Source organism: Thamnophis elegans, chromosome 3, assembly GCF_009769535.1.
Source record: "Thamnophis elegans isolate rThaEle1 chromosome 3, rThaEle1.pri, whole genome shotgun sequence".
Lineage (NCBI taxonomy): Eukaryota > Metazoa > Chordata > Lepidosauria > Squamata > Colubridae > Thamnophis > Thamnophis elegans.
The window spans coordinates 91,337,670-91,409,758 of NC_045543.1; the positions used below are offsets into that span (position 1 = coordinate 91,337,670).

General features: G+C 37.3%; 1 protein-coding gene across 1 annotated transcript; it reads right to left on the bottom strand.

The window, feature by feature from the left end:
- Positions 1-7,667: 7,667 nt before the first annotated feature.
- GRAMD2B (GRAM domain containing 2B) lies at positions 7,668-51,768 on the bottom strand. Its single transcript, XM_032214644.1, has 14 exons — positions 51,131-51,768; positions 29,780-29,902; positions 27,039-27,126; positions 24,142-24,208; positions 23,048-23,151; positions 20,275-20,370; positions 19,690-19,761; positions 19,232-19,312; positions 17,089-17,200; positions 16,638-16,748; positions 15,511-15,598; positions 13,784-13,888; positions 10,790-10,883; positions 7,668-9,522 (listed from the first exon to the last, which is right to left on the bottom strand). Exons 1-14 carry the CDS (start codon positions 51,217-51,219, stop codon positions 9,481-9,483), a joined length of 1,272 nt encoding a protein of 423 aa, XP_032070535.1. The 5' UTR covers positions 51,220-51,768; the 3' UTR covers positions 7,668-9,480.
- Positions 51,769-72,089: the final 20,321 nt, after the last annotated feature.

Sequence of the window (72,089 nt, forward strand, 5' to 3'; positions counted from 1 at the left end):
GCTTCTTTTAAAAAAAAAAAAAAAAACTTCTTTGGGATGTTACTTTTCATTTCTTTTGCCTGAACAAAAGAATGATAATACAAAAAAACAGTACGTGAAATAATTTATGTTAAATGTGGTTAACGGTAAAGATAAAGGTTTCTGATTCAGTATCTTGATTTAAAGTCACAATAATGTTTAACACCCTTTTACAATCTTTTCATTTCTGTAAAAATTGCTTTCTATATGAGACTTGCCCAACTAAAGTTTGCTTTATTTGTTCTTTGGCAGCAGCTGTTCAAAAATTATTGCCTTCCCGTTTCCTGCGATGCCTTGGCAAAATGCCTTCTTGATAGAAAGTTACCCTATTACATTTTATTGTTTAAGAGAATGAAAACTGGTAGTTGTCTTCATATTTTGATCTTGACCTCTGTTTGAGCTACCTGGGTAGTCAGAGTTTAAGAGACCTGCTATGGAGAGCCGATTCAGCATTCAGTGCTGAAACAAATATTTTGAAAGAGTGCTTTGTTTTTGTTTTTGTTTTTTAGTTTCCTGTGTTATTTTAAAAAGATACTGTAAATAAAGAGAGCCCTTCAGCAAGCCAAGTAAACAACAGCAATACATGTTTTTAAAGGATTGTTCAAAATTTTAAAAGAGGAACAGTCTTTTAATACAATTTTAAAAATGCCTATAGATAAAAAAAGATCAGGGCAATACTTTTGGGGAAGTGTAACTCAGTGGCTAAGACACTGAGCTTGTTGATCAGAAAGGTTGGCAGTTCGGTGGTTCGAATCCCTAGTGTTGCATAACAGAGTGAGCTCCTGTTACTTGTATGAACTTCTGCCAACCTAGCAGTTTGAAAGCATCTAAAAATGCAAGTAGAAAAATAGGAACCACCTTTGGTGGTCAGGTAACAGGGTTCTGTGCGTTTTCGGTGTATAGTCGTATTGGCCACATGACCACAGAGATGTCTTCAGACAGTGCTGGCTTTTCAGCTTTTAAATGGAGAGAAGCATTGCCCCCTAGAGTAGGGAATGACTAGCACATATGTGCGGGGGGAACCTTTATCTTTAACTAGAACTTATGTAATGTGAAACAATATAAGCCGATGGAGAGTGCAACTAACTAGTAATAAAATGTATTGTAATATATTAAATGACAAATCACACCATGAGATTTTTTTTTAAAAAAATCTAGTTTATTGGAATTTTTACAGAAATAAAAGATAAACATGAAAAAATATAGAAAGAGTAAGAAGAAAGATAAAAAAATTCAGAAAAAAATACAGATAGAAAAAGAAAAAATTAAGACTTCTGACCTTTTTTTATGACAGTTAAAAATAAACTACAATAACTGCTCTCTTCCTTTAATATTTCCTATATAATTCCCTTCTTTCTATATTCAACCTTTTTTATTCAGCAAATCCAGAAATCACTGAATCATTTTTATCCAATTTCAACAAAATCCTATAAAAGGTTTCCAGTTTTTTTAAATCAAATCTTGTTTTCTCCCTTGTCACTCCTATAGAATGATATACTTTTCTGTTTAAATAATTTCATTAGATTTTTTAAGAGAATGTTAACAAGCATACGTATATGAGAATATTTTTATTCAGATTTACACCATATGGTGAGGGGAAGTTTAATCTAGTTATACGATCCTGATGAAAGTAACTTTCTCTCAATTGCTTTTACTTATAATGGGAAAAATCAAACATTTATGAACTGTAATTTCCTGTCTTGGCTAATAGTGGCAAATGGACGAAGGCTATTTCCAACAAGATTATAGCAGGGAAAGAAATTGCTACATTTTATCCCTTGGAAAATGGGAATACCTATAATTCAAAGAAAATTATCTGTTTGGTACTAGCTACAGTATGTAGATTTAATACAAAAATAGGATATCTATAAGCCAAACTACCTTTTCCAGCAAAGGGATGCTGGAAATTTTATTTCAATAACAGTGGGAGAGCCACAGGTTCCCCAACCCTTGCTTTATATATTTCTATAAAGAGTAAAGTATGCATGACACCACCTTGTGTACATTCAAGTAGGTAGGTTATAGGCTATGCTGTATTGACATTTGTGGTAGTCTTTAGGTTAGAGCAGGTCTCTCCAAACTTGGCAACTTTAAGACTCATGGACTTCAACTCCCACAATTCCCCAGCCGGCATAAAATGAAATTGCCTATTTTCAAGTTGCTGCATGGAGGTATGAATAAAGTTGCTGGTCTTCTCTCTGGAACATAGGTGTCAAACTCACATCATCACATTGCCATCATATAAGGTTTTGTTATTTTTTCCCTTCGCGGAGCTGGGGTGCTCGTGGCCTGCATGTGATGCATCCGGCCCAGGGGCCACTAGTTTGACACCCCTGCTCTAGAACTAATGTTAACTGTCATGCATGAGGATAAAACACCTATAATTAGCATTATATGAACTAAAGAACAAAATACAATATGTTAAGCACTATAGGGATGCAATAGAGATGTTTTGCAGAGACATAAAATTATGGAAAGATAAAGCAACTGGTGCTGATGTAAATGAGATATAGATATGCTTTCTTTTACACCTCAGGCTAATACATTTTGTTATGCACATTTTACCCAATGTTGCTAGTCCCAAAAGAGATGTTTGCTTTAAGTAGTGAAGAATTGCTCCCTGGCTACCCTGCTCCATTATCAAAACTTTCTATAAAGTTGTGGCTGTGAAGCTGTGAAAAGATTAGAGTGGGTTGCCTTCCTGAAAGTTACACTGAGCCTTCGTTATTTAGTTACAATCTTCTGGGTGAACTCATTGTACAACAATTTGGGGGACTGAATATTGCAAAATGTAGTGTTGTGGGCTAGGACTCAATAGAGACAGTTCTTTGAGTGACAGTTCAAAGTTACAACAGAACTGAAAAAAGTGACTTATGAGTGTTTTTCACACTTATGACCGCTGCAGTATTCCCACGTTCACGTGATTTACATTTGGATGATTGGCAACTGGTTCATATTTATGACGGTTGCAGTGTTCCTGGGGTCATGTGATCCCCTTTTGTGACCTTCTGACAAGCAAAGTCAATGGGGTAGCTAGATTAACACTTAACCATATTACTAACTTAACGACTGCAGTGATTCATTTAACAGATGTGGCAAAAAAAAAGTCATAAAATGGGGCAAAACTCACTTAACAAATTTCTCACTTAGCAACATAAATTTTGGGCTCAGTTGTGGTTGTAGGTTGGGGATTACCTATACTTGAAATCCATAAAAAGTTAGTGGCATTTTTCTTTCTCTGGAGTTCAAGGAAGTTCATGTATAATAATCCTGATCAATCCTCATATTGGCTACTGTTAATGCTTCTATAGTTATTTAAAAAAATAGTCACAAGTACTTTGGTCCTCAGTAATCCTGAAAATCTTTGCTATCACAAACTAACAAGGCTGTTTGGAGGCTGTTTTATATTTCTTGTCTCGGGCAAAAGTCAAAGTAAACATATCTATATTAAATTTTCCTGATAAGACTCTGAAATAGCAAAGAGATAACAATTTGCCATGCAGAGGGTGAGGATGTCCAGATCCATAAAGTAACCAAAGGATCAGTATTCCTTTGATGCTTTGACTGATGCTTTGATCTTTGCAGTGAATTTGAATACTGCAATGAAATACTCATTTGAATACTGCATCTTTGCAACATTCTTCCATATTTGCATTTATATGAATTCCACATAAACGCTCTATAGAACAATTTCATTTTATGAGGTATTATGATTATTATATTTTTGCATTAACAACCTGCTACTTGCATTTGGATTCAGAATGTTGTAACCCAAAACGTTGTTTGTAACCAATAATACCCAGTCAATTTGGCTGCTTCCTTGAATGTACAATAGATAGAAAATAGGTTATAATTTAATAAATGTCAAAATAAAACTGAGCAACTCTAAGTGCTTGAACTAAAAATATACTTGAGGTTAAATATTGATATAGTTTGCATGGCTGTAACAAAAATTCTGGTGTATTAACCTCAGCAGACAAACATAATATTGGAATCTGGGTTTCAGAATCATATGAAATTATGATAATTAAGCTGGATCTAACAGGTCGTGAACAGTGAGAACTCTGAATAGGAGATGAGGCAATGGTTGGTAGGTAATAAAGAAGCAATATTGCGGTGATAAGCAAGGGTGGTAAAATGGTATTTTCACCAAAGAAAATTTCAAGAAGAATAATCAATAGCTAATGTTGGCTGGGAACCTCAAGACTTATTATAGAATAAATCATCTGGTAAATCTAAGGAGAGAGAAGGCTTATAGGAGGGTGTGTCTGCTTCGGCTAAAGCTCTGAAATTCTTTTAATATGTAACACCTGTATGTTAAGTGTATAAGAATAGTGACAGTGTACACATTTTGCAAATACAGTCTTACCTAATTTGTTTGCTTCCATTTCAGTTTTGCTTTATTGGAATCCTGCCATGTAGGACAAAGGACATGATTAATCTCAGAGCCTTGACTTCCTAATGAATATGTAATAGGCACACTGGAAATCTACAAGAATTCAAGGGCTGGTTGGTCAACTTTTTCAGCTTAATAAAGCCTGATCAAGTGAAAGGCATACTGTATTGCTAAGATGAGAAAAGCTGTTCATCAGTCTTTACTCTACTTATACTATGTTTCTATGATTCAACTTGTTTTTAAAAATCTTAATATGCAAGCAAAGTTGCATTCTGATACAAGTACTCAAATTAAGTACTCAAATCAGCTCTGTTCTGTCCAGCTTAATTCTGCTTTGGCTAGTAACAGGGAACAAAATGAACAACTTCTCAAGCTACTCGAAAACGTTTAGCAGTCATGTTTCAAGCTTCTACGATTTTACCAAGCATAACAAGGTAAAATCTGACAGTTAGGCATTTTTCTAAGTAATGCAAGAATCTTAATGCTCTAACATATTTTTTACAGTGATAATGATACCCCTGGCAATTGTCCATGGTTCCTCCCATGAAAAAGTCCGTATTCAAAATTTGCTGTATTTTATATTGCTATTAACTGGAGTGATATTTTTCACTCTAGGTGGTGCATAGGTGGCTAGCCACTGGGCCATTGACTTTGAAGATGATGACCTGGACATATAGGTTGGAGTGCAGAGAAATAAAAGTAGTCCTTGTTTAGGGATCTCACTTGGTTTTGGTTGCTCAAAAAGTCACTGGTTGCTGCTGCCTCATTCAGATAACATTTTCTCATACAGTGTCCTTTCCCTCCTTGTTATTCCCTTGCAGGGCACAGAGATTGCTGAAAGAAGCTGCATCTTTCCCAGCTATTTTCTCAGAGTGGGCAAAGCTGTCTAGCCCCATTATACATTTTTTTTCTTTTCTCTCCTTATTTTTCTATTAACAAAACTTTATTTAATAATGAAGTTGTGAATAAAGATATACAAATATAGATAGATGAAGACCTATATTTCCCTCCTCTAAAAAGTATATCAACAGTAACTTCTATTATTATTATTTAGTCTTGTTACAATTCTCTTATTTAAAACAAAGATATAATTTCAAAATGATATCTATTAATAAACATAATTATTCAAGTTGTGCAAATATTAGCAACATGATATTAATAAGGGTTCCAAGCAGGGTATATTTTATTTTTATAATATCAAAAAGTATGCATTTTTGAGTTTAGTGTCAAAAGTTCCACTATATTATTATTTATAAATGTTTAAACTAATAAAAACACTCCTAAAAATAATAAAGATGTTTAATTTCTCACTTCCCCCTTCCTGGTGAAAAGTTAACCTGCACAATCACAAACAAATATCTTAATAAATTATGGTATGCCTTTTTCATTGGTTCTGGAATTATACCTACCTAATACCTAATGACACAATTAACATCTCTGCTATATAAACAGAATGCTTGTTATTTACAGATATATCTATGAGACCGTCTTCTACCACATACCTCCCAGCGTCCAATAAGATCTCACAGGATGGGCCTCCTCCGGGTGCCGTCGACTAGACAATGTCGTCTGGCGGCTCCTCGGGGGAGGGCCTTCTCTGTAGCTGCCCCACCCCTATGGAACGATCTACCCCCAGAGATCCAGACCCTCCCCACTCTCTCGGCCTTCCGAAAGTCTACTAAGACCTGGCTGTTCCGGCAGGCCTGAGGCTGTTGACCTCATGAACGAGGTCCAGCCCCACTAAGATTGAGTGCATGATGTGTCTTTTTAATTTGTTCTTTTTGAATTTTAAATTTTTTAATATTCTTTTAGAATTGTTTTATGTAAGCTGCCCGGAGTCCTTCGGGATTGGGTGGCATATAAATTTATTAAATCTTGAATCTTGAAATACCTAATAAAAAAATAGTGGTTCCACTTTAAATTTCTTCCCCAAAATCTCTCTGTGTAACTATGTATATTTTTCCGGTACTTTTTTTTTTTTGGCATGTCCACAGATATGTTTCCTCTTGTGCCATTTCCCACATTACTTTATGATTTATGTACTTTTGCAATGATTGATGGAGTTGTATACTATCTGTAAAATATTTTACAGCAATTGTCTTTCAAATCAAAGTTTGGTATGCATTTCATAAGCTTGTTTCATAGTTTTCCCCACTGCTGTATTGGAACTGTCCTTTTGAATCCCACTATAAAAAATTGTCCTCTGATTGAGGTGCATTTAAACATAAATGAATTCATTGTACATTCAGAAATAGTTTATTTTAAATATATAAATTACATTTCATAGAAATGACACAATTAACATCTCTGCTATATGAACAGAATGCTTGTTATTTACAGATATAGAATATTTTAAATAGCATTAATATGATCTAACTCATTTGAGAATTGAAGAATCAGGTACGTCTCTTATACAAATACCATATTTTTTCAGACTATAAGACGCACCGGAGTGTAAGACGCACCATGATTTCGAAGAGGTAAATAAAAAATGGTTTTGTGCTCTGCAGGCCTCCCAAACCCTCTGCACACGTTTTTTCAAAACAAACAAACAAACAAACAAACAAACAAACAAACAAACAAACAAACACACCCTGCTTGCAAAGTGCTCCTGAGGGCCAGGTAGGGCAAAAATGAGTAAAAACCAGCTGATTTTCGCAAAAACGGTGCTGTTTTTTGAAAAAAAGGCATGCAGAGGCTTTGGGAGGCTTGCAGAGTGCTCCTGGGGGTTGGGGGTGTGTGAAATGGCCCAATTTTTGCTCTTTTTTGCCCTACCTGGCCCTCAGGAGCACTTTGCAAGCATCCCAAACCCTCTGCTGATCCAGTTTTGCAAAGGGGACGGGGTTTTAGTAAACCAAAAATGCGGTATTCAGTGTATAAGACACACCCAGATTTTCACCTTCTTTTTTTGAGGGAAAAAGGTACATCTTATACTCCGAAAAATACAGTAGTTGTCAACTTGCAACAATTTGTTTAATAGCCATTCAAAGTTACAACGGTACTGAAAAAAGTGACGTATGACTGTTTTTCACACAACTGTTGCAAGATCCCCATGGTTACATAATCAAAATTTGAATGCTTGGCAACTGATTCATATTTATGATGGCTGTAATGTTGTAGGGATGTGTAATCACTTTTTGTGACCTTCTGATAAGTACAGTTAATGGGGAAGCCAGATTCACTTAATGACAGTGTTACTAACTTAACAGCTGCAATGGTTCACTTAACTGACAAGAAAGGTCATTAAATGTAGCCAAACACACTTAACAAATGTCTTGCTTAGCAACATAAATCTTGGGCTCAATTGTGGTCATAAATCGAGGACTATGTATATAGCAGAAGTTAAGGATTTTCTAATGGAAAAATTATGGCTTTAAATTAAAATGCTACGGACTAATATTGCACATTATTTCATCACTTGTTTTGAGATGCTGAACTCATGGATTAGCCATCTTTCCATAAGAATGAATGAAATGAAAATTCTAATACAAATAAGATCGATTGCAATACCCCAATACAGTAAGATATACAGTATATAAAAAATAAAAGGAAAAATAAAGTAAAAAGCCACAAAACCTTGGCTTATAACTAATTTAAAGTATGTCAAATGTACAAGTTTATCAATTGGTTTGGTTGGAATAATATAGACTCCTATAATGATGTCTATATTAGTATCTGAACTTCACTTTAGTTTTATAGATGACTATGCTGTTTTATCTAAAAGGTTTAGGTTTATTGGACTTATTGGACATATCAATTGCGTAATTGGATACGAATGCACAGATTTCAGGCCACCTAAATTGACCCATTTATTGGGCTTAATATTGTCGACATATTTAAACTCAAGTAGAAATTAGGGCTATCACTTATACAAATGACTGTATTAGTGACTCACTAAGACCAATGTAATTCTAAAATAATGTCAAATTAAGGTCTAAAGATAGGCAGCTCGGTATAGTTGTTAAGGCACTGGGCTAGAAGCCAGGAGACTATGAGTTCTAGTCCCACCTTAGGCACAAAGCCAGCTGGAAGATGGGAGACCATGAAACGATCTCTCCTAGGAAGGCGGTAAACCAAACCACTTCAGAATCTTTGCCAACAAAACTGCAGGGACACACCAGGCTGTTGACAGGAGTCAACAATCACTGAAACACACACACACATATAGACACAAATTTCAACTAACCCAACGTGTTACTAACTTGGTCTGAGCCAACTCTATGGAATTAGGATTGTTAAACTTTGATTGTAAAAGTCCTCTGATGTGCTTTACTTGTACCTGGGCATGATAGAAAACTTTACCAATGAAGGCTTTAGTGGATATAGGTATACAGCATGTGTGCATTCATGATCCTGTGTAAAACAGGAACATATATTTAATTGCAGCTGAGCAAACAGCACAGATTCTATTTGGCAACTCTGTAGGAAGGTGCCAGAAAGAACTTGATCAAATCAGAAGGCTAACGTATTCACAAAATTAAATTTATAGAGTCCAGCTAATGCCATTCTGGATATGTTCAGACTTTCCTTCTTAGGTAGGGGAAAAAAAGGAGGAAACTAGAATGTTCAAGATATAAGCATATACAAGCTATAAACTTTTCCAGACTTAGTTGCACAGCAAATTGTATATGCTCATATTGGTTGCTTAAAATACAGTACAACAGAATGGATTTATGGTAAGTTTAAGTAATATAACAGCAATAGCACTTAGACATATATACCTCTTCACAGTGCTTTACTGTTCTCTCTAAGCGCTTTACACATTCAGCATATTGGCCGCAACAATCTGGGTCTGCATTTTACTAGGCTCAGAAGGAGGCTGAGTCAAACCTGAGCCAGTCAGGATCATAATAATAAGGCCTGAGATGGATCCTCTCAGTTATTCATCCTATACAGTGTAGACAAAGAAATGGATTGTCCTCTGAGAAAATAAGTTGCCCAAGAGTTGTGAATTTGAACTGAGCTCAAGTACACATAACTTGATTGGCTAAGCCTGATATTATCTTCAGAGTTGCTTATCTGGAGAAAAAATGTGCGAATGAAGTAATCAAAAGGCAATCGGCAGTTCACTTATTGTCTTCAAGTAGCTTCTGTAAATTGCTTTGTATCTTGGAGAAAAAAAAATACAGAACACATTATATATGTCGATAAAACTAGCTGCTACATAGACAAGAGATGAATTGTTCAATAGGCATCATACCTAAAGTGGAATACTTTCTTTCATTGTGACTCAGTCCAGGTAAATCATAACATTGAAGATTACATTTTTAAAACTATTATGTTTAACCCTTACTCCTCCCAATATTGTCTTAGTACAATGTGTGTCTAGAGGAGGGGCCCCAACCTCCGGTCTGTGGCATGCCAGAACCTGGGCTGTGAAAACAAGTGAGACTCCATCCACGGGATGCAGGCGGCACACGAAACCATGTCCCCTCTGGTCCGCAGAAAAACCTCTCTCCGTGGAACCAGTCCCTGGTGCCCAAAAGGTTGGGGGCCGCTGGTCTAGAGAACAAGGTGACTTATTGTAGCATTTGGAGAAAAGTGACTTTATCATTACAAAATATGCTAAGGATTGAATGATTGGCTCCTCAGATTGCCCAGTAGATGTTCATATAAGTCTATAGCATAGGAAGGGGTATTATAGTATAAGACTACATATGAGCTGACCTGAAAAGTAGATTAACTGAAGAGGCCTAAAATGTTTTAACTGGATATTATCAAGTCTGTAAAGAATTACTGTTTCCAGGATCAGAATTTTATTAGTATTCAGCAGTGATGGCACAACCTTTGGGGTTGGCAAGTCAAAAATTCAGAAAATATCTAATTTGACTCTGTTGTAATGTCACCCTCCACCCGCACAAAACAAAAGAGAAAATCAAGGAGGGCATATTCCATTCTTCTATTCCTCCATAGCTGCCAAAAATGGAATGAGAACAGGACTGCTTTCAAGAGTGTTGGGGAATGCTGGAATGGTGTGTCATCTTGGACACACATGACATTAGCTCACTATCACTGGTATACAGTATGGGGACATACAACATTTCAAAGAATTATATTTTTGTGGGTAGATTTTTGCCTAATGGAGAAAATGGGGGGGGGGGGGAGGAGAATGTTCTAGAAAATTTTCTTAAATGTTAATAGAATTTATCTTAGAAAGTTTTATTAGCATTCTTCATTATGTGGCTTTTTAGGCAAGCTATACCAATCAAAATATCTTCTACACAGCTATGAAAGATTTCAACCCTCTTTCGTTCCTATCCAGTTAAGAGGCATTTAACCATCTTTTCACCCCACTAAATCTCAATTTCATCTTTATGTTCATGAAATCTCCCCACGATTTTTGCTTTCTGTAGTTTAGCAATTCTTTCCAGTTACCTTTTCCAGTTTAATAAGATTAGCTGTTAGCTCGGCATATAGACCGTCAACATTAAATTTTTGGTGATATCCCAAGCCACCTTGTAATGGAAATCTGAAATAGAGAACATGGGTTGAGAAAGTGAGACAGCGTATAAGTACAGATGGAATAAATTAAAAATCTAACTAAACAACATAACCGGAACACAGCAGAAAAGACAAGTTTATTCCTTTACGCTGATATACACTGAATAAAGCAACTTCATGATACAAGACTCATATCAGCAATGTACGTTCAGATCATTTGGTAAAACAAAGATTTTGATTTTCTCTAAAAAAATATATATATATATATATATAGCTCATGTGGCCCAGTTAATAGACAGTATTTGTAGAACAAGAGCTTTAAACAACTGGGTATGATTTTTCATTCAACAAATTAGGTAAGCATATTGCTTATGCTATTCTAAATGGCCAAAAGTGCATTGCAACTATCAAAGCCAAAAGGGTCAGTTACATCCTTATTGAATTCATATGTTTATTGTTAAACCTATAACTCAGGTGTTATGTGATGCAGGTGTAATTGACTACTTATGGGACTATCTGGTCCAAATCTTCAACTGTATCTTTGGTGTGGTCTTTCATACAAAAGTTGCTTTACTGAAGCTGATATAGGCCATAGATTAATGCCTTAGTTTTATATCTGAAGTTGACTTTTTTTTTCACAGGATCTCACTGCCTTAATACTCACTGACACTTTTATATCACCTTGAAATGTGAAGATGTTCAAAAAACTGGCTATAAGTAAGCAAAGATTGTACCATCAAAGAACAGTAGATGTTAAAAATTGGACATAGTTTGATATCAGCCTTACAAAATTGTGGACAGCAATCTTGACTCTAGTTCTAAGCCAACAAAATACTTTGAGCAGCAAACTCTTTCTAAATATCACAGAATGTTTACATTCACCAACTTAATACTCTTAATACTCTTTCTTTACAAGCAGCAGAAGGCAGACTCACAAACATCTATGACAACAGAACCTACTGGCTGAGATGCTGCTGAAATTCTAGCATATGCCCTATTTTATTGTAACTTTAAAAATTTAATTGTAAGAAAATGGAAATTTAACATACATTTACTTTGGTTATTATGAGTTGTGAGTCCTTTTCTTTTTGCACAGGGTTTATTAGCATTACACTAAAGCACTAAAACACTGTGTAAAGCACCACACATTATAAGGGTTTGTACAACTGGGCTACAATTAGATTCTCTGCACATACAAAATGTAATTCTGGTCCTATAACTTCGATAGCAGATATTTTTGCAGAAATTCACTGAAAATTGTCTGTCTTCATTCTAGAAAAGTATTCACCTGCTATTTTTTTTACAATACAGTAATCCAATCGCAACGTGGTCAGGCATGAGTGACTGTCTGAAGGGCCTCCCAATTTAGAAAAGGGAACAACTGACACATTAGATGTGCATGTCTACATGCCTTATGGCCCTCAGCTGTGACCGGCTGTTTGCACAAGAGGACACCGGGACTCCTCAGTCTTGAATGTGGAAGCGCGACCCCATTGAGGCTCAATAATGGCAAGACTATTAAAACCACTAATGGATAAGGTGAAATAATTAATGTAAAGGCAAAAAAAAGGCATCCACAGTGCTGTGCTGTAGTAGTGTGATATAATCTGCCAGGCTAGGACAATCATTTACTAAGGGTCCCCATTCTGTAAGATCTATGGGATGAGGGCTAGGGCTTTTCATTGGTGGACTCTACCCAGTGAAACACGTTACCCCAGAAATGAGGATGGTCCCATCCCTTTTTAAATTCAGAGTGCATATTTAAACTGTATTGTTTCAATTGGCATGAAGCCTCTAGTTAGTCCTGGTGTCTCTTTTGCATTTAATTTTGATTATGGTTCTAACGGTTGTCTACTGATTGTGAAGTGAACATGACGATCATTAAGAGAACACCAGAAAGTGAACCCATGGTTTGTAATGGATGGTTTTTTCCCCCAGAAATTGGAAGTAAACACTGGTTTCTGGCAAAAAAATGTCATAAATTGTGACCACGGGATGTTACAAGTGGGCATAAATGTAGGCTGATTGCAAGGCCTCCAAATGTGATTGTGTGATCATGGATTGTTGGAACTTCAAATCTGGGTACCTTTTTTGGAGGGGGGAATCTTATAACTTGGAAAGGTCACTAAACAACAGGTCCTAAGTCGCAAACTACTTGTATATGGAAAAATACTTATTTTAAAATATGTTGGATAAACAAAAAGTCAATTTCATATAAAAGAAATGTAAAAATATAGTGTATGGTTATAAAAAGGGAGTGGGCAGCATATTTTACTAGTTTTGCAATTAACAACAAAAACAATAAATGTGCAGAAAAAGAAAAAGCAGGAAACTAGCCAGGCCAGATATGGGTCCTATGTGATATAGCTCAAGTCTTGAATTTGTTAATAATTATGTTTTTATCCTTGGCAGTGGTGTGTTTTTATATTATATATTTTTAAAATCTATTTTAGGGTTAGGGTAATAAATATAAACAAACAACCAAATAAATGTTTAACAAGGGCAAGCCTGGTTAAAGAAGAATAAATGTAACACCAGAAAAAGTCAGAATGACAGCAACAATGTCGATATTGTTGATCAGTTAGATGTTACCTGCTTGGACTTTCAGACTTTTGATAAAGTCTCTCCCCAAAGATTTCTTGGAAAACTTATTACTCAGATGACTTATCTCTGGAATCATAAGCAGTTTATGTCTCAAGTTTTCATGTCCTGCTTGTATTTGACCATTGTAAGAAGTAGATATTGGGCTAGTCAGATTCTCACCTAGACCACTTCATCTTTCTTGTTTTTAAATTTATTTTTTAAAAAAAGCATGGGTAGAGTTTCTATAATATAATCACTAACTCCCTGCACCCGGGAAGGATGGTGAAGAATAATCAATAGAAAATAGTACAAAAGACACTGCATTACAACAAAGAGTATCCTTACTCATTCATATGTGGATTCACAGTAGAAGCCATGGATACAAGTTGCTCTTCCAAACGATGAACTTTATATCGCATATAGAATGTGGAACAAATGAGGATAAAAACACTGCAAGAGAGACGTAGAAGAAGAAAAAAGAACATAAACAGGTGACTACTCATGTAAGATAAACTCATTTGTAATATAGAAAACCTATTACAATATCAAAGCTCCTGTTACACTAAATTAGGTAACATTAACCATGCTTTGTCAAATCCTGTGCCGATGTGCTTTAATTTTAGCTTAACATCTGTGTGAACAGATATTCAGAAGGAGGTTGGAGATACTGCTCCTTAAGACAGGGGTCACCAACTGGTGGTCCATGAGAAAATTTTGGTGGTCCGCAGAAAAATTATTTGCATTTTTTATTGCACTAAATCAGGGGTCCTCAAACTACAGCCTCTGGGCCAGATCAGAGGGGGGAAGAAATTCTGACTTGGGCACTGCTTCAGCCTCTTGGTTTTGGGCGAAGGCTGGAGGGAAGTGCCACTGGGGGCAAAGAGCTGGAGGGCCTCTTTCAAGTGGGACTCCAGCATGGCCTGGAATTGGCTGACCATTTCAGCCTACTGAGCCTCCAGGTTCTGGTACCTGGCCTTGCACTCCCTCAGGTCTTCCCTCTGCTTAGAAAGCATATGTTTGTAGTCCACAGTCAGGTGCTTCTGCTGAGCCTCCTTCTTGGCCAGATCCAATTTGAACTGAGCCAGCTGTTTTGCCAACTCTTTCTCATGGTGGCTACTTAGCTCCAACAACTGCTTCCTGTTGGGCCCTAAGCAGCCCGGGCAGGCAGGCGAGGAGTGGCTGGGAGGGGAGGGGCGAGTAGAGGCTGTCAAGGTGCCTCTTGATGTGAGTGACATCAAGTTGCCCACACACTCCCAGTCACATGACCTAGCTATTTCATTTTCATTTATTGAATTTCTAGGCTGCCCAATCCCGGAGGACTCCGGGTGGCTTACAGAAATGAGAAATAATGAGAAGGGGTTAAAACAATAAGACTCAACAAGATTAAGAAGAAACACAACATGCACCCAGTCAACATGCACCCAGCCATGCCCACCCAGGTGGTCATTAGGCAAATCATATTAGTGGTCCGTGGGATTTAAAATTATGAATTTGCTGGTCACTGAGGTCCAAAAGATTGGTGACCCCTGCCTTAAGAAAGCCTGAATAGGGAATGAGAAAGGTCCTTGTGAGACCAACAAGGAAAGCAAATGTTACTGGGTTGGGCTCTTATCTGCTCCAGCAGATAACAGCCCAGCAGCTCCTTGCCCTATTCAACAGGTTTCCTCAGAAATTTGCTCTGCTTTATCAATCCTCTTATCTGCTACTTGGTTTGCAGTTTTGCTGCCTGCTCTGCTTTGCCCATAAATCCTGAAAATATCCATCAATCTTTTTTTCTGTTACCTCTAGGAGTCTAGCAAAATGCTTTTGGAAACGACATAAGCTTGTTATCCATGTAACACAACTCGGAGTAATTTAGACAGATCACATTTTTCTCCCTCCATTTTCCCCAGTGGAAATGTTTACAGTGGAACACATTCAGATCTTTATTTGCATGCAGCAAGTAAGAAAAAGAAATTCAGAAAACATTTATTTAGCTGCTGCGCATCCAACTTTCAGAATATATCCCAGGAAAGATGCTGTCAGCCTTATGCTTAACTTTGTAATTTGAGGAAATGGGTCTACATACTTACAGAATAGCATAAACAATGAGTATGTGAGTCACCGACAAAAATAATTGAAAATTCATTCTGTCGAAAGATCCGAGGATTCCTGAAGAAACTATGAGAGAAAAAGAAAAATTAACCTAGCTTTTGAAAAAGACTTCGGCTAAACACATACAATAGTGGGGGATTACAAATGCAAAATAACAAAGAGATTCCATTTGATTGTTCTTTTTTTCTCACCTATGAAATATATTAAATAAGTATGTTAATGTAAGTTGCAGTTTAATGTTGCTTAATTAAGGGGAACTAGCTTTGTCTAGTTAACATGAACATGGTAAATCACGACACTTTTTTTTAATCTCAAAAAGCCTTGATTAAAATTTACAGCTTAAATATATGATTACTCTATCAGCCAGATTAGGTTCTTTCACCATATGGGAGTTGCATTTGAAGATGTAAACTGAAATATGTTCAGAATAACAAGGCAAAGAAAGGAATTCCAAAAATACTCAAGGCTACAATCTGTGGTTAAGAAATTGATCTGCAAGCATATGCAGACTCCCTGCTATAAATTAAAGGAAATTGGGAGACTACATGGGAAGTCACAGTCCTTTTATGTTGTCACAGCTATAAATTAGGCCTCCTTCCCCGAATGTCTCTTATTCTTCCCTTTCTCCTACATTTTCCATATAAATCCACATATCTTATCATTTCATTTCAATCTAGAAAACTGTACTTCAGAACTGATTTACATAAACCCACCACTAATAATAAATAAATATTATGTTGGAAAATAAGATCTGCATGCTAAGATCAGATCCAAATAGGCTAGAACAGATGAAAAAAAAAAAGAAATGGAGAAAAGATTGTCAAAGTATACCTAATCAAGAAATGTCACCTAGAAACAAGGAAGATCAAGGAAGGACTGGAAAGCATAAAGCAGTAAATAACAGCTATTGCCAAGGTGATCAGCAGATATGAAATTTGAATTGCACCTTGTAGGCAGAATCTCCAATTTCAGTCAAATCAGAAAGGTTTCTACTTATCCATTAATGAAGAGACTGCAGTGAATCAATCAACATTTGACAAAGAAGAAACTATACAATTCTGGGCACAGTTATGGGTCACCCCAAAGAAATACAAGATTTACTTACTGTTTCTTGAAACGTTCCTAATTTGATCATCACATCTACATTTGGACTGTACATCTTTCATGTCTGTCTTGGAACTTTTGAAATGAGACTGCTTATCAGTCTCATGGTAATCTATTGGAGAAGAAGAAACATATACTAAAACAAAAGATGGGCCATTTGAATAGTTTTGAGACCAATAAATGCTAACAAAGTACTTTGATAGATCTGAACAATGTTTGCACTCCTCATTCGTTGTCGAAATCTTCCAAATGTCTAGACCACGGATGTCAAACTTGCGGCATCACGTTGCCACCACATGATGTATTGTGACACATTTTCCCTTCATAGATCTAGGGTGGGTGTGGCCTGCACGTAACACATCTGGCCCAAGGGCCGCCAGTTCGACACCCCCGGTCTAGACTAAAAAAATGTATTTTAAGATAGCCAAGAAACATTTTTTTAAAAAGCAAACCTTGAAAGTGTTCCAATTCTGGGCTTTGAGAACCAGTGCTGCTGGATTCTTCCATCTCCTGTCTACGTCTCTGTATGATGCCATCCAGTTCAGAGAAATCATGACTGAAATCCTGGAAAGGGTCAATGTATTAGAAATGCCAATTAAATATCAATTTGTTATTTTCCTTTGTACCCATAAAGTTGAAAACTATTACAATGAAATGTTCTCAGTGTAGACCGACTTCCACATCCATCCATCCATCCATCCATCCATCTATCAAAATGGCTGTGTGTGTGTGTGTGTGTGTGTGTGTGTGTGTGTGTGTGTTCCAGCATAACTCTGCAACGCCTCAAGGAATTTCAACCAAACTTAGTACACAGATGACTTACTCTCTGAAAAAAAAATGTGGGGGTAAGACACCCCTAACACGACTCGGGGTGTGTGTTCTGTGGAGCCTTAAAATGGCTTCTACTGTACTGCCATAAAATGGCTTCTACTGTACAGCGCAATGGAATTGCCATGGTAACAGCTTCACAGTACTCCACAAGAGGGCTCCCTCTGGTAAGGGGGGAAATCCAACATTAGAAATTAAGTATAATCTTTATTGTCATTGTACTTAAATACAACGAAATTATACTTAAATACAATGAAATTATGTTTGGTCTGGACATTTCCCCCCTATAAATAAATACCCAGGCAATATAGGGTTATCAACTAGTATTCCATAAAACATAGTGAGGCTTGCTAGTAGTTACATACAGTATATATAATAGAGATACAACAACTTTAGGTCTCAGGACATCAGCCATCCAAACCCTGCTAAAACTACCAACTTGTAATGTATAATGTTAAAATGGGTATTCTTTTAATTAATGCACATTAAATGTAATACATTTAATTACTTGAATTTTAATTATATTTACTTAGTTCCCCCACCCAATCCCATCTACTGTTGTGTGTCCTCCAGAATATCATTCAAAGTTGAAGGTGGTTTTCAGCCTGAAAAATATTGTGCAGCCCTGCTGTTTCTATAATTGCAGCCAAAGTGTATCTTAACCTAATGGGTAGAACAGTAAGACTGTAGACAGAAGACTTCCCGGTGCATAAACGTCAGCAATTGATTTTCATCAAGCCGTGTCATTTCAAATAATTTAGTTTGCAGATAATATCATTTCTTTTAAATCTTTGAAATTGATGGGAAGGAATGTTGGAGCTTGAAGAGTTGTGCAGATGTTACTTAATCTTATTGTTTTTGTGATGAAATGTAATAGGCTGGATTCCCAGGTGGCAGAGGGTGCATTCCAGAGGAAAAAAGAGACAACTCAGTCCAGATATTTTGTTAGAGAAAGCAGGTGAAAATAGCCTCTCTCAAATAGTTCTCTGAATGTCTGGTGGATGCTGATAATAGAGTGCTTAGACTGACAAGACTCTGTCTGTAGGTATGCAAACAATAAATAACTCAGCGTGGAAGAATCATCAGATATCAGTTTTTTCTATGGGGGTCTAACTATATATTTATATGTGTGAATGGGTGTATGCATACAGATGATAGAGGATAAATTTCATGCCTCTGGTAAAGTAGACTTTAGTTCTAGTATATGTTAGGAGGATCCTTGCAGAATTATGTCATGTACATGAGTTGTACCCTTTTCTGTATGAGGAGCTATTGTACATTATAACAGAGTCACCTTGATGAGATGGGCGGCATAGAAGTCTAAACAATATAAAATAAAAGTAATTTATGCTTTTGTCATCTCATGGCTGAATATTGTAATATGCTCTTCATGGCTCAACACTTGACTATCTTTGAAAAGACTACTTTCACAGGTTGAATGTGCCCATGCGATAATAGGTGGGAGAGAAATTTTATTAAGGGTCCCTTCAGAGGGTCTCTTGAAGATATGGATATTCAGAAAATGTTTGGGGACAATGAAAATTAACCTACTTATTCTGAATAAGACATCGTCTAGATGTCTGCTGGTGTATTTTGACAGCAATTAAATTTCTATTGCTGGTCATAAGCCACTCAGAGCCATTAGAAACTATAGAAATTCCAGTACATAAATAAAATTAATAAAATATTTTATTTTATTTTATAAAAAAGGCTATTTCTAATGTAGTTCTCCATTATAAATATTTTTCTCTTCAAAAATAAACTTACCAGAGGTAATGTTGTAGGACGATCAGCTCTGAAACTACTTTCTAGGGGAGAAGGATTAGGACTGTTGCCAACACTCGCATCCTGAAATGTGCAATTTTAAAATTTACACAATTGGAGTAGGATTAACTAAGTAATATCAGAAATAGTCACAGATATACAGGTAGAACTTGCTTAACCACTGCCCTGCTTAGCAACTGTTCAGGATTATGACATGGTGCTGAAAAAGTAACTATCTTTCCTATTACCTACTTCTATTGGTATCTTATGACTATGTAACTTTTTTACTTGCATGTATACTGAGAGTTTATCTAAATTCCTTGTATGTCCAATCACACTTGGCCAATAAAGAATATTCTATTCTATTCTATTCCATTCCATTCCATTCCCCACTTCACTCTCCACTCCACTGATTCGTCCTCACACGTATGATTTACAGATCTGAAGAAAATTTTGCTTACCTCTAGATGACTGCAAACAGATTTTAACAGTTTGTAAACAGTGTCTCTGGACAGAAAAGAGACGAACATGTACTGTAAAGAAAACCACCAACAAATATAATTTAAAACCAGGAAAAACTGGTAGAGCTTGCCTATCCTATTATTCTTACTAAAGTATATCCCATTAATTATTACTTAAGAATCTGAGGCATCTACATACCACATGCAATCCCATGTACTCAGCTGACTTTTAATCATCTGCTTTTCATAAATGAAGTTTACAAGACGCTCTCTAAACTATTACTTTGTGCCAAGGCTTTCATCAAGTTACCACATTTATGCCTGAGCAAGATCAGTTTTAACATGATATATTAAGAATCCTTTATCTATTTATTATGTAATCACACTCAGTGCCACTTCCCATATTTGGGAACGATACTCTGAAAGAGTGCAGAACATAAGAGAATAACTGTAAAAGAGGAATATACGATTTCTAGTTCATATAGTCCTCAATTTTTATTCCCAATTATATTCCCAGAAACAGGGATAAAGAAATTCAAACAACCACCATAACAAAATTATGTGGTAAATAAAATGTGAACTTACCCTATCTGAGACTGTAGCTATAATGAGAGCATTTGGCACTAAAATGGCAGTTTTAGTCTTCTTTATTAGTGTTACAGATAACACAGGTATAGTAATCTAAAATGAAAGCATAATAATTATTACAACATGAAGATGTCAACTGAGCCAACAATATTGATTGGTTATGCAGCAGAACCCATGCAAAGAAGTGAATACTGGTTTTTATAATGTAATTTCTGCTGTGAGGATACCTAGATACTTTCAGATAAAGCCATCTTTTTAGATTTAAGATAATTTGAGTGCCAATTTGATGCCTACATTACATAATAACAAAAATAATAAAACATGTAAAATAGATGGATGTTATCTTAAAATTATTATGTTTCAATCTGTGATGAATGCAAAAGGCCTGCAAACTACTTTTGATATGCATTGCGTTTTATCATTTAAAACTATACATACATATATACATACATACATACATACATACATACATGAATGCATACATACATACATACATAACACAGTTCCACTACATTGTGTTCTGACCTCTATTTAACCCAAAAATAGTTACAACAATGCTAATTATTAGGAAATGGAAGCAGATTGATTAAAAATGTCATAAAAAGGAATGGTTGGCAAAATTCTTTATAATTAAGCAGTTTTCTAATGCTGCAAAATATTCAACTAAATCTCATTTCGATTATATCCAGCTGGGAAGCACTCCATGTATTTGTTTTCTTCCTGACAATGTTATAATCAAAAAAATAGTACAAAAATTTGCCGTGAAGGAAAGGGTTTTTAAAAATGAAATTAGCTGAGCACTTCTCTGAGAATAAAATCACACTGGAGAAACTTTGCTTACAAGTAAAGATGCAAATTGCATCTTCACATAATGCTAGGGAAGAATCTAACTATAGTTTGTTATAAAGCAAGAAACACACATTATTGTTGGGAGTTCAGGCTGAACATCTTAAATTGCATCCTGTTCCAGTGCTAGTGAAATTTGATTTATGAATGAAGTTTTAAGGCCTGCTGCTTTCTTATGGTTTTGCCTATACAAAGTGGGAATTTACCATTGAAATTATTGGTCAAATAGCCAATAGAAATAATTTCACTGTAATACTTTGAATAGCTCACATGCTATAAAGGTGTTTGATTTTCTACTTATATAGTGCATATGACAGATAGCAGTGGTCCCCAACCTTTTCAGCTCAGCAGAACGGGGGAGGTGGCAGCTGGGGAAGAGAGGGGATGGTTTTGCACATATGTGCACACTGCTTTCACTAATGCAGCTTTGTGTGCGCATGCATACACACTTTCCCACCACTTCCACAGGCCTGGTTCCTATGGGCTGTGGCCTGGAATTGGGCCGCAGCCTGGGGTTGGGGACAGAGGTGGGTTCCTCCCGGTCCTGTCGGTATGCCAGAAGAGGTAGTGAAAATCTGGTGTACTGGATCAGACTGGTAGTAATGGTGCTTGGCCACGCCCCAAACCTCCGTCAGAAGCTTTTTTTTTAAAGCCCCTTTTCCTTGCCGGTTCAGGCAAGGAAAAGAGGTTTTAAAAACTGAAAGAGAGAGGGGAGAGGGAGGAGGGAGAGAGAAAGAAAATAAATAAAAAGGAATCTCACTTTTTAACCAGGGTTCACCAAAGTAGAAAGAAAATGATCTAGCTTTAAATTGGAACTGAGCATGCCCAGCTGTGGAATTCTGGGAGTTGAAATCCACAAGTATTAATGCTGCAAACTTTAAATTGAAATCTGCTTTAAATTGAAAAGCTGCTCAAAAGAAGTTTGCAAAATGACATTCAGCAGTTGTTTCTGGGTCAACTGAACAACAAACTGGATAAAAGGTAGGATTCTTATATGGTTCTATGTTTTTGAAGTTTTGGGGTTTGTGCAATATGGGCTTTGTGTTTCTAAAAGGGTTTGGATCATTCCCTGCTTGTGAATGGAGCCAAACTTTCTCTCAGTGACATGTGGTGAGGTTTATGGCTGGTGAGGCAAGCAGGCAAAAGCTGCCCTGCCATCCTGGTGCTATGACCAACATAGAGGTGGGACACTGGCTGTGGAATTCTGGGAGTTAATTCTGGTTGCTAAGCAAGAGTTAAGTGAGCTTCACCACATTTTACCCAATTCATGACCTCTCTTGGTGAGTGACATCAAGTTGGCCATGCCCACCCAGTCACATGACTGCTAAGCCACACCCACAAAATAGGCCACACCCACATAATAGGTAGTAAAAAAAATTGAAACCCACCCCTGGTTGGGGACCCCTGCCATAAAACATTAGCATTTGTAATTCTCGTTTGGTTGCATATTACAGAAAAAATAGGCATGCATAATTGACAGGACATCATAAGCTATATTTATTTATGAATGAAGGCAAATATATGTGTTCCAGGATAATGATGCGAGATCAAATTTGGGTTGGTTACCGGGACCAGAGATTTACTCTTCCACGCTTTTGGACTCATGCAGGAGCCCATCTTCAGGGAATTTTCTAGAATATGTGCTTTTGGTTGTTCTGTGAGTCACGCTTATGTGATGCCTTCTTATTGGCTGAATGGTGTGTTGATCGCTGGCGATCGCCTGTCATTTTCTTGTGCTGCCAAACACTTGGCTCCTAAATATTTGATAAGCTGGGGCAATTCAGCATTCGTGTTAACTGACAAGGGGTCCATTTCCCGAGCTTCAATCATTTCCCAGGCTATTTTTGTACCTGTATGGTCTATATATTATATTTATGTTTTATTTATTTAAATATATTTATTATATTTATTTATATTTGTTTACCTTGATATCTTTGCCAAAGACTTTGGAATGGAAGCAAATCCAGTTCTCTGATACATATAGCTTCCCTTGGTACATAATTTCTTTCTGTAAGGCACAGGTGAAATCTACAAAGATCAAATGAGTAATGTTATCTAACTGGGAATATGTACAGCCTGGCCAGGCAATACATCTAACACACACTATATATCTAAGATAATTTTCTTAAAACAAATATTGCAAATTCAAAGGTAAGCCCTCTGCAAAGATTAAAAAGTCTGGAAAAATAGTCTAGTTGTCTTAGAATCTACATTGTATATATGAATATTGAGTAGAAAGAGCTATTAAGTACTAAATACCAGTAGACTCATTTAGCAACTACAATTGGGGACAGCAATTTGGACGTTAAGCAAAGCTGTCAATGTGAAGCCATGACTGTTTATGCTCTTACTATAATTTTCTTTTGCTTCACAGACTTGTAAAAGTTGTAGATGTGGGGATTTGTCAGAAAATTACTTTTTTAATCACTACTGTAACTGTGAATAGTTGCTAAATGAGTCAGTCACTAAATGAGGAGTACCTGTACTGGGATTTGACATGGGAAAGCAAACTCATAATTAGAATGTGCTATGAACCCAAACTATATTGTGTGTATATGTGTGCCAAAAAAGGAAGCCTTTATGATTGCTGCCTTCTTATTCAGATAAAGTTCTCTTATACTGTGTCCTGTGCATGATCCATCTTTGTCTTCTCTTTTTGCCATCTGGCAGAGTTTGTTTAAGCAAGCTATCCCTTATTGAGTTGCTTTTCTCTGCAGAAGAGCATGTCCCTAAAAATGTTAAGGTAAGTTAATAAACTCAGATCTGTGACCTTGATGAGCAGATTAGAAACCTCCTGCAGACTAGCAGGTCCTGCCTGAAACTGACCAGACCTTAATCAGTTTTACCCTGAAGGCTTTTTGTTGTCCTAAATGCTGCCTTGGTTAGAAAATGAATTTTTATTACTGTTGTATTTGTGAATGGTTACTATTCAAAGCAAAATTACCAAATAAGGATTACCTGTAGAAAACATGACTTACAAAAATGCAACATAACAGATAAAAAGAGTATTCTGCTTACTTTGTCTCAAGGGTTCATCAATTGGGACATCCAGAAACAGCTTGTGAAAATGAGCATTTGCCTTAAACTAAAGCAAAACAAACAAATAAACAAACAAACCAGAATTTGGTTACTGCTATTTAACAATCATTATCCTTGTTTGCCTAGTTTATTATTAAATCCTGGGCATAGTGGGGTTTTTTTCATCAGCAGATGGAAAGGACTGGAACTGTACTATATTGAGTGCACATACTTCTCAAAAACAGAATGAAGAAATCCATAGGAACATGAGACACATAAAAAAGTGCAGGGCTTAGATGGTGTATTTGCAGTTGCCACCTTGACTGTTTTTGACTTCCTGCTTCCATCAATCAGAATCAGAATCTAATATTCTGGAAAGGTCAGTTTGTTCCTGTTCCAGGCTGGAAACAGAGTTTATACATTCAAAAGAAACTCATCTCTGTATGTACTAGGTAGAATTATTTTGATCCCAATTATTTTCCAAGCTTGGCGCAGTGTTTATACATAAAAACCACACACACAACAAACTGTGCCTAAGGCAGTGGTGGGATATGACCGGTACACCCCAGTAGGGATGTACCGGTGCCTGCTGGGAGCACCAGGTACCATTCTGGTATGGTGCTCCGGAGGGCCCACCTGCTTACCTGCCCCCCTTACTTGTATTTGAGCCGATCAGGGCTTTCATGCATGGAGAGTATGGTGCCTGTGCGATGCTCTGCTGAGCAGCTGGAGTGTCGCAGGCGATAGGCACACCTGGGCACATTCAGTGCATGCGCTGTGTGTGCTATGCATGTGCATGTGGTGGGCATCAGGCCCTGTTGCAGCATACTGGTTGCAACCACTGGCCTAAGGGCTTAAGATTTCTTAGTCTTTCTTATCTGCTAAGAGTACAACTACAGCAAACTGCTGTAGTTCCTCAAATGGTTCATTATTCGAAGAGGATCAGAATCAACAAAATTATTAAGTATTTTGATGATTCTGGGCTTAGTTATATGTGGATATAATCAACATATGATGAATTTATTTTCTTTTTGGTTAGCATATCAGTAAAACAGTCATTGTGGTTTATTAGCCATGGTTAACTGCTAGCCATATGGAGGAAACCTAATCAATTGAAGCTTATTCAGTGAAGATCAATCCAGATACGTCAAAATTAGGCATAATTTTGTTTTGATAAATCATGAACAGTGCTTTTACTGTATGCATACTGACATTTTAAGAGTAGTGTACGCTTGTTTGATATATGTTTGCATTCATTCCTTCAAGAGCTATGTATAGGTTGCCTCAAACCTCAGGTCCCATAGTTTCATGTCATAAGCAGGGCTTTACATTGCAGGCAATACTTGGGGAAAGGTCAATGCCGAATACATTTGTGCCCAACTATTTCCCTTTCTTGAATTCCTATCACTATCCTATCCTAACCCTCTGACTCTTGCAAGCCATAGTTTGCCTAACAAACCACCCTTGCTTAGGATCACATATTTAAACAAACAAAAAAAGGAGTATGAGCTGTAATGGCTGGTTGGCTTCCAGTGGTGGGTTCTGGATCCTGTTCCAACCGGTATGGTTGGAACAGGCCCGGTGACATCCACATGGATGCGCGCAGCACGTGCATACATCTTAGCGCCTCCATGACGCTCCAGCTGCTCAGCGGAGCGTTGCGCAGGTTCTATATGCATCGTGCACATGTGCGGAAGCACAGAAGACTTAAAAGATTGGTAAGGAGCTTGGCTGGCAGGTGGCCCTCTGAAGCACCATACCGGAATGGTATCTGGTGCTCCGGGCAGGGTTCAGTACGTTCGTACTGGGGCGTACTGCCTGCGACCCACCACTGTTGGCTTCATGCAATATTCTAATTCAAAAATGTATTTTACTTTAACAATGGGATAGCAGCAGATCTCTTGGTCTGTTCTTGGTTGTAAGCACATACAACTCGCCTATAGTCGTCTCTTAAACAATTCAGCAGTGTTGACCTATCCAGACTGCATTACAAGCCACTGTTTGTATTGTGCTCAATGTCCATGTCACAGGTAAGCTAGACAACACTTTAATTATGCAAAGCCATGTAGCAATAATGGTGATCAAAGCTCAAATGTTGATATTAATGCAGCTGTTATTAAGAAATATAGCCCTGTTTTACCCTAACTTTAATAAAGAATAAGAGTACAAAAACAGCCTACATCTTTTGTCACCATTCTTTCTATAGCATCAACACATAGAGCCAAATATCTTGGGATATATAATTGCCATTATCAAGTGGCATGGAAAATCTGAGCAAGATCCATGTTGGTCTCTATTAAACCAGTGCAAGTCCTTGAAATAGCTCTTGTGGAATGCATAGGAGCAGGATGAAGAGCCCAGTTGTTCTCCTCCCTTACATAGCACAATCTTTCCCACATCCAATACCACCCCATCAAGAGCCAAGTGAGTAACAGCAGCTGCTGCTGTCTTTCTTTCACCATGAGGACAGCTGTCTTGATTTAGTATCACACTGTGTACTATTGCCTGGAATCAAGACAAGTTTGTGAGACACAAAGGGACAATGAGAGAAGATGAAAGAAGGGTGGGTAGATTTGCATTTCAAAACTGCTCCATGTGAACCAGAGCAAGCAGGTTAGACTTAGCACCCCTGCATAAAACTACTGATTTGTTAAACAACACACACTTTAGCCTAATATGTGAACTAATTCAGAGGATTCAAATGCATCTAAGGATCAACTCTTACAGATTCTAAATATACCCCTTATTTATAAGTCAGAGTTATGGGATAGATGGGGAAAAGTGACATTTCACCACCGATGTGCTATTCCAGCCTGATGTGTGCAGTACTTTTGTTGTTCTGCCACAACCAGAGTCTTCAACATTTCAGATACTAACAGATGAGTAGTTCTCAATACCTGGTTTGAAGTATGCTTCTTCCTTTCAGCCTTTGAGTCATTCTTGCCATCTAACATCAAGAAACTATTATCCACAATTGTCTTTGACCTAAAGGAAATACCATTATAGTGCTGTTACATTATTCTCATTTTATAAAGACAGGTTTTTCACATTAAAAAGTTTAGCCAACTTGGATGAATTTCTGAGTATAAAGCATGCCCTTCAAGATACTTATGAAACAGTGCGGATTTCTTGCTTCTGATTGTGAAGAGAATGACTTTCATTCTTTGACTTTGCTACTTCAGTGCTCTACAGCCTTCTCTTGCTATATAGGATGAGAAGCCTCTTTCAACTCTTGCAAATATTGGAAGAATTGTAAGAAACAACAAGCAGGCTGCAAGGTGATGTAGTGTGTTTCACTGAGGAAAATATACTATCTTTTACCCCTAACGAAGAAAGCTCAGTAGGTCTGTTGGTTAAGCCTTTGACCAAAATTTTTATTCTTGAAAATACAGCTAGTCCTCAATTTACAACCATTCATTTAACAGTAATCCAACGTTATGATGGTCTTGGAAAAAGTGACCTATGACCTGTACTTGCATGTCCAACAGATGTACCACTTTCTTGGTCAAATGACCACAATTTGGGGGCTTGGCAATTGACTCATATTTATGACAGTTTGCAGTGTCACATGATCACAATTTGTAACCCCCTTTTTTTTGGCCAATTTCTGGCAAAACAAAAACAAAAATGGGGAAGCTGGATTCATGTTAACTACTGCATGATTCTCTTAATGACCATGGAGAGTCAGCCACTGTAAAAATTGTTATAAAATTGGATCCAACTCAACTTACAACCATAATAACCTATGATGGAAATTCTGGTCCCATATGTGGTTGTAATTGAGGACTATCTGAACCTTAACCCGGATATTTAGTATTAACAGATCTGTCTATTTAGTCATGTATCTCGCACATTGTAAAGAATCTGTACAGTAGTATAATGGTGCCTATATTAGCATTTCCCTACATGAACTTCAGTTCCTTGTATTCCCCTCCAGTGTGGCCATTACTGACAATTCTGAAAGCTAAATGTCACATCTCTGGAGGTTAAGAAAATTTGAGTGTTCAAATTTGTCACAATAAAGCACTGTGCGTTATAGACCAATGCAACTGAATTTGTAAATAGGAGTCATGACATAATTTCCTTTTTAAAGAATTTTGCATCATCTTACAGCCTACTGTGCATTCACAAAGCTTTTCTGCTTACTGGAAGAGCCGCAAAAAGGTTGTCAAAGAGACTTTGGAGCAGCAGAAGTGAAGCAACTCCATCTCTTTGCTTTCACAAGTGAGGAGATCCCACTGCTTTGAAGGGCTGTGCTTTGAATGAATCTTCAACACAGCAAAGCACCTCTTTGAAACATTGCACAAGCCTAATACTGTGAAGTATCTTGAGTAGACTGAACATTCTGACACAGCCAAGAATGTGACTGAAGAATCCACCCTTCTCACAGGCAACATTCTTCTCATTTCATTTGACTAAATCCTTTCCTGACCTCTAATTAGTGGAAATAGTCCCTTCTTTTCAAGTTTTTACAATGCCAAAAACTTCAATTCTGCCCCAAAGCACAGTTGGGTACTTCTGTCAAACAGAGAAGAAGAAAAAATACACATCACTCTCAAAGAGATAAGGATATACAGAAACATAGGAAAAGGGAAAGAAATATAAACTGCACTGGAAACAAAATACAAGATAAATACTTAGTGGAATGAAACAAACAAAATGTTAAAAAGTTATGATATTTATATAGTTATTTAAGAAGCACATCTAAATTATATTAAAGTAATCAAAATACCTTTACAGTCCCCAAGGCATGCCACAACTTTTGAGCATCCCTAATGTTTGGAAATTGAAAGTTTAAAAATTTGACATGCCCTAAATTTTATGATTGTTTTAAATTTGAAAAATGCTGCATCATCTTGATTTCCAGAAATGGTCTTGAAGTCCATTGTGGACCCAGAGGCATTCTTAGAAAATAAAAAAGGGGCTATTGGAGTTCTATGCAGCCATTTTGTGAGCAAGCCTATGTCAAGTTTTCAAAATGTGCAAGTTAGCCTCCAAAACTTGGGAATGGTTCTCTTAATGTAATTTTTCTGAATAATTATTATTTGGGAAACTGGCAAAATCCCAACATTTGTTTCCAGTTACAAATGGCATTATTTTATTTTCCAACAGTCATGTTAGCTTTGCTGCTGTAGGAAAGAGAAGATGAATTGGTGCACTACTGCACTTATATACAGAACTATTCCCAATTCCAAAAAGTGCCATCCAAAGAATTAAAACCAGCTGATTTAGAAATAAGAAGAGCAAGAACCTGTAAACAATTAGGAGAAATGTGTAATTGCATCTAGATTACTTTACTTCCAGCCCTTCTATACTTTCCAATGCAGTTTTTGGCATCTGCAAATTAATTGGGCACATAGAGGGATGTGGTGGTTGGATTTGCACAGATGTTCTTGCTACCTCCCTACTGGGCTGGGAACTCAACCACTGGGAGTGTCTAATATAAAAGGGAAAGCCAGATCTTATAAAAGAGGTTCAAAGTTTATCCTGATCCGAGATACTGTAGAAACCTATCTCGATGAATTCAAAGATTTCCAACATTCACAAAATATGTTGTCATTTTTCTTTAAGAGAGATTTAACCATTTATCTAATCTAAAAGTTTATCTAGTTGGTTCTAGATGAATCTAGTTCATTACCGTGAAATTGCAGCTTTTTTCTGGTCTTCAAAATAATCAGCTTCATTAAATGATATTTGTGGCACCAAAAAACTTGGTTTTCCCGATTTCTTCTTTTCTTCTGTTCCCTTTTCATTTTCTGAACTGCAAGAAAGTAATATCATTTGTTAGGGCTAAAACATATAAAGCAATAGTTCAAAGCTTCAATTACAGTTGCCAATCCAACCACATACCTATATAGTTTATGTTTTGAATGGTGGCATTTGAAAAACTGAATATTTTTTTAGATATTTCAATTAATTATATTATGAGTAAAGAACCAGAAGATCTGACTTTCCTTACATGTATCTAAAAGATCCAAAATGGAGCTAGTGTCTTTCCTGCCCCAAGCTCTTGAGATAGGACCAAATTAACCATCATGAAGTGAGATGGAAACTAAGAGCAAATGCAGAAAATATTACTATAAAGCAAAATGGAGTCAGTTGTACTTGCATGCTTACTGTATTTCTTATTATCAAACCATTTTTTTCTAATTTCATTAGTGCCATTCTTTTTTTTTTCTTTCATTAATGAAGGAGAGGGAATCAAATTATATTCATAGCTGCTTAGTTCTTATGGTTAAGTCATAGCTTCAATTCTGGATTATTAGTGAAATGGCATACATACTTGCCATGCACCCTAAGGGTCCTGACCCTTTGACTTTTTGGAGTCATTATTTGAGCTATATTAATAACATAATAAAGAAAATAAAAGAAAATAATCTCAGTAAATACACTGCTCATTCAACTAGCTTGTATTGTGAGACTGGTTCCCAGTTTTAGAAAGCACATGGTGATGGTAGGTTTTCTACGATGCGTTATGAGCTGTGTTGGCACAGTAGTTAGAATGCAGTACTGCAGGCTACTTAAATTGTTTCAACTTCTACCCTCCAAACAACACTATAGGGCACTGGACACCAGAACAACTAGAAAACAAGGACAGTTTTTTCCCCAAATGCCATCACAACTAATTCCCACAAGACTGTCAATAATTTACTAAGACCATATTACTATTATTCCTCTCTTCCTTCCAATATATATCGCTCCCTACTTATGACTATAACTATGTTACTTGTATCTTTTAATTTATATTTTTATTTGTTTCCTAGTACTTGATAGCTTATTGTAACCTTGACTATCACTAGTGTTTCATCTTTTTATTCTTGATGAATGTATTTTATTCTCCTTATGTATACTGAGAGTGTATGCACCAAAGACAAATTCCTTGTGTTCCAATCACACTTGGCCAATAAAGAATCCTATTCTATTCTATTCTATTCTATTCTATTCTATTCTATTCTATTCTATTCTATTCTATTCTGCTGATCACCAGCTGCCAGCAGTTTAGCAGTTTAGCCAACATGGGTTTGTCAAAAACAGATCATGCCAGACTAATCTTATTGCATTCTTTGATAATGTGACAAAATTAGTGGACCAGAAGAATGCCGTCGATATAGTTTACTTGGACTTCAGTAAGGCATTTGATAAGGTAGACCATAACCTACTACTAGATAAAGTAGAAGAATGTGGGTTAGACAGCATCATCACCAGATGGATTTGTAACTGGCTGACCAATCACACTCAGTGTGTAGTCCTCAATGGAACTGCATCTTCATGGAGGGAAGTATGCAGTGGAGTACCCCAAGGCTCTGTTTTGGGCCCAGTACTCTTCAACATCTTCATCAATGATTTGGATGAGGGAATAAATGGGGAACTCATCAAATTTGCAGATGACACCAAACTCACAGGAATAGCCAACACTCCAGAAGATAGGCTAAAGGTACAGAAGGATCTTGACAAACTTGAACATTGGGCACTATCTAATGAAATGAAATTCAATGGTGAAAAGAGTAAGGTTCTACATTTAGGCAACAAAAACAAAACGCACAGGTACAATATAGGTGGTACCTTGCTCAACAGTAGTAACTGTGAAAGGGATCTTGGAGTCCTAATGGACAACCATTTAAATATGAGCCAGCAGTGTGCAGCAGCTGCCAAAAAAGCCAATACAATTCTAGGCTTCATAAACAGAGGGATAGAATCAAGATCATGTGAAGTGTTAATAGCACTTTATAATGCCGTGGTAAGGCCATACTTGGAATACTGCATTCAATTTTGGTCACCACGATGTAGAAAAGATGTGGAGACTCTAGAAAGAGTGCAGGAAAGAGCAACAAAGATGATTAGGGGATTGGAGACTAAAACGTATGAAGAATGGTTGCAGGAACTGGGTATGTCCAGTTTAATAAAAAGAAGGACTAGGGGAGACATGATAGCAGTGTTCCAATATCTCAGGGGTTGCCACAAAGAAGAGGGAGTCAAACTATTTTCCAAGGCACCTGAGGGTAGAACAAGAAGCAATGGGTAGAAACTAATCAAGGAGAGAAGCAACTTAAAACTGAGGAGAAATTTCCTGACAGTTAGAACAATTAATCAATGGTACAGCTTGCCTCCAGAAGTTGTGAATGCCTCAACACTGGAAGTATTTAAGAAGATGTTGGATAGCCATCTGTCTGAAATGGTATAGGGTTTCCTGCCTAGACAGGGGGTTGTACTAGAAGACCTCTAAGGTCCCTTCCAACTCTGCTATTGTATTATACTGTATTGTATTAAGTTCGGGTCTCACAGGTTCAAGGTTGACTTAGCTTTCCATCCTTCCGAGTTGGTAAAATGAGGACACAGATTTTTGAGGGCAATATGCCGACTCTGTAAGCCACTTAGAAAGGGCCGTAAAGCACTGTCAAGTGGTATATAAGTCTAAGTGCTATTGCTATTGCTACAAGGGTTGGTGATGTCTCAATTGCAAAAGTCATGATAGAAAGAAATTCATTTCTGCCAGGTGGTGCATAGGAGGACAAATGTGTGCACAATAAAATTGAAATGAAATGGTTTTCCCCCCCCATTAAATGCTGAAATGTGGCAAAATTGACTTTTTTCACTACTAAATTAAAACTACAGTACCTCAAATCAAGATTGTCGTCTGGGTACTTCCTATAGTGTAGATATATATAACAGGACAGGGGGAAACAAAAAACAAGACATCCTACTCTGAAACTACCCTTTATATCTATCGGTGCTGGAATAGGACTAAAATAACCTAGATTCAAAAGCTCACTCAGAAAGATAGCTCATAACTTTGGACCAGTCTTTGGATTGATTTAGGTCTCATGATTATTATTCTTAAGAGAGAGAAAAATTAGGAAGCGCAACCTTAGATCGCATGGACTTGTTTAGGAGTCAGAGATAGATTTAAAGGCAAACCCAGGCAGGAGGATGGGAAGAGATGAAAGCCATCTTGAGTTCTCAGAGAACAAGCAGAATATAAATGCAATACATAGAGCAAACAAAGCAAGAACTACAGAGAGAGGTTTCAAATGACATGATTTCGTTGTACTTGCGCCATAAAAATATTTGTTCCAAATAACATGAGTTATTTAAAGGCAAACTCAGGCAGGAGGATGGGAAGAGATTAAAGCCATCTTGAGTTCTCAGACAATAAGCAGAATATAAATGCAATACATAGGGCAAACAAAGCAAGAACTACAGAGAGAGGTTTCAAATGACATGATTTTGTTGTGCTCGTGCCATAAAAATATTTGTTCCAAATAACATCAGTTATTTGGAACAAATATTTCCCATTCACAATCTGAGATGAGATGGCTGCCTAATGATCCTATATACAGAGTATATATATTCTGACAATTTGTGGGGAAAGAGAATAGAGATCAAGGATGTTAGGGAATCAAGACTGTCAGTATTTTAAAGGAACATTCAAGTGTGAAAGATACTGTGCCCACACTTGAATCCATTCACACAGAAGTTAACCTTCATTTATTTGAAATAAACATGTTTACAATGGCCTCTTCCATTGCCGCTGTAAGATGAAACTTAGTTGTTTAAAATAAGCTTTGCTTGCTTGTACTTCCCTGCTGTTTCACCAGATAATTGGAATTAATTTCCCTTTAATAGAAATTGCTGAAAATGGAGAATTTTTTCTTCTTATATTCCACAGCATAAAAATGTCAAGAGTAACACAACATGCCACTTAGATTTTTGACAATCTGTTTACCTGTTGTTTCTTATATCGCCTGGAATCAAAGCTCAACAATTTGGAATAAGATGTATTACTGAAAAAAGCTGCTCCTTCTATGGTTTTTCTTTTGGATCCCTGAGATAGTAAGTTTTTAATACTGACAGAGATAAACTGTCTTTCAGCCATGGGATTCATAATCTAAGGTATGCATGGCAGGATAAAGGGGGGAAACAGCTAATTGTGAAATCTGCCTATTACTACTGCTTATCTGAGAATATTATCATCATTGTGTCTGTTAAAATATTTTTCTAGATAGAAAGATCAGTCAATGTTGAATGATTTGACTTGTTTGGAAAAACTGGCCATATAAATGATAACAAAGCCTGCAAGCATGGATACTTGCAGAGAGAAAATGATCTGATGCTACAGAAATAAATTACACAATCTTTATCACTTGCACGATGATATCAGAGTATATAGGATATAATTGTGGATCCCTACCTCACAGAGCTGGTGCAGAGCTGCTGCCCTAGTAATATTTTGCAGAATTTATTTTTCTCAGTTTGCAATAGCATAGGCAGAATTCAAAATCCCAAACCAGGGCTACGGTATATGCAAACTATATTTAAATTGGGATATAAAGACAGGTTGCCTTTGAGAACATACTGAGCTGATTAGTTGATTTCAGAAATTATTAACTTACATAAAATCTGGCTGCAGGGGTACTCCAAACTTTCTGTATTTTAGCAGTTAAAATTTCATAATTGGCACTTTTAGATCATTGGGAAATAAGCCCTTGCACACCTACTGAAAAATCTTTCTATGTAGCAATAGCAATAGCAATTAGACTTATATACCGCTTCATAGGGCTTTCAGCCCTTTCTAAGAGGTTTACAGAGTCAGCATATCGCCCCCCACAGTCTGGGTCCTCATTTCACCCACCTCGGAAGGATGGAAGGCTGAGTCAACCTTGAACCGGTGAGATTAGGTGAGATTAGAACCGCTGAACTGCAGATAAATCAGCTGAAGTGGCCTGCAGTACTGCACCCTAACCACTGCGACTATGTGACTTCTCCCAAAGTGCAGAATCTGTTAGTAAAATATAAATTACAGTTTCTGTGGATAGGGTGAAAACAGAATTAGTGTATATATGTATTATGGGAAGCGCCCCCCCCCCCCGAGAATAAAATATTTTGGGAAATATTAAAAGAGGTAGAATATTATATTTCTCCAAAGGAGAAATGGAGAAACATGTTCTTAGATGCAGAAAGCTGCCCCCAGTCTTTCTCAATAGCCTATGGCAGATGCCCATTAAGAAATCCTGGGCCAGCTTATTCAAAAATAAAATACCTTCACCCTCAGTGATGGGATTAAAAATTTACATCCTTCCCCACCCAAATTCTAAGAACAGGACATGATGTTTAGGACATAATAGGATTAACCCATCACCTTTAGAATAGCAAAAGGCACAGAGCTCACTACATTGCACAACCCCCAGCAGCATTTCAGAAACTGTATAAAAATCCTTGTACTCATCAAGCTAATTTGTCAGCTGTCCCAGAAATGCATGCTGTGATTCTGTTCATCAATAAATAGAACTCCTTTCTAAGCAGCTAGCCTCCATTTTATTTCCAGCACCCTTCTCCCTGCTTGGAACTGCTTGGAACTGAACAGATGGATTTTTCTTCCTACAATGTGTGTGTGTGTATGTATGTATGTGTCTGTGTGTCTGTATATGTACCATATTTTTCGGAGTATAAGACATACCTTTTTTCCTCAAAAAAGAGGCTGAAAATCTGGGTGCGTGTTATACATCGAATACAGTATTTTTTGCCTCCCGAAGTCCTGCCTCCATAAGGGAGGCTTTCAGAGAGCTTCTGGGGGCTGGGGAGGATAGAAATGAGCAACAAACGGGCTGTTTTTTGCCCCCACAGCCCCCTGCAGCACTTTATAAGCTTCCATAAGGCTATGCATGCATTTTTTTTTGACAAAAACGGGCTGTTTTTTGCTCGTTTTTGGCCCTACCCCACCCCCAGGAGCACTCTGCAAGCGCCCCCCAGGCTATTTATGCCTTTTTGGGGGCGTTTTTGGGAGGTTCGCAGAGTGCAAAAACTTTTTTTTTCCTTTTGGAAAGCTTTAACTGATTGATGAGAATTACATTGATCAAGTGCTATGCCAGCAGAAAGAAAGTCTTAGGTGCTGCAGATTGTCAGCGATTTCCTTCTCCAGCATATGGATAAATACACCTGGAAACATCTACTTACCTACCGGTATCTACTCTCTCTTTCTCTACCTACCTACTATATTTTTCTCTCTCTCCCCCTCTATCTACCTATGTACCTACCTTCTCTCTCTCTCTCTCTCTCTTGTATTTCTCTCTCTCTCTTTTCTCTCTCTATCCCTCTACCTACCAACCTACCTACTCTCTCTCTCCCTACCTATCTACTGTATTTCTCTCTCTCTCTTTCTATTTCTTTCTCTCTCTATTCCTCTACCTACACACACTCTCTCTCCCTGCCTACCTATCTACTATATTTCTCTCTTTCTATTTCTCTCTCTATCCCTCTACCTACACTCCATCTCTCCCTACCTACTGTATTTCTCTCTCTCTCTCTCTCTCTCTCTCTCTCTCTCTCCCCCTTTATCTACCTACTTACCTAACTACTCTCTCTCCCCCCCTACCTACCTACTGTATTTCTCTCTCTTTCTCTCCCTCTCTATCCCTCTATCTACCTACTTTTTTAAAAAAAATGCCTCTTCAAAACCTTGGTGCGTCTTATACTCCGGTGTGTCTTATACTCTGTAAAATATGGTATTTAACAGCAACATTCAGTTAGGTAATTAGTACTTTTAGTCAACACCTGGTTAATCAGATAAATAAAAAAAGCTGAATGAAGATTTATAATGAATTCTGAATCAGCTATAAACTACCTAATATATATATATATAATGATCAGGAAAGAAAATGATTTAGCTCTAATTCTGAGCTGTAAGGTTCACAATCCCTAAAAACCTTAAGACACATAATTCACAGAATCTGGTGGAGTTTAAAAAACTTTAGAAACTGCTTTAGTTGAAAAAATTATCAAAAGGAACTGAAAAATGTTATAATGGAAAATAGAATCAGTCAAATCTAGTAACCATTTTCAGTTGCTTTATTAAAAGTTTTGCTAATATATTACTCTCATCTATACGTATGGAAGTAGATGTTTAAGAATCACAAGGCAATAGAGAGGTAGACAGGTGAATAGATAAAAATCTGCTTCGTAAGGCACTTTAAATAGATAAACTAAAAATCCATGGGTTTTTTTCTTGAAGGCTGATGTTTTCTCACATCATAAAAGATTTGCATTAAGCCCAATCAAGCTTTAATTCATTAGCTCCTGATTAAAATAATAATTCTTAACGAAATGTTAACCACCAATGCCAAGAAAAGCACATAATTTTAATGATGATAAATTCAATGTCTCAATGTTTTTATTTTTTATTTTATTTAGTTTGTCAAATATGTACAAGATAACAGGTATCCATATAAACATTGACATGAACAAAGGAAATGAGTATAAATAAATGGGGACAGTAGGACAGGGATGGAAGGTACTCTGCTGTGCTTATGCACACCAGTGGTGGGTTCCGGATCCCGGTGCAACTGGTACGGTGCAACACGGCCCGGTGTCCCCCACATGCACAAGCGCAGGACTGACGCACACGTGTGCATGTGCCCTTACCTCCGCAATGCCTCCGCAATGCTCCAGCTGCTCGGCGGAGCATTGTGCAAGCACTATACTCTCCGTGTGTGTGTGCAGAAGCGCCAAAGAGGTCAAATACAGGTAAGGAGTTCGGGCGGGCAGGTGGGCCTTCCGGAGCACCATACCGGAATGGTACCCGATGCTCCCGGCAGGCATCGGTACACCTGTACTGGGGTGTATCACCTGCAACCCACCACTGATGCATGCCCCCTTTACGGACCTCTTAGGAATCGGGTGAGGTCCATGGTAGACAGTTTAAGGTTGAAGCTATGGGGGTTAGAAGATGTAACAATGGAGTCAGGTAGAGCATGTGTTTGTTTTCTTTGAAATATGTATTACTGGGAAGACCTAACACATGCAGAAGCACTAGGCTGGACAAAGTTAAACCACAATTTTACTAAAGCATCCTCAAAACAAGATGACATGAACAGTCATATTTCTAAAGCAGAAAGATGCAATGTTGAGTGAAATAACATTTGAGGAAATGCGTTCAGCAGAAAAGTTACTGTTTGTTTGAGTAAATTCTGCTCAATTTATTGCTTAACAGGTGAAAACTATACTGCTCAATTTGACATGCCTTTTCAGAATTAAGCACCCTGAAGTACGTATGTACATACCAGATGCAAACATACAAATACTTACCTGGAAAAAAAATCCTATCAGTGAGATTTACTGTTGAATAAATATGTTTAGGTTTGTATTGCCTGTTTTACTTCATATTAATCCTAAGGTGTGACATTTATTTTGCCTTTGGATTCGGACTTCCCCTACTAAGGATCCCTGAAAATACGCATTCAAATGTTTAATTATTATGCCTCCACTCCCAATTTGTACACTTTACTATCAGGAAGACTACCCGTTATTTTCCCCTGTAGTCATATAGTACAAATATATTAAGTTTATTTTGGCCAGCAGAAATAATAGCTTAGGACTTATGTAATCCTCTCCTTTGCTTCTTCTTTGTTCTAAACTACAGTGTACAAAAGATTGCTTTAAAGATGAAAAATACATAAATGCCTGGACTTCAAAGGATACTGTATATTCATAAGAATTTCTTTTTTGCCTATAATCATTCTATTGGAGGAGAAAAACTGACAGAAATTCAGGCTAGACCCTTACATGTAAATATGAAGCTATAGTGTAAAATAAGCTGAAACCTGAACAATTTTCTTATAAGTACATGAACATAGAGGCCAGTTAAATAGAACACTTTCCCCTATTTCATAGCTTCTTTTATTATAGAAATACCGTAGGTTTTTTTTTTGTTAGGCTATCCTTATTACTTTGGTAGACTGAAATCTTAACTGATACAAAATATGGATGGCTTTATTATAGGCCTGTCAAATTGGCAGCCTGCAGGCCAGATACGTCACATGTAGGCCATACCCACCCCCGTTCCACAAAGGCAAAAAACATCATATGTCATGATCCTGCTCGTGATACGTTCAAGTTTAATATCTGTGCCTTAGTATCTAAGTATCTATTAATCTGGTGAATTGAGGCTTATCTGAAATATAATGAAGATTGTGGCTATGGCTGCGTCTTGTCACAATCTTGTTTTAGTAATCTGGGAAACTTCAACTAAGCTTACTATTTCACCTTGAACTATTAAATTACAGATACCTGGCTTAGAACACACTAGGACTTTAACTTTTTAAAGCTACTTATTTTATGCTATCAAGGACAACTGAGATAAGAAGCTTGAGTACAAATTTGACAATTGTGAGCAGATCTTTGTTTTGTATATTTGCCCTGAACAGTCCTTATTAGGCCCTATATTCCTACATAGCACCTTTAGTGAACTTTAGACCAGTTATTAAGTGATAATGATTAATTTTTTTAATGTCATCTGTTGAAGGACAAATGTTGTACACCTTGGTGTCCACTGATAATATTTACACTACTTATATTTTTAAAAGCGCAGTTTGGACCAGAAGTACTTCCAGTTCCAGAAGCACTTAATTTTTTAGAATTGGCTATCAAATTTCATGAGACTAAAAATTGAACAATATTCATAAATGCTTGTAGTCCATCAACTCAATATGCAAACTTTAAAAACTGACTGGAATAAGGAATTCATTTTATCTAAAAATTGGGGAATGTTTTAATGCCTTTAGATCTTTTATCAGACTAAAATACTCTTTTTATTCATTAGAAAAAGAATGAGTACAACACCATGGTGCTGGAGATGCAATGAAAATAATGTCTCCTGCAAACATTATGTTTTTGTGATGACCTAAAATAATTTTTGGGAATAAGTCATTACATTAATCTGACTTTAATACAGACATTAATATTCTCAGATGTCATGTTCTTTTGAATTATATATGTGCTGGACAAAACATATGGATTTGCCATATATTCCTCATGGTTAAAAGATTTGTTCCTCAACATTAGAAAGATAATATGTGGCCTTAATCACTCAATAGACTGAAGGCTAATGTTATTTGGGATCTATGAATGAATTGCTTTCAGAATCAGACTCTGTATAGTTAATTATAATGAAATATGGTCATCTTTCTTTGTAAGGACAAGAAACAATGGATGGAAACTAATCAAGGAGAGAAGCAATCTAGAACTAAGGAGAAATTTCCTGACAGAACAATTAATCAGTAGAATGATTTGCTTCCAGAAGTTGTGGGTGTTCCAACACTGGAAGTTTTAAAGAAGAGACTAGACAATCATTTGTCTGAAATGGTATAGGGTTTCCTGTCTGAGCAGAGAGTTGTACCTTGTTTTCCTGAAAACAAGACCTCCCTGGATAATAAGCCCAATTGAGCTTTTGAGTGCATGCGATAAAATAAGCCCTCCCTCAAAATAAGCCCTCCTTGAAAATATTTAAATGCATGTGCAGCCGGTCCCCGACATTTCCTGGGGGTGGGAAGGAGTGGGAAACATACCCCATGCATCCCACATGCACCTGCCATCCATGCGGAATGGCCTTGTGGCTCCTGCAAACCATAGCTACTGCGCCCCTTCTCTAAGTGGCGGCTGCAAAAAGAGCAGCAGGCTATGGCTGACAAGAGTGTGCCAGAAACAGAGACAGAACTTCTGGCCCTCTCTGGATCAGATGATCCATGGGCCAAGGTTAAGGGGCCTCCTGCGCCTTCAAAATAATAAAACCTCCCCCAAAATAAGTTCAAGCGCTTATTTCGAGGGTCAAAAGAAAATAAGACTGTCTTATTTTCAGGGAAACACGGTATTAAAAGACTTCCAAGATCCCTTCCAACTCTGTTATTCTGCCTATATGTAGCCAAATATATGAGATGCCTGTATATATGACATGATTAAAGTTTAATGGTTAAAGATTTAATTATTAAATTAGAGAAAAGAAGGATTGGGAGCGACATGATAGCTGCATTCAAATATTTGAGAGGCTGCCACAAAGAAGAGGGGGGTCAGCTTATTTTCCATAGCACCCGAAGGCAGGACAAGAAACAATGGATGGAAACTAATCAAGGAGAGAAGCAACCTGAAATTAAGGAGAAACTTCCTGAGGACAATTAACCCAGTGGAACATCTTGTCTTCAAAAGATGTAGGTGCTTCATCACTAGAAGTTTTTAGGGAAAAACTGGACAGGTCTGAAATGGTATAGGGTCTCCTGCTGGAACAGGGCATTGGACTATAAGACCTCCAAGGTTCCTTCCACATCTATTCTGATTGACATTGATAGACAAATTCCATTTGTTTGTTTTTTTCTACCGGTATTTGGTTAAATAAAAACTACCATAACACCAAAGTTGTCCAGATCAGGGGTGCAAAAATCCCAATGATCCCTAAATGGCAATACAGGAGATAAGTTTTCTGTGTCTCTTTGCTTCATCCCAATTTTTGTATCTGGTATACCTAACTAATGTAAGAAACTAAATGTATAAATATGAAGCTTGGTTTGACTTTGAAATCATTAACAGTCACATTGTATCTAAGTTAAATTAAATAATAATTTAATTTATTATTAAATTATACCATCATGCTAAATATTCTATATGCAGAATATAACTTCTGTTTATTAAGTAGAAAATCTATCTATCTCTCTACCTTAGAGACAAGATAAAATATAAATACATTTATAACTGCTGTAAAGATTGAAAGTTTGCCGGTTCGAATCCCGAGTGTCACATAATGGAGTGAGCTTCTGTTACTTGTCCCAGCTTCTGCCAACCTAGTAGTTTGAAAGCATGTAAAAAAATGCAAGTAGAAAAAATAGGAGTCACATTTGGTGGGAAGGTAAAGCACTCGGTGCGCCTTCGGCGTTTAGTCATGCCAGTCACATGACCATGGAGACGTCTTTGGACATCGCTGGCTCTTGGGCTTTGAAATGGAGATGAGCACCGCCCCTAGAGTTGGGAATGACTAGCACATATATGCGAGGGGAACCTTTACCTTTATCTTAAAGATTGAAAGACCCTTCTTTATATGTTTATTTTTTAATTATTATTTCTTTCCTCGTCTTTTTCTTTCTTATCACTTTTGGTTTTTTTTTATTTTAAAGTATTGTTTTGTTTTGGCTTTGTAAACCCTAAGAAAAATTAATTTAATAAAAGGAGATGTTAGGAATAACTCAATGGCACATATTCAGCCAGTCGATAAGAATCATGTATGCTGTAGTGAAATATCAGTTATGCTAAAACAGTAGCTATCAACTTGTGATCCATGGACCTCTGGGGGCCCAGAAATGTTATGATTTAAATCTTGAGTTAAATCTTGTGGAACTGTGGCTACAAAAGATATTTAAATGGGGTCCGTGGTAACGAAAAGATTGAGAACCACTGTCCTACAATGTTACCACTTTCCTCTCATTATCCCTGAATACATCTATGGAAATATTGGCTAAGTGAAAGCATTGTGTATTATTTATTAACCTGTCTGTAACTGCTCTTCAAAGAAAGAACTTTGGCCTTCCCTTATTCAGCAATGAAACAGCTTCACAGATTTTGAGATAATGTTAACACTTTTGAAGGATGAGAAACTTTTTTTTTATGAAGCAAATGGAAAAGTCTGCTGTAGCAAAAAAAAAAAAAGCAAGATTTTTGCAGCAGGATTGCTGTTGACCTCAGAGAACATGTGTATGATACATTTTCTGATTTTGAAATCCAGCTATATTGGCTTTAGATTAAATAAAAGTAACAGTCTTTATATATTTGTATGCTTGTACTGGGAAGGTCTTCACTTAAACCAAATATATATTTCATCTATCTAGATAAACATTAATAATGTTCTCAGATTTGATTTATGAGACCTTGGAGACTGAAAGCCCCCACTGTACCGATTAGGATACAGGTAGAAACAACAATACTTGGAATCCCTACTTTTAAAGTTGATGTCAAAGACTAACATTCTTCTAGTGAACTACAACAATTAAATTATTAGCTTTAGAGTATTTACTGCATTGTACACCTTACCTCTGAGGCCTGACCATTGATCTATTGCAATAGGTTGTTATTCCAGCAAGATATCAAACAGAAGTGAAAGGAAGCAAGGTTTTTATATAAGAAAAGGTTAGTTTTCCTTCAGCTGAGTTTCTTTCCTGGTAATTACCATATTTTTAGGAGTATAAGATGCACCTTTTTCCATCAAAAAAGAGGCTGAAAATCTGGGTGCTTCTTATACACTGAATACAGCATTTTTTGCTTCCCAAAACCCTACCTCTTCACCAAAATGGCCGTCCATAACCTCTAGGAAGCATTTAGAGAGCTCCTGGGGGCTGGGGAGGGCATAAATAAGGTGATCAGATGTCCCGAATATGGCGGGACAGTCACTATTTATAACAATTTGTCCCATGTCCCGGGGCGTTTTAAAAAAGTCCCGATTTTCTGGCTTCATGTTGAAAGCCCAGTGGATTTGCTTAAGAAATCCTAACCGGGGCAAGACAAAAGACACTTTGTCCTAACCTCTCTCTATCTCAGTACTTTCATTTAAGATATAATTAAACCATTAAAGCAAGAAAACGGACCCCCACGCGCCCCTTTTACCTCATTTTATAAGAAAAAATGAACAAGTACCATAGAGCTCCAGGAAATACTTGGCTAGAGAAGCCGCGAGTGTTCCTTCCTGGATTTTCCAGAGGGGAGGGGCACGGAGGTTGGAGGTCGGCTCGTGTGGGAAAAATGGTGGCAAAGTTTCTTTGAAAAATATTTCCCTGACTAATTTCACCATTTTAATTTGCTCAGTTCTTTGTATTAACATCTACATTATTCTGGATTGACTTGGAGTGCTCACTTATGCCTGCTGGTAAGTGAGCTGGGTTTTTTCTTTTATTTTTTTAATGTATTTTAAAATAATATTTTATTTATTGTGCATAGGATTTTTAAAAATAGTTTCATTCTGTGTGGATTCTTTTTTAAAATTGTCTTAGACTATTTAAAAAAATATTCTATCCAAAATATATTGAAGTGAAACCATTTTTAAAAATTCTATGCACAATACTTTGAAATATATTGTGCATAGAAAGAATAGTTTGAAATGTTTTACTTCAATATATTCTGTGTGGATTCTTTTTTAGAATTGTCTTAGACTATTTAAAAAAAGATTCTATCCAAAATACAAAATACCAGCTGCAGTTATTCACTTAAGAACTGTGGAAAGAAAGGTGGTATAATGGGCTTAGTGACCAAAGTTACAATGGCATTGAAAAAAGTGACTGATGACCATTTTTCACACTTAGCGACCATTTTCACACTTAGCGACCATTGCAGAATCCTCATGGTCACGCGATCAAAATTTTGATGTTTGGCAACAGATTCGTATTTATGATGGTTTCAATGTCCTGGGGTCGTATAATCACCTTTTGACAAAGTCAAATGGGGAAACCAGATTCACTTATGTTACTAATTTATCAGCTGCATTTATTCACTTAAGAACTGTGGCAAGAAAGGTGATATAATGGGCTTAGTGACCAAAGTTACAATGGCATTGAAAAAAGTGACTGATGACCATTTTTCACAGTGACCATTTTCACACTTAGCGAGCGTTGCAGCATCCTCATGGTCACGTGATCAAAATTTTGATGTTTGGCAACAGCTACAATTTATATTTGTAAATTGTAGTTATGTTGAAATAAAAAAAATATTACAATACTATTTTTGGATTGTATGAAAATTTTTGTTGCTCCGTATAAAATTTTTAATCAACCCCCCCCCCCGGGTCAAAGGTGTCCCTCTTTACCAATCTGAAAATCTGGTCACCTTAGGCATAAATGAACAAAAAACACCCTGTTTTTTACTCAATTTTACCCCCCCCAGCCCCCAGCACTCTATAAGCTTCCTAAAGGCTATCCATGCCCTTTTGTTTGTGAAAAACAGGCCTGTTTTCATGAAAAATGGGCCATTTTTTGCTCATTTTTGCCCCCCCCCGCAGTACTCTGCAAGCTCCCTAAAGGCTATTCATGCCTTTTGGAAGGGGATGGGCCCTTTTTTGCGAAAAATGGGTCATTTTTGGGATGTTTGCAGAGTGCAAAAACTTTTTAAAAAAAATTTCCTCTTCAAAACCTTGCTGCATCTTATACTCCAGTGTGTCTTATACTCGGAAAAATACAGTATGTAAATTTCTTGGCAATAATATAATATTGCCTTAATTTATGCTCCCCTCCTAATTAAGCCCAAAATCTTATTGAAAAAGTTTTACTATTCCAATTTTATCTGGACCTTTAGTCCATTTATAACTTTCTAAGATCCAAATCTGATTTTGTGTTTTGCTATTTATTTTCGATTTATATGAGCCACGGTGGCGCAGTGGTTAGAGTGCAGTACTGCAGGCTCCTTCTGCTGCCTGAAATTTGGCAGTTCAAATCTCACCAGGCTCAAGGTTGACTCAGCCTTCCATTCTTCCGAGGTGGGTAAAATGAGGACCCAGATTGTTGGGAGCAATAGGCTGAATCTGTAAACTGCTTAGAGAGGGCTGTAAAGCACTGTAAAGCCAGTGGTGGGATTCAGCCAGTTCGCACCACTTCGGGAGTACCGGTTGTTAGTTTTCGGAGCAGTTTGGTGAATTGTCTGTTGCAAGAAATCATTAGGGCAGAGAACCGGTTGTTAAATTATTTGAATCTACCATTGTGTAAAGCAGTATATAAATCTAAGTGCTTTTGCTATATTCTTAAGGTTTCTTTTATTCAGCATTTTCAAACTTGTCAATACAAAGGACCTTAATAACTTAGAAATAGAGGTTTTTGAACTTAGTGTTTTTGAAAGTCTCTATTGTGGTTGTGAGCAAGATGGCTAATCATATCATTTCCCAATGGTCAAACTGATAGAAAACTGCTGCCCTGCATTCTTGTCACGAAGGACAGCTGTTCGGGGTATATGTAGGTGATATCCTGTAGAAGTTATCCTCAAGAAGAGGATCTCCTCAAGAAGTTCCAAGAAAGTGGCCTACTTCTTGGTTCCTTGATCTTTGCTGCAGTTATTGGCTCTACTTTTGTATAGCTATTTTCAGATCACTATACCTCCCCCAGAAGATTATCATTTAAGTTAACATAATGATGACTGCACCTGTCACTTCTAATTTTAACTTAATTTTAATTTAGTTTGTGAAAATACCTATGAAGCAAGCCATCATTTGCACACTTAAACAAAATAATACTTAAAATGGGCCATCAACCCCACATAGGACAAAGATACCATGTTACTAATCTTTTGCGGCAACTGACAATTGGCTTTATACTGCAAAAACATTTTTGGGATTGGAATATTGAACCTGGCAGTTACAGGTTCCTACAAGAAAACAGGTTAAGTCCTACTGAATTTTACATAGTTTATTCTTATGTAAGTATAACATGCAGCCTCAGTATAGAGATATTGTGCATTTATTTATTCATTTTATCTATTTCCCACCACAATTTATCACTCTTAGCTGTTATGATTACAGCAGAAATGGCCTGCCAACATTTTCTTTAAACAAGGTAGTTTCATCCTGAATTATGTATCAAATGTGTTTCAAACAACAGGTCTGAACTGAATTTCAGTAGAAACCTGTTGATCAAAATATATACTACTCTAAAAGAGAGCTACAAAGTGTGCAAGTGGATGCATTTTTCCAAAGCGATATGAAAGCTTAACTGTCTGTTTAGTTCTTCATGCAACCTGTCAGGAAAAATATAAGAGGAAAAAACAAAAGTGAGAAAGCACCTGCCACTTCAGATGACATCTGAAATTAAACTGGCAATCTTCGGAACAAAAAGGTATTATTTTCTTTAGAGTACAAAATGTTGCTTTGCTTACTAGAGCTAGTAATTTCAACTGGACTAGGTGCAAAGCTAGCAATCGAACATGATTGATTAAAATTTTCACAGCAATAGGGCAAATAATTTAATTTAAAACAACATGGCAACTAAATGCACAAGAACTGATGCAGTTTTAGGATTTTAAAATCCTATTATAGGATTTTACCCAATAAATTAATGCAAACTGACTCCATTAGGCATTTATTCTGTTTCTCAAACAAGTGGTGGCTTTCTGTGCAATTAATTTTATCTTAAAAAGGCTAAGATGAAATTGGAGAAGTACGCTATGTAAATCCTGACTTGCTGTTGCTGTTGCTGAACACAGCAACATCCCTACTGTTATCTGTGTGAGTTATTAAACAGTAAAGCAAGAGTGAAAACTGGTAAAATGCAGGATAAAAACTGGCATTTGTGACCATTTCCCCCTTTAAATTTCTTAAGTACAGCTTCTTAAATTCAGAAGCCACTGACTTCAAAAAGGATATTCAAATTGGTAGATCAGATTTCCTGCCATAGGCATAGATTCTTAAACACATGGATACAGAAATGATGAAATGTGTGTTTCCTCCTGTTGTACTTGCGTGTGACATTGCAAGTATCTAATAGAAGCTTGTTGCAACATCATATTAAGTATTTCATTTCCTGCCTCTTTAGCAGATGCCTATAAAACCTAATTTTTTTCTGATAGCCCTTCTTCATTTTTAGAAAATAATTGACTTGCTCCTACCTCACATTGGCCAATCTGGCTGTCTAGAAAGTCATTTTACTAGAGAGCAACAAATAGTATTTTAAAAAATTACAAACAATTGATAAAGCCACACAGCCCCCAAAGTAACTCTGGTCAGCGTATAAGGGTTAAATGCAACAACAATGTAATAATAATAACAACAACATGCCAGATATCATAGTTGTTGAGGACCGAAGCGTACAGTTTATTGATATCGCTCAGGATGTTGCCAGAGTTGAAGAAAAAGAACTGAAAAAAATCATGAAATATCACGACCTGGCCCTCGAAACTTGCTACCATGTCCAAGAAATTTACAAAACAAATCAAGAAATTGCAGCTTCTGCAATAATACCAGCGGAACTACAAAAAACTGTGCTACTTGGAACATTATATATTTTAAGAAGATACTTGGTTGATACCTAGGATGCTGGCAGCAATCCCTATCAACCATTAGCACCAGTCAATGGGATTTGTGACACATTTTTAAATTTTGGCTGAGTTTCATGTTTAATGAATAAAAGAGATAATAATATAAATAAATAATAAATAAAGTCTTTTTTTACTGTTCTGCCTTTTTATTTTTTGCTTTATTAGTAAAGTTGAATGCACTACCACATCAATTACTGAAGTATAAGGGAAATAGAGCACTGCTTTTGAAACCCACCTTTTGCATTTCATTGAGATTTAACTAATATTAGATTGGGCTTATGTCCTCCCACAAATAGCAGTTAGACTTAGACTTAGACTTATATACCGCTTCATAGGGCTTTCAGCCCTCTCTAAGCGGTTTACAGAGTCAGCATATCGCCCCCAACAATCTGGGTCCTCATTTCACCCACCTCGGAAGGATGGAAGGCTGAGTCAACCTTGAGCCGGTGAGATTTGAACCGCCGAACTGCAGAACTGCAGTCAGCTGAAGTAGCCTGCAGTGCTGCACTCTAACCACTGCGCCACCTCGGCTCTCTCTTCCATGAAATGGAAGTTCATGGTTTCAATTTGGGAATTTGGACTAGATGCTGATGATGTCTTTGAAAAATGTAAGTTCTACTTACATAAACTTACTAAATGTAAATACAGTTTGGTCATGCCAACTATAAAAATCTTTATTACTTGACAGTGTCAATTAATCAGTGGAATGGCTTGTCTTCTGAAGCTATGGGTGCCCCATTACTGGAGATTTAAAAGAAGAGACTGGGCAGTCATTTGTCCAGAATGGTATAGGGTCTTCTGCTTGAACCGGGGTTGGACTAGAAGACCTCCAAGGCCCCTCCCAACTCTGATATTCTGTTTATCTCCATTCCAAGGAAAATGGGAGAAATGAAAGAAAAATGGATTCTGAATATAACTTTATTCAATTCTTAATAAAGTGGCATACTAAATATATTCATTTGCAATATTTAGATTTGCACTTGTTTCATCCCTTTCTATTTCAAAAATCACTGATTGATACTGATGTGAATTATGTAATTAAAAAAGAAAGTCTATCAGCTAGCATGACAGTGAGAACAATTAACCAATGGAATGGCTGTAAATAGAGGTAGGTCATGTCAATTATAAAAAATCTTTATTTATTGGCAATGAGAAGAATTAATCAGTGGAATGGCTGCCTTCAGAAGTTGTGGGTGCTTCTGCAGATTTTAAAGAAGAGATTGGACAGCCATTTGTCTAGAATGGTATATGGTCTCCTGCTTGATCAGGGGACTGGGGTAGAAGACTTCCAAGGTCCCTTCCAACTCTGCTATTTATTCTGTCTATGCAAGACCAATGCAAAGAAATAACAGTGGAACACAATGCTGTATACTAATTTCAAAATGAAAAATGCGAGTTCCATCAAAAAAACAAAACAAAAAAACCTACCGAACACCCTTTTTCTAGCCCCCTTTCTTAAGTACAACAAAATCCAAACACTTTTTTCAAAGTGTTCCATAGGTTTCTTTTATGTCTTTCTAAAACTGTGTGTCAGCTACAAATTTGAGCTAAGGAACTATCTTTTGTAATTCCTAGAATGGAAGTATACAGGCCCACTACATTTTCCTTTTCAGTAAGCTAGCCTACTTAAAACCAGAGCCCCAAACTAGGTACTGTTTTCATCATTGGCACCATGCCAAGAAAGGTGAAGTTATCTTCCATGCTTTGAACTCCTTTTCTTTCATTGCTGAAAAGAGCTCAAAGGGGCTGATAGAAGAGGAAGCTAACAGATTGAAGACACATTTTCCAGATGCATTCCTAAATCTTCAAATTAAGCCACCCTCCTGTCCTGCGTAATTAGATAGAAATAAAATTTGATATGAATCCTACAGATAACACATTTGGCATATTAATTCTTGTGAATTAGGAAACTGTAATAATATCTGGCAGATTCATAAGGACTCTCTTTTCCTACCAGATGATATGAAATCTCAGGAAAGAGTGTGGAAGAAGCTAACTAGTTTCATCAATCCAATTGATAATATTGGTAATATTGGAATAAATCTATCAGAATAAATCAGCTTGGTATAGTGGTTAAAGCACCTGGCTAGAATCCTGGAGATTGTGCATTCTAGTCCTACCTTAAGAACAAGACAAGCTGGGTGACCTTGGACCAACCACTCTCTTTCACCCCTAAAAAGAAGGCAATGGCAAACCACTTCTGAAATTCTGTAAAACAATAACAACCACCACCTTGCAGGCAGTGGCCAAAAGTAATCACTGACTAAACAAAGCCTTCCATCAGAAGACCTGGATAGTCTTGGCAACTATAGCTTTATCATGTACTGCCATGGAATCTGAAAAAAAATCTCTATAATGTGATGAACCCTATTAGACTCTGGAGCTGAATCCAAGCTTCGGCTCTACAAAGTGGGCAACAAGACTGACCATATAATTGGCTCATCATCACCACCTGTTAAGACTTGCCCATAGAAAAGAGACATCCAAAATCATGTACTTCTCCAACCACCTGAGAACCAATCCTTCAGAGGCACTCAACGTAGAAATCAAGAAACATCATGGGAAAAGTTTCTGATTTACCCTTAACACAAGAGGCCAAATCACACTGAATACCAGACAAAGCTTAATTCATCTTCCCAACAACCAAACGGGGGGGGGGGTGTATCTATAGCATTTTATTACTTTTAACATAAACCATCAAACTATTGTGACCGCCCCCACCCAACACAGACACCAGAATATAAACTGACAGCAAACAGCACTCCTTTACAGCACTGATGATGTTACCTAGTTATGGTAATGAAACATCCCTAAGAAAACAAGCCCAGAGAGCACCAAGGTCCCCTTATTGAGATCCTTTCTGATATTGTAACCTGTTATATATTGTGCTGACAGAGAGTAAACAGCTGCCCCTCGCTTGTAGCCATTTGAACCCCCACTCCCGAGTCCGAGCATTGTTTGATGGGGTCAAGAACTGATCCCTTACCCAAGACTCTTCAGATCCAAACAAACTTTCCTCAGTCGCTCTTGAGAAGCGGGGCTTTCTTTTTAAAGTTTAGGCAAGCAACCGGCCAGGAAACTTCCTACCGTCTTTTGGCATAAAGAGGCGACTTTGTGGCTAGATCACAGGAGCCCCTAAAACTATTCCTTGCAATACACGTCCAGGCAGCATACTTACTGGATTAAAGCCGCTTTTTCCTTTTTACTGGCCACTCTGATGGGCTTTAGTTCGTCCCCGTCAGGCTGAAGATCAGTCATGAACACCATCGGGAAGCAAAAGTTCGCCTCTGCTAGGTCCTCTCCTCTGGCTCTACTCCCCCTTCTCCCTGCTGATAATATTCAAATGGGACTCCCTCCGAGCATTTCTAGCGTTTCCGCCTTCCTATCACATTACACTACTTCGCAAGCTCAAAGCACAAAATGAGACCGTGCGCGGGGTTTCCCCTCCCCCCTTCCCTTTTTCTTCCTTAGCCCCTAACTAACCTGAGCGAGTTTGAACTGGTATGGTTGCCCGCCCAGCTTTATAGGCTGAGGCACAGAGGGAGGAGAGAAGGAAAGTCCGGGAGCGAGCCAGCCGCCTTCTTCTCGACCCACAAACTCTGGAAGGAAAGAGAAAAAACCAGTCCCACCAGCTCGTCGGAGATTCACCCGATTATTCAAACACGGAAACGACAGCTCTTTTTACAGCTCAGCAGCTTTGAAAAAGTCGGATGAGAGGGTTAAGAAAAAATCGAGAGAAGATGGAGATCACGGTGGGACTGAGGGGACTGAAGCAATGAAATTCGTATTAAAAGTCTGCCCAAGGTGAAACGTGGAAGTGGAGAAAAAAAAAGTTGGAAGGTCATTTGGCCTGATCCTAAACTCTGGATAGGACCCCCTTCAAGGCACCTTAGGTGACTCTAAGGCTTATTACAGAGTTTAAATGATTCACAGCTGGATGTTTCCTGCTCAGCTATTGTCACTGGGTGGCTTATGAATACAAAAGGACCTCCTGAATGTTTCATGTGGGGGATAGGAATAAGAAAAAAAGGCCCTTTGGTCCCTGGTGTCTGAGGACTCACCTGAGCTCTTGGCTTGAAAGAGTGGCAGTGAGCTGTATGGGGATTAGCAATGAAATTAGCAAATTTCAGATTGGGCAAGTTTTCTGCTGATCTGAAGAATAGGTAGGGAGTGATTCAGTTTCCCAGTGTGGGAGGGCTTGAGGCAGGTAACATACAGGTTCCAAGCATGGAGACCCCACACACTGCTCCCATACTGGTAGGCTTAGGAATCCAGCCTTGCTTGGCAGATAGGATGGTATTGTTTCAGGTGGTTTTCTCTGATTGGAAACCTTCTAGCAGTTGGGTTTCTGAGGTCCCTGAAATTGCAGTATTCAGAGGACCAGCCTCAGAGAATATAAAGAACCCAAAAATTCAACCCTAAGCTATGAGTAGTCCTTGATTTATGAATACAATTGAGCTCAAAATTTCTGTTGCTAAGCAAGTGAGTTAAGTGAGTTTCACCCCATTTTATGATCTTTTTGCCACAGTTAAGTGAATCACTGCATTGTTGTGAATTACATGGTTGTTAAGTGATTTCAGCTTCCCCCATTGACTTTGCTCCACAGAAGCTGGCTGGGAAGGTTACAAATGGAGTTACGTGATCCCAGGACAGTACAACTGTCATAAATACCTGCCAGTTGCTAAGTGCCTGAATTTTGATCATGTGTCCATGGGCTGCATCTGTTGTGCGAAAAATAGTCATAAGTCACTTTTTTTCAGTGCTGTTGTAACTTCAAATGGCCACTTAGCGAATGATTGTAAGTCAAACATTACCCATAGTAGCATTAGGTTGGTCTAATGTTCCAGAATGGTTGGCCAAGTAAATTGAGCATTCTGAGAGTTTTAGTCCAAACATTTTGAGAGTGGGGAAGGTGAAAAAAAAACCACTGGTTTTGAGCTACAATATTGTCTTAATAGTAAGATAATGAATAGCTTGTTATTAGTCTATGTCAGTGTTTCTCAGTTTTAACAACTTTTAAGATGTATGGACTTCGACTCCTGGAATCCCCTAACCAACTAGATGGGGAATTATGGGAATTCAAGTCTATACATTTTAAAGTCGCCAAAGTTGAGGTTCTATGTCATCTTTTTCTAGCTGCCTGGAGAGCATTAAAAAAATGAGGACAGGATTTTCTGTGCATTTTTAACCAGAAAGCACATCATTTGTCCTGCCTTATCTTCTTGAATCTGTTAAAAATGACAGGGTCTCCTAACAATGAAAACTTTGAGGAATCAACACAATTACTCTTTGTGTTTTCCTCTTTAGTGGAGTTACATGCTCTTTCCCCAGGGGACACTTAACCTGCAATGACTTTCAAAACATTCAGCCAGATTTCCTAACACAATCACCACATTGATGTTGTTGTTCTGGATTTCACTTTTTTCTTGTGTAATTGTTAAGTGATTTCAAATCTTTTGTATGCTTCCAGTAAGGATTATGTCATTTAGAGTAGAGTAGCTGTCCCCTTTGCTTACCTCTAGGCCACTTTATGAAAGTGTTGCTGTGAAATGCAGTTTAAAAATTGTTAAATGCTACTGGAATTCAAGTTAGCATTCTGATATGATCTGAATCTTCAGGAGTTGAATAGTTAGCCACAACATTTTGCAGTTAAATGTGCTCATGGTTCTCACTCAACATATTAAGAAATTCCAGCAATTTTGAGATTCTGAGGGCAGTAGAGACCTCCCTGGGCATATCTCCCCTCCATTGCTAGTTATAACACGGGTTTCATTTGAAACAGATGAGGAATCCAATCACATTAAATTCATACTATATATCAGGTCTGTCAAATTCCTGACCCGTGGGCTGGATGTGTCATGTGCTGGCCACACCCTGCCCGGTTTAGCGAAGGGGGGGGGAAAGTCCTGATACGTCATGTGACATTGCCATAACATGCAAGTTTGACAACCCTGCTGTATACGGACTGATCTGATCTGTGCTTCCCAGATTAACATATAGCTTGGAAATCTTGCAGCTCTGTCAGTTCTGATTGGCCTGACATTTCCTGGCTTAAAACATATCAAAATAAATTTAAAAATGAGTGAAAGTACACTTGTCATATATTGTACACATTTAAGTCTAAATTTTCATGCACATTAAAAATATGTAGTTTAATGCAGAAAGAGGGTGGAAGGAATTATTACACCCACTTGTGAAACTGTATTTTCTAAATATAGTGATTCACCAATTTCTAGGGTGAATCATCATTCCTTATGGAAGTATGCAAGATAGAGCATGATATTAAAATTGTGATACAAATTGGATGTAACTATTTAAATCATCTTGTTATGGCCAATACAATTACCAATACTTGCAACTGAACCTAAATCACTGGCAACATTTGCATTATATTGTTATCAAATTAACTTACTAAAAACATTCATAGTCACGTAGTATGTGTGTATGTATGTATGTATGTATGTATGTATATGTATGTGTGTGCATATACATATATACACACACACACACACACACACACACACACACACACACACACCAGTAATGGAAGCTATTCTTGTTTATTCTTCTATTATGTCTGTACAGTATTCATTTTCCCATTGCTGCATATTCTCCAAATTTAAGTTCCCAAGATAATGTTTGTTTTCCAGCCGCTGAATACATGGCCAATTTTGTGAAGAGTCGGTGTGATGCAATGTTTCCGCCTCCCTCACAGTTACCATTCTACGAGTTAGGTTGGACTGAAAAACAATGATTGGTTTAAAGTCACACTAGACTTTTTTTTTGGGGGGGGGGAGATGAAGGAAACCGTAATGCACTCTGGTTTGGCCAGAATATAAACCAGTTAATGAAAGGAAAAAATAAAACTATTTTAGTAATCTCAAAAAATGGCTCCCTAGTTTTTGTAAATAGAATATCAATTTATTAAAGGACAAATTATTGAGGATTCTAAGTACCACTTCATCTTAAATTTATCAGAAGGAGGGCACTTATTCAGATCAAGCATTAGGCTCCAGCCATTCACCATGTTTATTTCTCTAGGATACTTACATGATCTGTGTCAGGCCAGGAGGTATTCCTGGAAATAAAGCTGAAAAACTGATGTGTTGTGTGTGACATGCCAGTTTCATATTTCATTTCTTTTAATTAATTTTTTAAGGTAAAGGGAGCAGGGGGCCTGGCAGAAGCAGATTGCCAATTTGTCACATTAGTTATTTATGGTGAAAATGTGCTATCCTACTGACTAATACAACTAATTTTCATGCTAGTTTTATCAAATTAATAGAAAAATTATAATCAACATATGTAAACAATGGATACTTTATGAAATCATTAAAGGAACTACCGTATTTATCGGCGTATAACACGCAGTTTTAAAACTAAAATTGCAAGCTTAAACCCTGCCTGCGTGTTATACGCCGATACTCCGGGTGGCAGAAGCCCGGGACCCAGTCAAATTCGCTGCGCAAGGTGAAACGGCCGGCAGCAGCCCTGCTCTCCTGCTGCGGCTTCTGTTTCAATAGGGAAGAAAACTTCCTTTCGCTTCCCGGGCTTCTGCCGCCCGGCAGAAGCCCCGGGACCCAGTCAAATTCGGGAAGCGAAAGGAAGTTTTCTTCCCTACTGAAACAGAAGCCGCAGCAGCAGCCTCGCTCTCCTGCGGCCAGCGTCCGTTTCAGTCGCTTCCCTTGTCCGTCTTGATTGCTGGAAGCAGTAACAAACGGCGCGTCCGCTCCGCATCGCCCTGACAACCACCCCAGCCTCCGGCTACCGGGCCTCGCTGGAGTCAATTGCAAAGCTGCGTTCAGCGCTTTGAGGACCTGAGGCATCTTGGGAAATGTAGTTCCCTATCAGAAAGAATGGAGTAGCTGCGAATTTGTAACAACATAATATAACTTGGTGCTTCGCAGGTTACGAAAATCTCGTTTGATTTGCACACTGTTTTTTAAAAGTTAGATAAAGAAATTATGCTGTGAAAGCGACTAGATAGCCCCCCTCCCCTTCCTGTGTGTGAGAAAGGGAAGGAGAGGAAGGAAGGAGGGAGGGGGGAGGAAAAGAAGAAGGGAGGGGGGGAGAAGATGGAAGGAGAAAAGATGGATGGAAGGAGAAAGAATGGAAGGAGAAGGAGGAAGATGGAAGAAGAAAGGAAGAAAAAGAAGAAGGGAGGGAGAAGGAAGGAGGTAGGAAGAAAAGGGGAAGAGAGGGAAAGAGCAGAAAGACAAAGAGGATGAAGTTGATAGGCAAGAGGAAGGGGGAAGGAAGGGAAAAAAGAGGGAGAGAGTGAAGATGAGGAAGAGGTTTTTGGTTTTCCAAAAAGCAGTGATTCTGATTAAGTTTTTTTGCTCAAAGAGGTGTTTTTTCATTTCATATTTGCCTTTTAAGAGGAGTTAATGTTATAATTCATGTTCTAATGTTATAAATTTTAATCCAACATTAAGTTCCGAGCTTCCAAGTCATTTATTTTTAATGAAAAAAATTTTTACTCAAATTTTTGTGTTAAAATGGGGGGTGCGTGTTATACGCCGGTGCGTGTTATACGCCGATAAATACGGTATTTTTTTAAAAAAATATGATTGCCAGATAAAATACATGGTTGTGAAAGACAACTAGAGCTATTTAAGTCACTAATATAATTTTACTAAAGGAAAAACAGTATGAGCTATAAATCTTAACTTGCATTTTTTGTAGATTGCTTTTCTGTTGTAATTTTCCACCCTCAAAGCTACTTTTGGCATAAACACTTCTGTAGGAAACTTATTTTCCTCTACATTGCCCAATTTACATATATTGAAGATTGATCATTCCACATATATGAAGATTGATTATTCCACATTTTAATCATCCTTTGGTTGAACTTGGAACTATCATGCTATCATTTTATCCTTTGTGCATTTGCTTTACTTTTTGTTTAGTAAAGAATTGGGAAGCTGGAAAAAAGTACTCGATTCCCTACTGTCAGTTCAATAAAACAGTCTGAGTGGAGTTATCTTTATTTGTTATGAATGATTTACTGTGTTCACATGAATTCCATCTAAATATGTATCTTCCCTTAGGAAGTTGAACATTATGAACAGCAGATTTACAACAATCCTTAAGATCCTCTCCATGAAGTAAACAGTGCAGACAGCCAATGTTTCCTATAGTATAATTAGGAGCTGGCAGAAGTATATAATGTGTGAAAAACTAATTTACAGTTATCTAGAATCTGCAAATATGAAATTCCTTAAAAAGACAAATATTAACTTAGGCTTTGGAAGTGGAATAGTGTGCATTCTTATTCTGGCTTGAAATAATGTTCATTATATTAAATTATGCCTCAGTATAATAGAGATAGATGTTGTCCAATGTATCACTATCTTTCTGGGAAGACTGGCCCATCAGATCAGGCTGCTTGCCTTTTGCCAGCATGCCATATCTATTTTTTGAGTGAATTGACTTTCCTGCTGTGCGGTATCTCACTTACCTAATCATGAGTTAAGGCTAAGTGAGTTTTCATTTAACTAAGATTTTTAAAAAGATTTCAGAAGAGGTGCATGCAGTCCCATAGCCTGTTCCACATCATGTAACTACATGTAGGTAAGGACTGCATTTACATAGTTATTGGTGTTCTGTGATAATGACAGAATTTATTCCATATTAAAATTGCCAGGCCCAATGAAGTAAAACATCTCCTCAGAGTAGATGTACTGATTTTCTGCAGCACTGATGGGAAAATCACACTTGGTGCCAGTCTGATATCTATATCTATATCTATATCTATATCTATATCTATATCTATATCTATATCTATATCTATATCTATATCTATATCTATATCTATATCTATATCTATATCTATATCTATATCTATATCTATATCTATATCTATATATATATATATATATATATATATATATATATATATATATATATATATATATATACGGCAAGCTCCCAGTGACTTAGTTGTATGAGAAGGAAATTTAGGGAGGACCTGTCCTGATGGATCAAGGAGCGATCAAGTGGTGATGGGAAGTTTGTAATTTTAGCTTGCAAGATGCTGTTTAGTAACCTCATAATAAAGTGATAACCACTCATCTAGTCATGTTTTCTGTGTGTTTACTGGAAGCGGGGGGAAGAGACTCTGTCACCTGTTGCTTCACCCTTTGAGACATTCTAATGTGGCCAGAATGAACATTACATTCATTCATAGGCCAAATGTATATGTATATATATGTATGCATGCATGCATGCATGTATGTGTGTGTATGTGTGTGCACATGCATGCATGCGCACATGTATGTAGGTATGTATGTATATAGTGGCAAACAAACATAATAAGTCAATATTTACTTACCTAAACAGATAAACAGAATGACCACAGTTGCGGAACAAAGCAATTGGAGGGTGCTACCAACTTCCTGCCCATTCCCCCATTGATTTTGCTTGTAGGAAGCTGGCAGCAAGAATTGGAAATTGTGATCATGTGGCCCCAAGGATATTGCAATGGCTACAAGTTTGTAAATAAAACTGGTCTGAATGCCATGGAAATTTAAATTCCACAGGAATAATGGAAACTAGATTTCTTATCCATACATAGCGGATTAGTAGTATATAGATTTCTCATGCTATAATATTTTTTTCCCTGCTCTCACATTAAAATGTTTGGTGCAGGAGTAACTTTCTGCTGCCAAACTAATTTTTCCAGCTCACGCTGGTGCATAAATTGCAATTCTCTGTTAAATATATAAAACTAGCATTAACTTCCTCTTATGCAAAAAGTGAACAAGTAATGACACAGAAGAATTAATGGACCTATGAAACATTTTTAAAGAAAAAAAATGTCTAGATTTTGGAATGGTGAACGGCACCATTCCCATTTAATTTCTATTAAAACATTAATGGTTTGATGTGACCTTAAGTTTCAAGCTTACAGAATCTTATAAAAGATAAATAGGAAATTGAGCAGTGAATGTGAATGGGCAATCTCAAACTGTGAGCTTTTATTCTGTAAAAAGATCCTGTTACGCAAGTATGAGAATCAATAGTAGCTGTATTATTGTGTAGTCTTAATAGCCTATGTATTATGGATGTAGTAAAACATATCCCTGAAAAGCAAATGTAACACAGCTATTCATTCCAGCTATCTATACCCCAAAGGCCCATCTAGATGATTAACAAAATTGCTTTTTGCAGTTAGTGTGACATTCTAATCCTGATCTACTACCAGAAGTGTTGTCTATAGAGATGAATAAAAGTCACTGCTGTAGTTCCAATCCATCATTGCTCAAGAAACATGACATCAAAGATTTTTTTAAAAGATAGACTAATGAAGAAATTAAATGGAAGAAACTTATGAATGAATATGCATAACATTGAAATGTACTAAGAACAAATTTATTTCTCCAACCTTAATATTTTAGAATTGTTAGTAGGACCAACTATTAATATTTGTCCTGCTACTTACCTTTTAAAAAAGCTGGTAATCTGTGATCATCCTCTAGATTTCTAAGAATATATCTTTTGATTTGATCCAAGTTTTTTTTCCCTTTGAGTGTAGTGATAAGGATATTGGATTGGATATAGCAATAGCATTTAAACCTATATACTGCTTCATAGTGTTTTCCAGACCTCTCTAAGTGATTTACAAAGTCAGCATATTGCCCCCAACAATCTGTGTCCTCATTTTACTGACCTCAGAAGGACAGAAGGCTGAGTCAACCTTGAGCTGATCAGAATCGAACTCCTGGCAGTGGGAATGCAGAGTTAACCCACAATATTGCATTCTAACCATTGTACATCACGGAAATGGGAAAACCAAGATTTAAATCTAGAATCAAGGAACACAGTACATTGGATCACTTCAACCAATCTCATGGGTGTGACCTTGTGAAGGTAAAGAAGGAGATTTTATAAACATTTTACAAGAAAATTAAATGATAAATATAAGAAAAGACTCACTTGTGTCTGCTTTGCTTCAGTGTTACAGTTTCATTTACTCTATATTTGCATGTATTTTTTTTTAGAAGTCTGCTTGCCTGTATATAGATATTTAGTGTGTGTTCACTTATTAGTTAAATGCTTCTTCAGAGGTCTTAGCAATGTGAGGCCGCTCCAGCACCTGATTGTATTTTATCATCAATGCTCAGCCAGTTGCTTATAGAAACATTTACAGCTTCTTGTAACCTTTCTTTCAAGATAGAATTCCTTCAGTTATCAATTATGCAAGCCATTGAGATCTCTTCTTGACTCACCATATCCCTTCATCTACTTGCATCAATACAATGTGTTTTCGTAGCGAGATGGATTTTTCCCTATGATTTTCATATTTAAAATATTTATCCAAGTATCTATTTATTGCTTGATTAATATTAAAAACATCCTTCAGTGTCCAAGCTTTTGCCCACCTGATTAGACAAAACATTTTATGCAAATAAATGTTTTTTGCAAATAATACACATCATAGTGAACACCATTTATTCAAAGAATAATTATGTTTCTTTTTACTCACTTCTCACTGTTTCTGGACTATGCATTGAAAAATAGCCAAAACTAGTCAAATAAATTTTTATCCATCTTAGATGTGGTCTTGAAGTAATGCCATCCTTAATAATTTGCTCCTCTTGCAGATATAGCAACAATGTAGTTTTACCAGAGAAAGCCCATGAAAAAGAATGACGCTCAGGTTGCTCACCTGAAATTAGCATTCTTTGTATAGTCATTCATAGTCTTACCCATCCTACCCTACTCTATTTTTCTATCCATATTCTTTTTTTCTTTTTTTTCTTTGCTTATACTACATATTCTATGATAATTTTGAAGAAATTGGGTGGGCACCAATCTGTCACTTAACAAATTAGACATAAGGATGTTAAACTTTGAGCCTAGGAAATGCTTCAATACTGTTCCATATTAATACATGCACCTAAAATGTCTTGACAGAAATTCTTAGAATTCTGTATGGACACCAAGGATGATAGCATTTTGATCCATTATCTTTAGTAGTGCTTTAGATCAAGAATAACCAAAATATATTTGCATACTTTTTAAATAACAGAAGTTATTGTATGATTGTATATGATTGTATATGATATTAAGGGGCAAAAATCTAAAAATAGTATCAGTTTTACTGCCCCAAACTGCAGTATTACAATCAATTTTTAATTGATATTTTAAAAGAATTGACAAAAAAAGTCATAACCACTCACATTTTTAATGTATGCAGGATTTATATGCATCTTTCCTTAAATTGCCAGATTTTTTTTAAAAAAACCAGATCAGCAAATTATGGTTCTTTGTCAAGTAAATTTCCTTTGTACAGCATTTTAAATGCAAAAAAACCCCTTAATTAATTTTTTAAAAAAAATAATGTTGTTTGAATACCACTTTCATCATATATCTTTTTTTCTGAGGCAGTTTTTGATCAGGGAATGACATGAAGCATTTAATGCTAGTGTTGATATCATATGAAGTATTGGGAAAATAGATCACTTCCAAAGGAACCTGTGCCAGAATTATTTTACTTCTTGATGGAGACACACTGCTAATTTAGAATATGTCTGCTGATAGTCTTAACAAATATAGATAATGGGTTCAGGCATGCTAAAACATGTTAAATAGATGCAGTAAGTGAACTAGCTTGTTCCAAAAGAAGGAATGTGGAATTCATCTTCATGATTTCTCCATCTTCCTTAAGCCCTGTGTTTCTCCCTCTGTTCTGGGAGGCTCAGTTAATCTTGTGGCACGACATGAACCTCTAATGTTGATGGCTGGAAGATGGGAAGGGGAACTAGAAGAGAAAGATTGCTTTTATAGTAAACTTCTGCCAGACTCTTTGCCTTTAAGAAATGGAAGAAATCATTTTGTTTATTGACTGATCAATCTGGATCCCAATCAACATAAGGCAATTATAAATCTGGATCCAGATCAATTCAATACAAATACAAATTGAGAGCCAAATAAATGTCATAATATGTAATGTAATAGGAAGAGGAACATGTCCTATGTGAAAGGAAATGTGTATGTATAGAGAACACCTTGTGTAAAGGAGGAAGAACTGTTTCACATGAAATCCATCCGGACCTTCTATAATTTTGTAAACACCAAACTTAAAGACTCAAAAACTATCCCACCTCTAAAAGGCCATAACAGGGAAGACTGCAATGAAGAAGACATTAAGGCCAATCTCTTCAACACATTTTTCAGTTCAGTCTTTGTTAACAGCAATGGCATCTCCCCCTCATTTCCTAGTCGTACTTCAATCAATTGTAACGATTTAATACACATTGATTTTACTGAAGACACTATCCAAAGGGCACTACGTAACCTAAAACCATCTCTATCTATTTGTCCTGATGGAATATGTGCCTATTTTCTGGAAAAGCTCTTACAAAGTTTTTTCTCTGGAAACACTATACTGCTAAGTAGGGAATACAAAACCTTTGCTGACCAATCCTTGAATATTGCTCACCTGCCTGGAATTCACACTGTATATTGGACATTAATATAATAGAGAGGGCCCAGAGGTATTTCACAAGAAGAGTACTTAATTCATCTGCTCACAATAAAATACCTTATGCTACTAGGCTTGAAATATGGACAACCTTGAACTATGCCCCCTACATTCCAATCTAAGCATCTTACAGAACATTATCTGCTATAACGGCCTACCTGTAAATGACTACTTCAACTTCAACTGCTATAATACATGGACAAACAAAAGATACAAACTCAAAGTAAACCACTTCAAACTTGATTGCAGAAAGTACGACTTCAGCAATAGAGTACTCAATGCCTGGTACACTCTACCTGATTCCGTTGTTAGTTCCTCAAACCCCCATATTGTTAACCTTAAACTGTCAACTGTGGACTTCACACCTTTCCTAAGAGGTCCCTAAGGAGGCATGCATAAGCGCACCAGCATGCCTACCTTCCCTGTTCTACTGTCCCCATTGATATGTACTCATTTTATGTTGGCCATGTTATACTTATTCATATTCATATATTTGTACCAATCTCATATGAAAATGTCCATGTCTTTACTAATACCTGTTACTTTGTGTATGCTGACAATTAATTAATTAATTTTTTTTGGGGGGGGGGGGAACATTATTTTTCTTGAATATCATAGGGAGGCGGAATAGGAAGAGCAGAATGAAGTAACTTGTAAACCTGGTTCTAAGAAACTGTTCTAAGGAACTGAGTTCCTTAGAATAACAAATATGACGTATCATATGCCCTCCTTATCTGCAAGCTTCATTCTATGTGTCAGATTTCCTACTGCACCTCATAACGTCAACACTTTTGTCTTGTTAAAAGTAGCAATAGCAATAGCAGTTAGACTTATATACCGCTTCATAGGGCTTTCAGCCCTCTCTAAGCGGTTTACAGAGTCAGCATATTGCCCCCCACAGTCTGGGTCCTCATTTTACCCACCTCGGAAGGATGGAAAGCTGAGTCAACCCTGAGCCGGTGAGATTTGAACAGCCGAACTGCAGAACTGCAGTCAGCTGAAGTAGCCTGCAGTGCTGCATTTAACCACTGCACCACCTCGGCTCTTGATAAGTAAAAAAGTATAGAGGTGGAGAAAATGCCATGGCACCTTGGGAACAATGGTCTTCTCAAAACTGGACTATTATCCCGATATTTATTTACTCAGAAATATCATTGGCCACGTTCTGGTTGTTACTGAAAGCTACCAAAATAAAAGATACTACCTGAGAGTACTCCGACATTGGACTGTTCTGTGCCAGTCTGAATTTCTGCATGAGCTGGCCAAAATCCACATAACAACTACCAGTACATGACAGCAGGGAAAAAAAAAAAATCTCCTTGCCGCCATCTAGTGGCAAATGACTGGAGGTAGGAGAAATTTGCAGGTACCGTGGACATTTTGGTGACAAAAAGACATGTTAAGATACGTACTGTCTTGCCACCTTTCCAAAACTGCCCCATAACATCTTTTTATCTGAATATACTTTTAAGTTAATTTAAGGAGAATATATCATTCTCATCAAATATTTACAGAGATAAGAAACTTCTAAAAAGGATAAATGACATTTTGCAGTGTGACAATCCCTGTGTCCCCCCCCCCCCCTTCTACTATGTGGGAATTTCAGCTCTATTTTGGTAAGAAACATTTAGCTACATGTGAAGAAATTCAACGCATGAAACTTTTCTTGTAATAGGGACAAAATGTCAAACAAATAATATGTCTTTGAAACCATAAATGTTGGGGACATTTATATATTTTAAAACCAGTGTAATAAGAGTGTTTTCCTGGTAGAAAACAGTTTTTTTAAAGTCTTTCCAACTGGATAAGTCCAATGACATTATAGCATGTTCATTAAACCATACCATGGCAATATCCATTTTGATACTACATGTAGGTCAGTTGTACATGATTCAGACCAATATTGCCTGTTACATCACTATAATTTTGGATTGATTCAGTTTAGTTCCCCAAGTTACTAGTACTTCATCATTACAGAGACATATCAAGGTGTGTACTTGTATAAATGATTGTACCATTACTAGAAACTTCCTTTGGTGAGGTCAAAGCAGCAGTGTAAAATCTACTGCATTTTGAAGTAAAATATAGTTTGTGAACAAAAGCTGACAGCCTGACAGCCATTTTCTGATGTCAGATACAATATGATCCCCAAAGGTATATTTCAGATGGCAGTGTAAAGACAGGTTTCTAACACTGTCTGGAAAGTTAAGCATGAATAAAACATTTTCTGAAATTTGATCTCTGTTTCTGGTCAGGTATCAGGAGCTGATTCTAGAAAATTGTTTGTTCATGCAACTTCTGTCATCCTTAGGTTGGCAAAAGGTCATCATTCCCATTGCACTGCTATTCTCACTTTACATATGAAACCAAAGAGCATAGGTGGGATAAAAGAAATTCCTGATTCTTATTTTCCTTGTTTCTGTTGAAGGTGGAACAGATACAGGAAAATTTAATTTCTGGCATTTATAGAGAGGGTTTCAGAAATTTCTGCCCTGAAAAAGTTTCACCAAACAGTGTTAACACATTGGGTTAGAGCTGGACCCATTGGATGGAAGAATGAATGCTATTTTTTTTAAAAAAAAATAGGGGATAAGAGGGAATGAGAGGGAAGTAAGTAAATAAGGTAGGTAGTATATCACAGAAGTGAGTACACCCCCCTCACATTTGTAAATATTTAAGTGTTTGTTGTCAGCAGTTTAGACATTAACTACTGTGTGTTGCGTTATTTTGAGGGGACAGCACATTTACACTGTTATACAAGCTATATACTCACTACTTTACATTGTAGTCAAGTGTCATTTCTTCAGTGTTGTCACATGAAAAGAGATACTTAAATATTTACAAAATGTGAGGGGGTGTACTCACTTCTGTGATATACTGGTAAGTCATCCCTTTGTTTTTGATGAATTATGATGGTGGAGAAATTCTGGGAAATTCTTTGGGTTGTTTTTTTGTGCCTTTCGGGTAAATGTTGAATCCTAGTGTCTGCCAGGACAAGTCCCTGCAATTGTCTTGGCAAGATTTCAGAAGCATTTTGCTCTTGCTTTCTTCCACAGACTGAGAGTGTCAGACTGCCTCTAGGTCACCCAGTTGGTTTCGTACTTAAGGCTGAACTTGAACACAATTTCCAGGTTTCTAGCCTGGTGCCTTAATCTCCTTACCAAACTGGCTCTCGGAATCCTGATAATAGAGATGTGGGCTGAAAGAGACTTGAAGGTTGTAATTTGCTCTTTCCTGTCTCAGATGTTATTTATTATATTTCCATTCCTGACTTGAGCAAGCTTCAACCTCTTCCCCTGCTTAACAGACAAATACTAAAGGTGACACTGTTTAATTCACCTTATATTGACATTGTGATGTGGTTTAAATATACTTTGCAGCCAGTATGGATCCAATTCACTATGATGTCAGAAGCTATATTTCAGACTAAGAATTTATACAATGTTACTGGGCTATACTATAAAGAATAGATGATGCCAAGCCATGTTGGAGTCAACTCCTTATGACTTTACTGACCTATTTTTATATTTTAATAGTGCAATATTCAATATGGAAATGATTTCCAATTGCCTTCTTCAGTGTGATTCTAAAATAAGTAATAATTTAGGAAAATCACTTTCTTATGCAACTTTATTGATATGCTTATTATAGGATATGGAATAACATGTAGAAAATTGTACTAAATTTTGCTAATTTAGACCAAAAACAGGAGTCCAATAGCAACTTCTCAAACTCTTACATTTTATTAAAGGGCATACATGTTTTTCTGAACTATAGCTCACTTAATTAGTGCATGGAGTAGCCAAACTGATCTTAATTTGAAAATTTAGTTTCGCTACCATAGAGGAATGGTAAATTATAGACAAGTGTTCTTTATACTTGTTATACTTGTTTAATATATTATGGCAACTGTTAGCCTTTGTGTTAACTTAGAATCAGCAGAGATGCAAGATTAAACAAAATCATGCAGTCTCGCTTTAATTCCTTATTTAAAAATTAAATATGCTAAACTAGTATTTTGAAATTATAGAAAAGTAGGGTTTTCCCTGCCTTTTCTCGTGATTCATTTTCATTAGTACTTTTAGCAGGCTTACATAGTTTCATTTTTAAATGAAACTAAGAGTTTTGAGTGCAACTATCTTGTTTCCCTGAAAATAAGACCTCCCCGGATAATAAGCCCAATTGGGCTTTTGAATGCATGCACTAAAATAAGCCCTCCAGCCAAAATAAGCCCTCCCTAAAAATATTGCAATGCAACAGCAGCCATGAAGTGATGATGCTTGCCGCCTCCTGCACCTCCAAAATAATAAGACCTCCCCGAAAATAAGGCCAATTGTTTATTTCAGGAGAAAAAGGAAATAAGGCCCTGTTTTACCAAAAAGGTGAAACATGGTATTAATTGGTATCAGTTTAAAAATAGCAAACAAATACATTTAAAATGTGTTAGTCTGCTTCCTAATGCGGAATCATCATTTCACAGTATGTTCGGTAAAGTGGGCAACTATGAGCACTGCTTCCAAGCTACAATGTGATAAGCCCATCATAATAAACTATCTGGTCAAAATATTCAGAAAAAGGAATAAAAGCAATTTTTCTAAATGTACCTGATGAACACTGATCCAGTGTTGTCAAGAGGGCTAAGGCAACATACTTCATCACTTGATTTGCAGAAGCCGGGTTGAATCTTGTAATGAAAATCCGAGTCGCCAGAAGAATGCTTTCTCCTCACCATTTTAACAAAGTGAGATTGGTGTGGAAAAGAAATGAATTGGTATGGCTCTCCTTTCCTTTAACAAGCAGCTTCTATAGAACAAGCAGCTGTTACGATCTGGGTTGGGTTTTTAAATTCTCAATCTAGTTCAAGGCAGAGCTTTTAAGTTAATAAGTTACTTATACAAATTATGTCACCTACACTTTACTTTCTCAATTCTTTATTCACCTGACTTAATAAGTGCAGAGTAAATAGTTTTATTACCTTTAATACTAAGGTTGATTTTGGCATTAAAATATTACTGACTTTAGAACAAAATTTTGCATCCACTTTGTAGTCATCAGCTCTCCAAAAGATGTAAAATGTAGCCCTTAGCCACTAAATGATGTCTCTGTTTTATTTTAAGCAATAGCAAGTTTTGTTTCAGACTGGACACTGCAAAACTCATTAATTTTAGTGGGAACAAAGCTATATAGCAAGGCAGCTATTTCTTACTTATCGTGTTAGCCCAGGATTGGAAAATTGTTTTGGCTTCAGAAAATTTCTAGAACTAAGGCACAGAATTGATAAGAAAAAGAGATTGGTGGATGGATTGCCTATTGTTTCAGTATTTTTCTTAATTATAATGATGAAACCCATGATTGTGCCTAGTTAAAATGGGGCAGGACAAGAGGCCACTACCCTTGGGGTACACCTCTGCTCCAGGTTATATCCTGAGACCTCCGACAGCATATAGTGGTAGCACAGCACAGGTTGCTCCAAAAGCACTAGGAAAGATAATTCCTCCCCTGCTCTACACCTCTACTGAGTTTTCAACTAGATAGTTTTCAACTAGAGAGACTGACTGCTTCCCAACCAGAGGTGGTATTCAGCAGGTTCTGATCAGTTCTGGAGAATCAGTAGCAGAAATTTTGAGCAGTTCAGAGAACTGATAAATACCACCTCTGACTGGCCCCGCCCCATCTATACTTTGCCTCCCAAGTCCCAGATTACCAGGAGGAAATGAGGATTTTGCAGTAACCTACCCCTGGAGTGGGGTGGGAATGGAGATTTTACAGTATCCTTCCCCTGCCATGCCTACCAAGCCATGCCCGCCAAGCCATGCCTACAGAATCAGTAGTAAAAATATTTGAATCCTACCACTGTTCCCAACCAATGCATCATAATTGGCAGCAGGAGAGGGTGACCAGATTTTTCAAAACAATGGTAGGGTGATTATATCTGGGCTACAAGTATATGGAAATGCACTATATGATATCTAATAGTTTGCGTTTTCTGAAGAACCACCATCTGTATTATCACACCCCAGACATAGTAGCTTGTATCCCCAAATGGGCCTACAGTGGAAGGACTCTGTATTTTCCAATATCTTACCAATGCTCCAAATTCAAGCACTCTCCCCAAAGCTGCAATTTGCAAATACTTACCAGTATTTGTTTTCTCCAGTGAGGAATTTACTCACCAGTTTTAGAGTAATATAAACTGAGGAAGGAGCAGTGGGTTAACTACCTCAATACAATTTTAATAACATTGTTAAGAGCAAGTGATATTTTCTGAGATTTCCAGAGGATCTGCAAAGAATATCAGTTAATTTCCCCTCCCCCTTCCAAAATCAGAACCAGCAGAAAAAGTGTCCTCCCACTCGAACTAGCAGAACTGCTCTTATTGGTGAGAAAATGAAATGGCCTGGTTTTGATTTTTAACATGGAGGTAGTGTGATAAAGGTGAAGTTCCATCCCAGGCCAAATTGACAGGGACGCCAAGAAAAAAACAAACTAACAAGATAAGCAAATATTTAATTGCACCAATTGAACAAACTGTATAACCTCAATTGCTGCTGACTATTGGTCATGTCTGAATAATGAATCTAGGTTCTCACTGCTAGAGGAAGTGATCAGGAGATTACAGATAGAACACATATAGGCAAGTGATCTAATTTCTCACTGCAAGGCGGGCCAAACTGGCTTCTGTATTGTCTTTTTCCCTTTTGGGCAAAGAGTCCCATATAAACTGCTGAGCTCTAAATGATCAATAGAGAATAAAAGCAAAAGTGATTTTCAATCAATTGCATCAAGTCTAACAGTGGAAAATAAAGTAGGCTCTTGAATATACGTTCAAATGAAACTTCTTTTATTAGTCAACTTTTTACTTGATGGCTGGGCTGAGACCAACTGAGAGATTGGGAACAGGAAGTATATTTTCATAGACCAGGTAATTCCCTCATCTTTTGCTTTCTGCTGAAGCTATTCCTGTAGAATTTTCTGTTCATTTTCTTCAGATAAGATAAATGCCTAGAGAACATCATAGCAAAAAACACAGAGTATTGCAGAATATCTACATTCATATGATTTATACCCGTGATGGCGAACCTGTGGCATGCGGAGCCATTTGTTAGGGCATGCAAGACATTGCCCTGTCAGCTCCAGTGTGCATGCATGCACTGGCCAGCTGACTTCGGCCTTCTTTTTTGGTTGTTTTTCGCCCTCTGGAGGCTTCCCTAACCCTTCAGACAAACCGGAAGTTTGGGAATGAACTTCCGGTTTGGCCGTAGGGCCGTTTTTCACCCTCTGGAGCTTTCAGAGAAGCCTGAAGTCGCATGCATAGCATTATGGGTGTGGGCACAACTGCACATAACCCCCCCTATGCTCCCCCCACTTTTGCCACATGATGGGAAAAAAGGTTAGCCATCACTGATCTATACAGTGAACCGAGAGAGAACCTCATTTTCATTATGTTGAAAACTAGGGTAATTCTGAAAATAACAATATCCGTGAAGCTGGAAGTTTGAGAAGACTGGTGGGATTTGTCCTTTTCTTTGGAACAGCATTCCTCCTCAGATAAGGTTGGCTCCCATCCAGTTGGTTTCTGGAGAGCCATTAAAACCTGGCTCTTACAGATAGCTTTGGAAAGCGTTGGTAATTGAGGAGGGACAATGTTTGCAATCCCAGGGTTGCATGCAGGGGAGAGCTGCTACAGGTTCGTCTGGGTTTGGAAGAACTCATAGCTAATGTTATGGCCTGTTCAGAGAACCTCCAAATCCCACCTCTGTCTGGCTCTGCCCAATCCACTCTTCCCCTTCCAGGTGTTTCCAGGTGGCCCGTTTTGGATGCAAGGTAAGTGCAGGGCCCACATGGAAGCTTGGGAAGGGGGGAGGGGGAGAAACAGGCCTCCTGGAAGTTTGAAAAGGCTGGAAATAGGCCCATATTACAGAATGATTAACATCTCGATTTTCTTAAACTAAATTATAGCTGTCTTAAAATGATGGGATCTTTAACTTCCCTAACTTTCAGTTTTGTAATTGGGTATATATTTTGATTTCAATTTCTGTATGGCATGTGATATCCAAATAACATGCGTGATCATGTTAAAAAAAACTTTATGGGCCCAATTAGTTCCATGTGAGCTTTTTGACATCATACTAGAGATCTGGCTCTATTTTTAGTCATTCTTCCACTGTATTTCCTGGATTAAATGGTGTAAAGCATAACAGGAAATTGTTGAGACAAAATATTATTTGGTCCTTATTCACATAATGACATACATTCTGGCACAATTCCAGTCTGAAAAGAGCAGATAAATAGATTTCTTTGAAGTCATAGGCAAACAGGGATATTAATACTTTAGATCAGCTTACTTCCACCAAATGTCCCCAAAATATCATTATCTGAAAAATTGTGATTTCTTGGGCAATAAAAAAAGTTAAAACATGTGTTTTAACTTCTCTAACAGGGATTGGAACTTGTTTTTTCCCTATCTATACAGGTAGTTGTTGACTTACAATAATTCATTTAGTGACTGTTCAAAGTCACAACAGCACTGGAAAAAGTGACTATAAATGTTTTTCACACTTACGACCATTGCGGCATCCCCGTGGTCACATGATCAGACTTCAGACACTTGGCAATTGACTCTTATTTATGACAGTTGCAGTGTCCTGGGATGTCCTGGGGGACCTTGGAGTCTTAGGGGATGATCATTTAAACATGAGTCAGCAGTGTGCAGCAACAGCGGAAAAAGCTAATATAATCCTCGGTTGCATAAACAGAGGCATAGAATCAAAATCACGTGAAGTATAAGTACACCTTTATAAAACCTTGGTAAGACCACATCTGGAATACTGCATCCAGTTTTGGTTACCACATTACAAAAAAGATGTTGAGACTTTGGAAAAAGTGCAAAGAAAAGCAACTAAGAAGATCTGGAGGCTTAAACACATGAAGAACGGAGGATTTGGGTTTGGCTAGTCTAGAGAAAAGAAGGACTAGGGTGGGTGCGGGACACACACATGATTACAGTACTCCAGTATTTGAGAGGCTGCCACAAAAAAGAGGGGGTCATTTTATTTTCCAAAGTACCAGAGGGCAGGACAAGAAACAATGGATGGAAACTAATCAAGGAGAGAAGCAACCTGGAATTGAGGAAAAGCTTCCTAACAGTGAGGACAATTAACCAATGGAACAGCTTGTCTTCAGATGTTGTGGGTGCTTCATCACTGGAAGTTTTGAAGAAGAGACTGAACAGTCACCTGTCTGAAATGGTACAGTTCTCCTGCTTGAGCAGGGGGCTGGACTAGAAGACCTCCAAGGTCCCTTCCAGCTTTATTCCAATTATTGATTAACCTTTTTTGACCTTCTGACAAGTAAAGTCAATGGGAAAACCAGATTAATTTAACAACTGTGTTCAATAGTGGCAAGAAAGGATGTAAAATAGAGTAAAAGACAGCAAATATCATGCTTAACAACAGAAATTTTGGACTCAACTGAGGTCATAAGTCGAGGATTACCTGTGCTACTTTTTATATTTTTTGTTTTCTCCTTTTCTTTCTCTTGATCTTATTTTTTGTTACCTTTTTGCTCATGTGAAAATATCGAATAAAAATGATATATGTGTTTTAACTTTAAGAAAGGCTATCAGATTATGGCCTATATACAGAAAGAC

What these genes read in the sequence shown, in the direction of transcription:
- GRAMD2B (XM_032214644.1), bottom strand. Translation starts at nt 51,219, where the DNA reads ATGGTGTTCATGACTGATCTTCAGCCTGACGGGGACGAACTAAAGCCC. An exon ending in GAAAAAGCGGCTTTAATCCA is followed by an intron (nt 29,903 to 51,130) that starts GTAAGTATGCTG and finishes ACTTTCTTGCAG; the next exon opens with TTCAGAAAATGAAAAGGGAA. An exon ending in TAGGAACGTTTCAAGAAACA is followed by an intron (nt 15,599 to 16,637) that starts GTAAGTAAATCT and finishes TTTCTCTCATAG; the next exon opens with TTTCTTCAGGAATCCTCGGA.